Source organism: Argentina silus (assembly GCF_951799395.1).
Source record: "Argentina silus genome assembly, chromosome: 10".
Taxonomy (NCBI): domain Eukaryota; kingdom Metazoa; phylum Chordata; class Actinopteri; order Argentiniformes; family Argentinidae; genus Argentina; species Argentina silus.
Window position 1 is genome coordinate 20,516,066 of NC_139664.1, and position 66,845 is coordinate 20,582,910.

Sequence of the window (66,845 nt, forward strand, 5' to 3'; positions counted from 1 at the left end):
GTAGATTATTTGCAAAAAGCTAATTGAATTACATTAAGACAGGTTGAGGATTTGATGTCTAATTACTATGACTCAGCATAGCTAAAAGCACAGTATCCCCATAGATGGTAATCCAGTGGATATAGCACCTCCTAGAGGATGATTTGTGAAAGTTCAGGGAGGTGTCAAGCTCTGTTTCCTTCCTTCCTTCCACCCTGAAGTAATTAACACTGATCTAATACAATTGGATAGGTGGAGGCAAGCATTCTGCTACATGGCTTTTCGCCTATCAACTCTTTACAAATCAGTGTTTACTTCAAGGTACTGTATGGAGGATGCCTTATTGGAAAACATGAAGAGCACCCCGGATTCTTACAGACATCCAACCAAGAGTGATTAAGGTTAGCCAATCGCATTTCTTGTCTCTAGAGACGCAATTGAGTGATGTTTTGAAAGGAGCATGGACACAATAAATTAGGCAAACGTGTAGTAATTATTTAATGACACTGCCAAAGATTATGAATTAAACTTCATTGAGTGTCTACAGTATGTGCTTTTAGTCGGATTTCAACCTTGAAGACAAAACAAGTAGAGATAATCCCTTTAAACAGGTTCACTAATATTGCTTAGGTGTGTGTTTGTAATCACAGAAGTGAAGGAAGAAGTTGTTCTAGGTCATCTTGAAAACCTCTATCCTTCCCAAAAATCTTCTTTTTTTTACTTGAGCATTTGGCCACCATCCCAGAATGCACCCAGCTTTTGTGTGATTGACAGACAGGCTCTTATCTGAGGCTCTAAATAGAGAATATGCTTGTGCATTCATATACACTTATGCTAACCCGGCTCCCTGTAGCCACGCCAGTAACAAATAATTCCTCATGTTGACAGACTGCCATCTCTCCTAATTTCCGGCCGACTGTGCCGACATATTTCCATTCGGCTTGGATTAAACAGCTGAGAAAATGAGCTACCAATCAATTTTCCAAATGAAAACACAGGGCCCTGTCAGCCCGTCTCTCCCCCAAAGAAGATATTCCCATCCATCTAATGCAGACAGGAGTGTGTGCAGTCTTCCTGGAGGAGATAACTCAGAAAGCAACCTGAGCAGGGAGAGAGAGACAACAAGCACACAAACACACACACAGGCAATTTTCAAGGAATATCACACAAATACAAGAAATAATGTGATCAGCAGTATAAACAAATTATCTATAGTATTTGTCCAAACAAATCATCAGCCTTGCGGCCAACATCCTCCACCTCCCCTTCCTAAAAGGCTGGAGTCAGCTACTCTGTTTGCATACCCATTGATGCACGGTATTGATAGCAAAATGTTCAATGCATTTCAATGAGGAGGCATTAATTCCTGAGGTTATCTGTAACAGAGAACTCCAAGATGGAAGGAAAAAAACCTTAAAGAAACAGTCTGAAACATTATTAGATGCTCTGTCAGTCTTTAATGCAATTATCAACCAGCCAAGTATAGCAACTGGCAAGTTGTGACCTTTAAGTCATGTTGTCACTAAAACAGTTTAAAGTTGGTAGTAGTCTTGGTTTTTGGTCCCTATCTGATGTTGTCACCTTGATGAGACGATGGGTACAGTTTGCGAGGCACATAACATGAGTACTTGATGTACATGATGTACATAAATGTATGAAGCACCATCCCTCTCTCACACAGTGAATTGCTTTGGCTCTGTTTAGGATGGTAAATAAAATGGCTAGCTAGGTAATATTCCCGGGGCTATATTTATTTCCTAATAGGATAAAGGACTGTATTCTTGGAGGTCATTCTCCTCCTCTCTGTGTTTGGCGTAGTGATAGGGACAACCTGGGATGTGCTCAGGGCTCCCTCTAGTGGAAGAAAATGAGAGCAGACTTGAAAACAACCCCGTAGCTCATACCACCTTCTTTTTCTAAAAGTTTCTAAATGTTTCACCATTTAGAAACTTTTTATACATAGTCCCCCCCCCCCCCCCCCCAATTTCAGGGCACCACAAGTAATTGGGACAATTGGCTTAAGAGGTGTTTTTTTCAGGTGTGTTCTGTCACATCATTTGTGCCGACATAAGAGGGCTATCAATGTCTAGTCTTGATTCTAGGCTTTGTGTTTGCCTTTGGAGTCTGCTATTGGTGTCTGTCGACATGAGGACCAAAGAGGTGTCACTGAAAGTCAGGGAAGTCTTTATGAGGCTGAAACTCAGAAGAAAAAGAATCAGAAACATAGCCAAAACCATAGAAAAAAGTACTAGTGAGCTCAGCAATCACAAACGGCCTGGTAGGCCAAGGAAGACCTCTACACCTACCACCTACAGTGGATGACTGAAAAATGCTCACCATAATTCAGAAACATCCCCAAACAACTGTCCAACAGATCAGGAACACTGTCCAGGAGATAGGCGTGAATGTGTCAGAGACTTCCATCCGCAGAAGACTTCACCAGCCGAACTACAAGGTGCAATCCATTAGTTAGCCTCAAAAACAGGTTGGGTATGTATGGCTACCACTAGAACTGGTTTTAATTTATAATGTAACTGCCTACGGCTATGGAAGTTAGAATTAAATCTTAAATTCAATGTGGCAAATGATTAATCATTCATGTGTTAGCAATTCCTTTTCCCAAATGTGTTTGTATTGTTTGTGGCACAATGAAAATGTAGAAAAACTCTATTGCATTATAATTTTCATGACTGAGTATGCACATGCCAATATGAAAAAGAAGTATGTTCCTTTTTTTTCAATATGAGAAAGTCTGTTTTAATTTAAAAATTAAATACAAATGCTTTAATGACAAATCAATTCTCATGTTTGTCATTTAATTTGATCATGTGATCACATGACTTGAGACAAAAGGAAAAAATACTCAATATGCAACTGATGGGGACGCTTAGTGGCGTAGCACACTAATGCGCTTACCACGTAATCGCAAGGTTCCTGGTTTGATTCCGACCATCGACCTGTCTTGCATGTCATCCCTCCTCTCTCCCATCCTTCCTGTCAATATCTACTGTCTCTATCCTAATAAAGCAGAAATGCCCTAAAAACATATTTATAAAATAATAATAATAATAATAATAATAATATGCAACTGACAATACTTTTCCATACTCTGATATGTGCCTGGATATGGATTATTATATCTTTCAAGTTTTTGTGGCTACATATTCATTTTTTGCTAGTTTCCCCCCCAGTCTAAGAGCAGCTGTGTGATGTACTTTCTACATTGAAGTCACAATTAACACTGTTGCCTATTAGGTATTATTTATTAGCATTGTATCTTGTACATATTTGATTGTTCAGTATAAAGGGTCAGATTTCATCAAACCCTGTTATCAATCTTTGTCTCCCCTTAAACATGCTTTGATGAACACACTTGTCAAGGCTTTCCAGCAGTGGTGTCAAAAGTGTCACATTTGAATATCCTGTGGCTCCAGGACAATGCACGTAAATCTGTGCTCAAACAAAAACGCACATAAACTCAAAAAAGACAATCGGAATGCAGTAAACTCTCAAAGACCCTCCTCCTGAGCCCTTCATGGTCAATATAAAAAAAGAAAACAAAAAAATCCCAATGGCCCCCCACACCCCTAGATCTTAAAGGATTGGACACTAGAATAGCAGATCCATCAAGCCAATGAGAGAGTGTGTTGACCGTATCTTCTCCTCAGGTACATACACCATACAGTTCCACTCTCATGTCGATGCCACACTGAGGGAAGAAGCTAATGGTTAGGCTAGATAGACCTTATACAGAACCCGGCAGGTAGATATTATGCAAATTAGGTGGTGACATAATTTAGCGACTTCTAGCGACTTTTAGGACAGCCAATAGCTACTTTCCTTAATGAGGAGTTGGCAACACTGATTTGAACGGTTCCTGCATTGACATTTTTTTCTTAGCAGCGGGTGGCCCAAAGTCGGACCGGCCTTTCTGGCATGTAGTGAGCAAATGGAGTTATCCTTTCATAGACCACATCACTAGTCAACTGGATGTCAGGTTCTCTCAAAGGAATGAGCCTGCGATGCTAGCAGCTTACCTGGTACCAAAAGCTCTAAAAAAGCTGACAGAAGAAAGGGAGGAAGAGCTGGTAGAGTGGTACCGAGAAGACCTACCAGACCCAGACACAGTGGAGCAGGAAATAGAACGCTGGAGGCACAAGTTTCACTTGGTAGTTGAGTCCCTGCCTACATCAGCTTTGGAAACTCTGCAAACAACGCAAATGGCCTTCTTTCCCAACATAAAATGTATGTTGAAAATATTTCTAACACTTCCAGTGACAACATGTGCCTGCAAAAGGTCATTCTCTGCCAGTGAACAGCTCACAGGACTGGCGCTTATGCATGTTCACTGTAAAGTGAGAATTGACAAGAAGAGAGTTCTCAGGCGGTGGTATGCCTCTGGCCACAGGAGGATCCAGCTAGCCTTCCAAAAGGTAGTCCTAATGCATGTTGTGGAGATTAGTATACCAATATTTCCCTGTCGCATTTGCACTAACTAATCATAACTTATGTGTGTCTGTATCTGTCTTTCTTATTTTATGTAATTTCAGTGAGCCAAGACGTGGAGAGGAAGTAGTGAAGAAGTGGATGTGTTGATCATGTATGCGTGAAATCAACACAAGGGAGGCTGGTGAACGGCCTGTAGCTAGTGTGTTCTTCAACCAAACATCACACACACACACACACACACACACACACACACACACACACACACACACACACACACACACACACACACATACAGCAGAGCAGGGGAGAATCAATATTTTTTTAGATTTATCGACAGTAAAATTGGTAAAATTACAGAACAAAGGTTTTTTTTTTACTTGAAAATCGCCATGTGCAGCAAACTTTGCCATTTGTGTTTTTTCTATGTGTTGATTCTATCACTATCATTCTATATTAGTTTACACACACACACACACACACACACACACACACACACACACACACACACACACACACACACACACACACACACACACAGAAGAGTGAGAGTAAATTATGACTTTGACAAATTGTGCAGCTTTAATAAAAGTATTTTTGCCAACAGGTCCCTCTGTATGTATTTAAGTATAGATCATGAGTTGTGTGTAGTGTATAGCTTGGGTTGTGTTTGTAGGTGTCATTTTGGTATGAATTCTGCTCATCCAAAAATGCAGTTTTTCTAGGGTTAGGGTTAATAAATAGGCTAGCCATCATAGACAGAGTTCACTGTGTGTGAGCAACACAGGCATTTTCCCTGTTTATTATTGTGCACAAATGTAGCCTCAAGAGCCCTTTGGCAGACACACAGAAACCTGCGAGCGCAAAAAAATAAAAACATTCCTACTCTGGACATCCCCCATTTCGAAACCCTGGTTACGGCCCTGAATGGAGAGGAACAAAACTGCTTAGGAATGCTACTCTGAGGCCTGGGGAGACTTAAAAAAATCTACAAAGTTGAATGGCTTTTGAGAGGAGAAAGCACAGTCGATGGGATAACATCATCTCACTCACTCTATTTGGTTTTTACTACAAAGCATTATGTTTAGTGCAAATCCAGCACATGCAATGCAGTTTCCGCACCATCTCTCATGTGAAGAATAGTGGTAGCTGCATCAAGTTATGGGTATGCTTGTCACTGGCAGGGACTGGGGAGTTTGTCAGGATCAAGAGATTTGCTGAGTTTGTAGTAACATCCTAATCCACACAGTGTGTAATTGATTCCTATGCAAACCAGAGACTAAAAACAAAAGACATCAATTCCGAAATCACACAAACTATTATCCTTGCACACAGATGGACTCAATTTAACTTGTTGAGTCACTTATTGAAGCCATTTTTGCATTTGAGCAAATTTGCTTTGCTATGAGTGTCATAGCAAAGGGTCTGAATATTCATGTACATAACATATTTCTGTATTTAAATTTTAATACATTTACAAACATTTCTAAAAATGTGTTTTTGCTTTGTCATTATGGGGTATTGTGTGTGGATTCAAGGAAAAACAACTAAATGTAATCCATTTTAAATGGAAAAAGGACATTTTTGGGAATTAGAATAAAAGACGACATTGCGACAAACCAAACGGTTGCCTTGGTAATACATATGATGCTGTAGACTGTAATTGTCCATTACTCTGATGGAAGTGTGTAGTCATTGAGAAGGTGCATTGATGTCCATGGTCACAAGCCTTATTCACTAATTGCTGTCTCAGAGTCGCGGGATGGTGTTCTCCCACAGGGAGATGTGACGTGGTCCTCAGGTTGGCATGGGTGGATTAGGTTTGTCAGAGCAAGGTGGAATAATGAGTGACTATAGCAGGTTTGATCACTGGTTTGATATACAACTGCAGGTTCTTATCATCCTAAACCACATAGACCAGACCACATTACTCGCTGGTGAGCACCAAGCGACAGTCATTGTTTATTCCACATTAAAAGTGATCAAGACAGGGTGAAAATAGCACGGATGAATGCATGAGAAAGATTTAAGACCCGTCTTAAATATACACAGTTCCTATATTAGCGCTGCTACTTGTGCATAATGTGGATGGCAGAATTAGATATATCAATTCTGCCATCCACATTAAACCTTCATTATTTTTGCAAAACTAGCCCATGCTATGAGGGTAATGTGGCAGCCTTAACACACATTTGGGGGCTGTTTCCCGGTCACACATTTTCCATTGAAAATGTTATTTAGTCCAGGACTAGTCTTATACCTACCGCCTGACTACATGCATAGTAGTGTGCGCGGTCGTTGCAAAAAATAATTAAGGTTTACATTCAATGGCCTTTTTAACCCCAAAATTTTGGTGGGGCCACTCACTGTCAAAAATGCTCAGATGCATGTCAGTGGAACCACAGTCAGACAAAACACATCACCTGTGGTTTGCCACTGGATAGAGGTTCCTGTTTGCAGAGAAGCATGTGTTGTCGTGTTTGGTGAGAGCACTTGGCCAGAAAGGTTTGTAGATGGACACCTGCCTCCTGGGCTGCAGCACTTCCTGTGTCCCTTTATGCTTTGTTTGGTTTATGCTTGTTAAGGATGTTATGGGTTTTAACAAGATAAGGAATTGATAAAGTTTACTGAATTGAACAGATAATGCTGTTTTGGTTTCTTTGTATGTATGGATTACTTGGGTTGTTACCAACATCTGGTGAAAATGTCATGTCAATAGTACTTTTGGAAATATATTTACTGAGAAAAATGGTGATGTGTTCAATACTTATTTCACCCAGAGAGAGAGAGAATGGGAGGCCTAACAAAAATCCCCCACGACAACCCAAGCTCAGCAGGAAGCTGCGGTGGTGCACTGACACACACTTGCACAACTCTGTGGCACTGTCACTTTTGCATTTCACTGTATGCTTGTATGTACGTGACAAATAAAGAATCTTGAACTCTTGAACTCTTGAACACACATAGAGGGTGGATGAAGGTTCTATGGTACCATGATCCTCTGTGCCAGTCAGTTCAACTGACTAGAAAATGGATGATCGAATCTCTGAAAAATGTGACCTACTGCACACACTGTAAATGTCATCCTTGTACGGGTGTGACCTCATTATGGGGTATTGTGTGTGGATTCAAGGCAAAACAACTAAATGTAATCCATTTTAAATGGAAAAAGGACATTTTTGGGAATTAGAATAAAAGACGACATTGCGACAAACCAAACGGTTGCCTTGGTAATACATATGATGCTGTAGACTGTAATTGTCCATTACTCTGATGGAAGTGTGTAGTCATTGAGAAGGTGCATTGATGTCCATGGTCACAAGCCTTATTCACTAATTGCTGTCTCAGAGTCGCGGGATGGTGTTCTCCCACAGGGAGATGTGACGTGGTCCTCAGGTTGGCATGGGTGGATTAGGTTTGTCAGAGCAAGGTGGAATAATGAGTGACTATAGCAGGTTTGATCACTGGTTTGATATACAACTGCAGGTTCTTATCATCCTAAACCACATAGACCAGACCACATTACTCGCTGGTGAGCACCAAGCGACAGTCATTGTTTATTCCACATAAAAGTGATCAAGACAGGGTGAAAATAGCACGGATGAATGCATGAGAAAGATTTAAGACCGTCTTAAATATACACAGTTCCTATATTAGCGCTGCTGCTTGTGCATAATGTGGATGGCAGTGGGGGAAATAATTATTTGATCCCCTGCTGATTTTGTTAGTTTGCCCGATTACAAAGAAATGAGCGGTCTATATTTTTTATGGTACTTTTATTTTAACAAATAGAGACAGAATATCAACAAAGAAGTCCAGAAAAAACACATTATATAAAGTTATAAATTCATTTGCATTTGATCAAAGGAAATAAGTATTTGATCCCCAAGCAAAACATGACTTAGTACTTGGTGGAGAAACCCTTGCTGGCAAGCACAGAAGTCAGACGTTTCTTATAGTTGGTCACCAGGTTTGCACACATGTCAGGAGGGATTTTTGTCCACTCCTCTTTACCGATCCTCTCCAAATCCTGAAGGTTTCAAGGCTTTTGCTTGGCAACTCGAAGCTTCAGCTCCCTCTACAAATTTTCTATAGGATTAAGGTCTGGAGACTAGCTAGGCCACTCCATGACCTCAGTGTGCTTCTTCTTGAGCCACTCCTTTGTTGCCTTGGCTGTATGTTTTGGGTCATTGTCATGCTGGAAGACCCATCCACGACCCATCCTCAGTGCTCTGGCTGAGGGAAGGAGGTTCTCGTCCAAGATCTTATGGTACATGGCCCCATCCATTGGCCCCTCAATGCGGTGAAGTCGTCCTGTACCCTTAGCAGAGAAACAACCCCAAAGTATAATGTTTCCACCTCCGTGTTTGACGGTGGGGATGATGTTCTTGGGATTGTAGCATTCAGCATTTCTCTCCCTCCAAACACGAAGAGTCGAATTTATGCCAAAGAGTTCAATTTTGGTCTCATCTGACCACATCACCTTCTCCCAAGCCTTCTCTGAATCATTTAGGTGTTCATTGGCAAATTCAGATGGGCTTGTACATGTGCCTTCTTGAGCAGGGGGACCTTGCGGGCACTGCAGGATTTCAATCCGTTACGGTGTAGTGTGTTACCAATGGTTTTCTTGGTGACTGTGGTCCCAGCTGCCTTGAGATCATTACCAAGCTCCTCCCGAGTAGTTCTGGGCTGATCCCTGACCCTTCTCATGATCATCCTTACCCCACGAGGCAAGATCTTGCATGGAGCTCCAGGCCGAGGACGATTGATTGTTATTTTGTATTTCTTCCATTTTCTAATAATTGCACCAACAGTTGTCTCCTTCTCACCAAGCTTCTTGCTGATGGTCTTGTAGCCCATTCCAGCCTTGTGCAGGTCTACAACTCTTACCCTGATGTCCTTTGAATGTTCTTTGGTCTTGCCCATGGTGGTGGAGAGGTTGGAATGGAAGAGATTGATTCTAATGACAGGTGTCTTTTATACCCATAACAAGCAGAGATTAGGAGTACTTTCTTAAAGTGACAGGAGTAATCTGTGTGCCTCATGGGCATATAACCGGTCTGTATGAGCCAGAATTCTTGCTGGTTTGTAGGGGATCAAATACTTATTTCCTTCGATCAAATGCAAATGAATTTATAACTTTATATAATGTGTTTTTTCTGGACTTCTTTGTTGATATTCTGTCTCTATTTGTTAAAATAAAAGTACCATACAAATTATAGACCGCTCATTTCTTTGTAATCGGGTAAACTAACAAAATCAGCAGGGATCAAATAATTATTTCCCCCACTGTATATCAATTCTGCCATCCACATTAAACCTTAATTATTTTTGCAAAACTAGCCCATGCTATGAGGGTAATGTGGCAGCCTTAACACACATTTGGAGGCTGTTTCCCGGTCACACATTTTCCATTGAAAATGTTATTTAGGTTTACATTCAATGGCCTTTTTAACCCCAACATTTTGTCAGACAAAACACATCACCTGTCATGAACGCAGTTGGATATAGCCTACATCAAGACATATATACATATACATAGACATATATATTTTAAGATTAATATTAAGAAATATGTTGAACTCTTTCTTGTGGGCACAGTCAGAATGATGAAGTGCCACTGCATAGAGGTTCCTGTTTGCAGAGAAGCATGTGTTGCCGTGTTTGGTGAGAGCACTTGGCCAGAAAGGTTTGTAGATGGACACCTGCCTCCTGGGCTGCAGCACTTCCTGTGTCCCTTTATGCTTTGTTTGGTTTATGCTTGTTAAGGATGTTATGGGTTTTAACAAGATAAGGAATTGATAAAGTTTACTGAATTGAACAGATAATGCTAATGTGAATGGAAAACTGAAACTGATACACAGTGAATGAAAACAGAGAACCTGTTACTTTCCCACCTCATGACACATTCACTTGCACATGCAGTCCCTGCAGCTCTCCATGAGCAGGGTTGGTGACCACTACGCAAACATGCTCAGCTGTACATACGTCAGAGAGAGAGAGAATGGGAGGCCTAACAATAAAATCCCCCACGACAGACCAAGCTCAGTAGGAAGTGTCACGAGGCTGTCCAACCAGCAGATGGTGACAGAGAGCACTTCCAGGGGGACCAAGAGGAAGTAATTAGGAGATGCCCATATTTGGTCCTTCCTGCCCTAGGGACTCACCTGCTACCAATGACAGAAGTGATTGTGTTTTGTGTTTATGTTTTTCACCTGTGTTTTACTCGTTAGACCTTATTAGTTGTAGTATTTTAAGACCTCTGTTAGCAGTGCCTCCTTGTCGAGTTATGAATGTTTATGCCTGAGACAGTTTTGCTGCCTATTGTTAAGATCCCTAAGTTTTCGAGTAAAAGCCTTGGACCTCCCTACTGCCTCTGACTCTGCATTTTGGGGGTTTTGCCTGGTTACCATCAGCCTTGGCTAAGGTGTATAGAGCCACTGGTGGTCAACTCTCAATCTACCGTGACAGGAAGTTTCTAAAAAGAGGATCCTGCGGTGGTGCTCTGACACACACACACACACATAGAGGGTGGATGAAGGTTCTATGGTACCATGATCCTGTGTGCCAGTCAGTTCAACTGACTAGAAAATGGATGATCGAATCTCTGAAAAATGTGACCTACTGCACACACTGTAAATGTCATCCTTGTACGGATGTGACCTAGTCAGTAACTGGGGCTTTTCTATAGGGTGCTTCCTGTGTGGGCCATATGCTCTTGCAGCTGTGTGCTCCCACAATGACCTTTGCCTCTTAATAATCACTGTCTTGGGAAGCAATTTTCATGCATTATACCTAATGTGCTGATTACAAATAATATGCTGTACAACATGTAGCAGTAGTTGTAGTACCTTATTAATCCCAATGAGAGAAATGGATTTATCACCACAGCATCATTCACTAAAAGAACAAAGACAGGACATGGGTCAAATACATGCTGCACACTTCTTGTGGAGATGTTATAGCATCTTTATACACAGACTTGGTGTTATTTAGCATCAATGCCAAATTCTCACATAAACCAAATGTCAACATGACAATTTGTTTGTGTACACATGTTGTACAAATGCTGCTATCTTTCCAGTCACATCTGCCCATTGACTTACATACACTCTGACAATGTGAGTCAAAGGCTGGGCATATGGGCATACTGAAGAAGGAAGAATTGAAGAAGCAATGTCTCATCTTACAGTGGCTGACTGGGCTGTGGAGAAGGTAGGGGTGGTGGTAATGGGGACAGTGTGTCAGTGAAGTTTTGGTTTCAAATGAACCACAGCACAGAGATCTGAAAGGGATATGGCATGCATTATGTCACCCGTGAGAGAAAAAGCTATGCTAGTTGATGTATATGTCCTAAAATATATGGATATATGGAACTCCCCTCACCTGGTTGACAAGGTATTAATTGAAAGGAAAAACCAAAAACCTGCTGACACTCGACCCTCCATGGAATGAGTTTGACACCTGTGGTCTAGATAGTAGACATTGTAGACATCAACTAATCAACAATTTTGTTGATCAGTGGAATGGTGTTAGCAGAGTAAACAGAAATAGCAAGGCTCCTGCAGCAAGGCTTCTTAAGTACTGTACATCCTGTCTTATTTTGGTATGTTTTGTTTATTTCCATGGTGATCAAGTGGTGTGATCTGCTTGTATGCAAATTCCCCTGCAAAGCTGTTTGGTGGTTGGTTAAGGGGACATGGGCACACTCGTCTCAAATAACAGGATACTCAGAGGTTCACACATTCAAGTGTACAGCTCAGGTCAGCAAGCTGAGGATATCCTGCAGGTCTTTCCTGTCACATCTGCTCACTGGAATTGCCTTACGTACACTCTGACAATGTGAGGCAGGGGGAGAGGGGGAGAGGGGGAGGGGGGGAGGGGGGGAGGGGGGGGGATGCTTTCGTCATAAATAATAAAGACTGGCATAACATGTTAATGGGATAACAAGAACACTTTCCAACAAAGAGTTCCTTGAATTTTCGCTGTTTATTGTGTGTCAAGAGGAAACCTTTGAATGGTGACCTGTGTTGTAGGTTAACAGTTATACTATAATCTGGAGTTACATTAACCAAGTGTTATCATGAGAATGTGTTTGTGTAAAAGATAGCTTGCGGCCCGTGATGTACTGGGACATTTTCACCACTCTCTGAAGAGCCTTACGGTCGAGGGCAGTGCAACTGCCTTACCAGGCGGTGATACAGCTGGTCATACTCTCTGTGGTGTATCTGTAGAAGTTTGTAAGGATCTGGGGGTCCATACCAAATTTCCTCAGCCGCCTGAGGAAAAACAGTCTTGAAAAAAAACAGTCTTGAAAAAGTCTTGAAAAACATCTTGATCACAGAGTAGGAATGATGTGGACACCAAGGAACTTGAAGCTGCTTACTCTCTCCATTGCAGTCCGCCGATGTGGATGGGGGTGTGGTCACCCCCCTTCTTCCTCCTGAAGTCTACGATCAGCTTCTTAGCTCAGCAAACTTTATGAGCCCCTACCCTAAACCATCTACTGTCTACCTGTCCCCCTAGCCCCTACCCTAAACCATGATTCTACTATCTACCCCTGTCCCCCTAGCCCCTACCCTAAACCATGATTCTACTATCTACCCCTGTCCCCCTAGCCCCTACCCTAAACCATCTACTGTCTACCCCTGTCCCCTTAGCCCCTACCCTAAACCATCTACTGTCTACCCCTGTCCCCTTAGCCCCTACCCTAAACCATCTACTGTCTACCCCTGTCCCCCTAGCCCCTACCCTAAACCATCTACTGTCTACCCCTGTCCCCCTAGCGGCTAGCCCCTACCCTAGACCATGATTCTACTGTCTACCCCTGTCCCCCTAGCCCCTACCCTAGACCATGATTCTACTGTCTACCCCTGTCCCCCTAGCCCCTACCCTAGACCATGATTCTACTGTCTACCCCTGTCCCCCTAGCCCCTACCCTAAACCATGATTCTACTGTCTATCCCTGTCCCCCTAGCCCCTACCTTAAACCATCTATTGTCGACCTCTGTCCCCCTAGCCCCTACCCTAGACCATCTACTGTCTACCCCTGTCCCCCTAGCCCCTACCCTAAACCATCTACTATCTACCCCTGTCCCCCTAGCCCCTACCGTAAACCATGATTCTACTGTCTACCCCTGTCCCCCTAGCCCCTACCCTAAACCGACACAATTTGGCATTTGCAGATGATCAGATACACAGGAACATAAACTAAGATTTGGCTTATTAGGATTATATGTATTGCACAGGGGAGCGAGAGTGTCTGCAATTATCTTTGGCTTTCAGGATCGGCAACTTTCCGTTTTCGGGGCTTGGTATTGGGCAATGGTGCAATACCCAAAGGACGCACTGAGCCATCACGGCCAGTCAACTGTACTGATCATTTCGGTCCGTATTCTCGAGCGAGTAGGCTATGTGTTGAGTTGAGTGTCCGGGTTAAGGCTCCTAACTACTACGTGTGACCCCACACCAGATTGAAGAAGGAAGATACAATAAAGGCACAACAAGGCACAGTTTTAGGCTATGAGGAGATTTATTTTGGACAGAAAAAAAGAAAAGATTAGATTAAAATGATGATTACATTATATACAGTGTAGTTCATGATCATGGTCTAAAACCTCCTAACATCATCTTCAAAGCTCTGGAGGACATTGCACAATAACAATAAAATAACAACAAAGTAGGCTAGTTCAATAGGCACCAAAATACTTTCTGTTAATTTTGCGTTTTTGGATTCAATCAATGCAAACAGTGGATATAAGATGGTTCGATGCATCTGTGTTTATCAGCCAAACCCATCAATCGTATACATGCGTATTATCTTATGTCTATCTATTATGTTATGACATTATAAGGCGTCATACATGCCTTGATATGTGAGTGTCTCTTAGAAAGTGTTCCCGATATGTTTCATTATGCTATATCCACATAACATTGGCACATCTACATGACTGCATACCATATAAGGCCATATAATGTTACACAGGCTTTTGATACCATATAAGGCCTTATGTCACACAGACTCTTGAAAGGTGTGACTGGTGGAGGTCTAAACCAGCCTCATATCCCTCCTATAGCCAGGAAAGATCAACAGATCTCTCAATTACAGTGCTATATACTCTAATTCTTGCTTGGACTATACAAAAAGTATGCACTCATGCTAGGTATATATAATTATTATAATTATAATTATAATAATAATAATAATTATTATTATATTAGGTATTATATAGTACAAGTAGTAGAGTATCCACAGCTATCCAAAGCCGCGATGGACGTACTGACGCCGTTTGGCTCTACATACCTGTGCGAAAAGACTTTCTCGGCACTGACATATATTAAAAATAAAGACAGATCGCGTATAAACGTGGAGGATGATCTCCGAGTGGCCGTCTCCAAAATTAAACTCAGAATGGACTTGCTGTGCTCCACGCATAGTGCCCACCCATCTCATTAGGTGAGATTAACGCTAAAACATAGTAATCCCCAAAATGTAAATTTGCACCGCAACAATGTTCACATGTTTACTCAGTGCTACAGTTTATGGCTATTACTTTGACTGAGTCTCTGCCACCGTTATTTTGGGGGTCGCGGGCTGAAAGGTTTGGGAACCCCTGGCCTAGATGTTAGAGAGGCCGGCCGGCCGGCCGGCTAGCAATCGGGAGATTGCTGGTTCGATCCCCACCCTAGGAGGGAGCCGGATGTGAGCTGGTAACTGGAAGGTCCTGCTGTTGTGCCCTTGAGCAAGGCACTTAACCCCTAACTGCTCCTGTGCCCAAAGCTCTGTTCTCCCTTGGGGGTGTGGTGTGTGTTGTCTCGGGAGGGGTGTGCACGTGTCAAATTCCTACAATTGATGAGAACTGATTGCATGGCCAAATAAAGAGTCTTCTTCTTCTTCAGGTTGTGGGTGTAAAGTGGCAAAAATTCACAAAAAAAAAAACCTTACCAAGGACGTTGCTGCTGTACGAGTTGTCCGTTAATCGGTTTTACAAGTCCAATGTTAATTATGAGGGTTTTGGGAAACAGCCCAAAAATGTACAATGATCTTACGATGCTTCTAACGATGAACATAACTAGCAATCATAACTAATCCTCTGTGGCTCAGTTGGTAGAGCATGGCACTAACAACATTTAGGTTGTGGGTTTGATTCCTGCTGGGACCATATATACTGAAATGTATGCACTCACTACAATGTAATTCGCATTGGATAAAAGCGCATATATTAATTAGGTTGTCTTTCTCATAGACAGCTACATAGGTCCGTGTCGAGCAGCGCCTAGAATTACAGAATGCTTTCCATAATACTAGACATCAATGCCAACAATGCCCATACACTGGGACACATGACAAAGTAAAACTGGTACAGTAGGCATATATTGAAAAGAAAGTGAATTTCAAAAAAGTAAGTTAAAGGAATGGACATAGCCTTGGTCCATGTGTTCGCTTCTAGAACCCTTATGTCTAGGACGGTCCGGGTTGGAGAGTATTGCTGAATCTAGGCTCTCTAGACCACCACAGGCAGCATCTCCACAGATGACTCATCAAGGCTCCTGCCACTGGTGTCACTGGTCCTACACGGAGTGGAAGGGAAAAAGAGAGAGATAAAATGGAGATTTAACATTTTTTAAGTGCTACTATAAAATGACACTTTGTTTTACAACATAACACTTTGTATAACTTGTTATTCAATCACAAAAACATGCCTGTCAAGTTTGCCAGTAAAATCTCTCATCCTCTACAATCAAACGCTTTGAACCCCAATGGTAGCAGAGATCTGGATAACATACTTTACTGTACGTCGATGTATGACATCAATCTTGTAGTGTGAGAACCCTCGTCATGGAGAGCGACAAGATTTGATGGCAAAATGTGAGAGGTTATCTGGCATTAAGATTTGAAAAGTTGTGTGATGTATGGCCAGCATTAAATCCATTAAAGCCTGCAAATGATGTTGCTATCAAGGACCAGAGTTGGTTACCACTGTTCTACACACTCGACACACTTGCTGGTGTGCCTCAGTAGATACTGTATCTGTCGACCAACACACTCACCTTCGGGACTCCTTGTCCACTTTTATTTTATGAACATAGCGGTAAACCATGTAGATGATGAAGCAAATGATGATGATGATGATGATGATGATGAGGAAGATACCCCAACCTGTATGTATGAAATCTACAGACCCACAGATGAAGGAGGTCGAGAGGAGGAAGAATGAGGATAGAATTAACTGCTGAATCAGAAGAGGACAAAAGGATGATAAATCATAAAGACACAATCAAGTGAAATACATAATCACTGTTGTAAAGAAGAGGGTGAATCCCTTAGCAGTATTTACGCAGTAACTATTTTTCACATATATTTTAAAATTAAATCACAGAATGTTTTTTCTACCTTGACTGCAGACTCTCCTCACAGATTCCTACCATTTTCAGAATTAAAGGTGTGTGTCCGAACAGTCTTTTATAAACAAAGACAAATAAATATCGCTACTTCTGATTTTTCCGGTTTCAACACACAACACCATTTATTGCCAAGGACTGATTGATGCTTTAGTGAGGGGGAAAACAAGTAACACTCCAATACACAACATTTAATTACTTGCTCTTACATCATCCATACCGTTCCTCCTCTGGCTAGCACAGGGAGAGAATTAAAACTGTTAAATGAACATTTGGGGTGACAGTAGCTGTAGGCTTGAAGGGGCAGGAACCACCATAAACACTGCACTTACTGCCACCACGTCCAGTAGAGTCTGGGGCTGTAAGAAAAACACAGAAACGTTACTTCAAGCCACTGCTGGAACCACAGAGCCCTGTTTGTTACATATTATACTCAGTTCGTCAGTCTCATCATGATACTTCAAAAATAAAAATGTTACCTTAGTAAATTAGGTACATTAAAGTAGCTTCAAAACTGGTATTTTTTTTATTGTTGAAAAAAACACACTTACTTGAATATTCCATCATCTTTGGACAGTCTGAAATGAGAGATTGATATATCATATACATACACATACATTCATTTTCAAACATTATGGCAATAAGAAACAATTGGCAGTGAAATGTTGTCTTTTATGCATGTTTGAAGTGAAACACCAAACAAATGAAACACCAGTGTGTATGCATGTGTGTGTGTATGTGTGTGTGTGTGTGTGTGTGTGTGTGTGTGTGTGTGTGTGTGTGTGTGTGTGTGTGTGTGTGTGTGTGTGTGTGTGTGTGTTATTAATTTGGAGCCCGAACAGAGACTCACCAGTCTGTGTGACGTTGGTAATGGAAAAGCCTTTTGCTTCCACGGTAATCTCGTTGATCTTCTTGTTGCACACAATGTACACCCACCTCCCATTGTACATACACGGCATGCACTCCCAGGGTGAAGCAGTGTTCGGCTGATACACGGTGGAGCAGTCAGATAGCACCTGCGTTGATTGACCTCGCACCCACAGATTTGTTTCATCATCGTAAATGACTCGTATGTCTGGGCACTTTAGATCATTGCAGTTGTAACAATCCTGTGATGATGCCACGTAATCTGTTGTAAGACAGACAGGCAGATAGAGAAAGAGAGCGACAAGGAGAGAGACTGAGAAAGAGAGAGTGAGAGAGAGAGAGAGAGAGAGAGAGAGAGAGAGAGAGAGAGAGAGAGAGAGAGAGAGAGATGAAAACACATATACTGTAGCCAGACGAGGGTCATTTCAACAAAGCATTTGAACACTTGGAGCACTTGGACACTTCCCCCCATGACCCCCTACAGTACACCTACCTCAGCTCAACATTTAAGTAGCATTTATACTTCAGATTCTGATTGGCAATCCAGTAAACATTGTTATCTTTTTCTAATCCAGACAAGTACAATTGAGATACAATCTATTCCAAACTTAAAAAATATATATCTTTCGCAGGCCGAATGGGATCTTGCTCCGTGCTTGCTCAGTTCCGCGCAACAACAGTCAGCAACAATCAACAGCCAACAATAAAGTAATAAAAAAGTGACAATATTTCTAGGGCAAATAATGTGAAATACGCAATCTATACAAGTGTTCATGTCTCTCTGTTTCCAAAAGTTTTGTTGCTAACAACAAAGTTGTAACACAACACCAATGCTGCTCCATTGTTTCTTATTGTGAAGTGTGGGATTTGCCTCACAAGGGTTTGTAATTGTTCTTATATCCTAATTATTATTATGAAATGGTATTGGCCCAGAAAAATGGGCTGTACAGAACTATTTTTCCAAGATTTCAATTCATCTTTGGTCCCACTTCTACTCCTCAACACTTCCAGAGTGCATATCAGGAGTTTGAATCTAGAGCGATGTCATTAATGGACTGCACAGAACTATTTTTCAGAGAATTCAATACAATAGTTCTGTACAGTCCATTATATGTGTCTTACACAGTGCAGATTGGGTACTTTGAGCTGTATGGCCGCAGTAAATAGCCAGCAACATTTGCAATGACATCACTCTAGATTCAAACTCACCTGATATGCATCCTGAAAGTGTTGAGGAGTAGAGTGGTACTGTCACCGAGACGGCGTTTTTTACGGCCTTTCCCTGACCTGACCACCATGCCATAGGATACAAAGTAAAATCAATAAGGGACAGACTGTGGAAAAAGGGGTCCAAATATCAGGAGATGGTGTCCAAAGCTATGAGTGAGTCAAGGCCTGAGCCGGCTACTACTAAGCGTAAGACAGAACCCCCACAAACCAGGATGTCTGAAAGAACTAAACGACGCAAGGAAAAGGAGATGACCCCGCCCGGGAAGCCTCATCCTTGAACCAATGTCTGGGCCTACCTATTATCGACCAAAACCCATTCTTAAGAGGCGCAGTAGGGTGGCCACTCAGACCCCCACCAGTAAGAAGGAGGTGAGGTTTGATGACCAGGAAAGACCCATGGGAAGCAAAGGTGCGCATACAAAGAAAATGTCATCACCACCACCGGAGGAGGCCTCAACAGACAGCACTGCACCAATACCATCAACAGGTTGGGAGGTGGTAGACCTAACGATCCCCGCACAGACCTAGGGATCCCTACCTAGGCCATTATGTCAAGCTATGTGTCTGGTTACACTTGACCAGCTGAAAGTCTCCATGGCTACGGGCCCTGCGGTGAGCGTGGCTGATACAACTATACAGACGGAGGCCCCAAGTTCCAATTCCATCTTCTACCCATTTCCTGAACCGAGAGGTGATGTACCTGAGCAGCAGAATGTTCCTATGCCAAACCTCGATCTAGAGACAGGAGAGATACAACTAAGCGTCCTACCAACGACCATGGATACAGCTGCCGGGGTCGCCACCTTTGACCTCATGGATGAGATGTATCTGCCACAGCTGGAGATGCCAGAACTGGATGAGGAGGTGATGGATCTGATTGCCAAGGCAATACCCCTTGATTGATAAGTTGATTCCGATATATATAACCAACAAAGTATAATCAATAACAGATGCAAAGTATATTCAATTCAGTACGAGTATAAGTAACAAACAGAATGGAACAATCATGAATGTAACTAACCAAATGTACCAAGTAGTACATATGTAGTGATGATTGATTATGTAAAACTTACTCTGGGATGATTACTGATGTATGTGGTTAATGATACAGAGTTTTACTAATCCATAAAAAATGAACGATATGTGGAACATACGGAGTGAAGTATGTGAAGCATACACAAAAAACGATCTACTAATGATTGTTGATGAAATAATTGTATGGTAAGAATAATTAAGTATGATGTTAAGAAGTATGGAGTTATTTGTTGTTTTAATCATGTTGTATGACCAAGAGCTGAGGGACAGAGCACTTCCTTAAAGCAACTTAGTTTAGCTACTTAGCTGAGTCACGTAGCCTAGCAACCAAGCTACCAAGGTTGCTGTGGGGCTAGCAGAGAGTCAGCTAGGAGTGAACTTATTCAGGGCACTGTGCCATAATCGAACTCTGACCAAAACAAGGGCAAACCCCGCATGGAAAGCACCTAGAAGCCCAGTGCAGAGCTGGAAACCACCTTGACGTCATTGCCGCAGTCTAACACTAACCCTATAAAACCAGCATTTTTTGATCGATGCACCTCAACTATCATTCCCCGTTGAGGAGCGTTAACATCTTTGCTGAGGAGCATTTAAACCTTAGAGATCCCTATCTCCGGAGAGATCGTGCTGAGAACCGTACTGTACTGGGAAACGAGAAGTAGTGTCTCTCGGATCATTTCAGTAGGTCATACAGAGTAGGGGATGTGGTAGGATTTCATTTTTACTTATTCTTACATTTTTATTAATGCTAAATTGCTGTCTGTAATCCCATATATATGTTATGCTATGCTGTAACGCTTTAAGCCTAAATAAAGATCTAACCTGCACTTAAAGTTTCAGTTTTATATATTTATTAACAGTAAATTGGTCATTTAAGATTTTTACCCTCCTTGCTAATAGTAAAATGTTAGACTCATAGCGCATTATAGGATCTGAATGATTATTCTAGCCTCCTTTTTTTATCTCCTTTGGGTAAAAGTATACTTACCAATAAACTAATTATGCCAACCACACTTATCCGCAATTATCCGTAATTTGTGCTTATTTCAGCAAAAATAAGAGACAATATTGTTATCCCATCACTTTCCATTGAAAGTGATGTTTTAACTCACGCTTTTATTTAGGAGCCGCGAAAACCGCGATTGTCTTAAGGGAGCTATATGGAGCTTATTGGACCTCAGAGAACACACAGATCAACCAAGCGAACTTTGAGTCGAACTTCATCAAACTAACTAGGTGTGAAAGTGCCCAGAAGTTAGGTAGACCAGTCTCCTCTCCTCTCCTCTCCTTTCCTCTCCTCGCAAAGTATATTCAATTCAGTACGACTATAAGTAACAAACAGAATGGAACAATGATGAATGTAACTAACCAAATGTACCAAGTAGTACATATGTAGTGATGATTGATTATGTAAAACTTACTCAGGGATGATTACTGATGTATGTGGTTAATGATACAGAGTTTTACTAATCCATAAAAAATGAACGATATGTGGAACATACGGAGTGAAGTATGTGAAGCATACACAAAAACGATCTACTAATGATTGTTGATGAAATAATTGTATGGTAAGAATAATTAAGTATGATGTTAAGAAGTATGGAGTTATTTGTGGTTTTAATCATGTTGTATGACCAAGAGCTGAGGGACAGAGCACTTCCTTAAAGCAACTTAGCTGAGTCACGTATCCTAGCAACCAAGCTACCAAGGTTGCTGTGGGGCTAGCAGAGTCAGCTAGGAGTGAACTTATTCAGGGCATTGTGCCATAATCGAACTCTGACCAAAACAAGGGCAAACCCCGCATGGAAAGCACCTAGAAGCCCAGTGCAGAGCTGGAAACCACCTTGACGTCATTGCCGCAGTCTAACACTAACCCTATAAAGCCAGCATTTTTTGATCGATGCACCTCAACTATCATTCCCCGTTGAGGAGCGTTAACATCTTTGCTGAGGAGCATTTAAACCTTAGAGATCCCTATCTCCGGAGAGATCGTGCTGAGAACCGTACTGTACTGGGAAGCTAGAAGTAGTGTCTCTCGGATCATTTCAGTAGGTCAGACAGAGTAGGGGATGTGGTAGGATTTCATTTTTACTTATTCTTACATTTTTATTAATGCTAAATTGCTGTCTGTAATCCCATATATATGTTATGCTATGCTGTAACGCTTTAAGCCTAAATAAAGATCTAACCTGCACTTAAAGTTTCAGTTTTATATATTTATTAACAGTAAATTGGTCATTTAAGATTTTTACCCTCCTTGCTAATAGTAAAATGTTAGACTCATAGCGCATTATAGGATCTGAATGATTATTCTAGCCTCCTTTTTTTATCTCCTTTGGGTAAAAGTATACTTACCAATAAACTAATTATGCCAACCACACTTATCCGCAATTATCCGTAATTTGTGCTTATTTCAGCAAAAATAAGAGACAATATTGTTATCCCATCACTTTCCATTGAAAGTGATGTTTTAACTCACGCTTTTATTTAGGAGCCGCGAAAACCGCGATTGTCTTAAGGGAGCTATATGGAGCTTATTGGACCTCAGAGAACACACAGATCAACCAAGCGAACTTTGAGTCGAACTTCATCAAACTAACTAGGTGTGAAAGTGCCCAGAAGTTAGGTAGACCAGTCTCCTCTCCTCTCCTCTCCTTTCCTCTCCTCGCAAAGTATATTCAATTCAGTACGACTATAAGTAACAAACAGAATGGAACAATGATGAATGTAACTAACCAAATGTACCAAGTAGTACATATGTAGTGATGATTGATTATGTAAAACTTACTCAGGGATGATTACTGATGTATGTGGTTAATGATACAGAGTTTTACTAATCCATAAAAAATGAACGATATGTGGAACATACGGAGTGAAGTATGTGAAGCATACACAAAAACGATCTACTAATGATTGTTGATGAAATAATTGTATGGTAAGAATAATTAAGTATGATGTTAAGAAGTATGGAGTTATTTGTGGTTTTAATCATGTTGTATGACCAAGAGCTGAGGGACAGAGCACTTCCTTAAAGCAACTTAGCTGAGTCACGTATCCTAGCAACCAAGCTACCAAGGTTGCTGTGGGGCTAGCAGAGTCAGCTAGGAGTGAACTTATTCAGGGCATTGTGCCATAATCGAACTCTGACCAAAACAAGGGCAAACCCCGCATGGAAAGCACCTAGAAGCCCAGTGCAGAGCTGGAAACCACCTTGACGTCATTGCCGCAGTCTAACACTAACCCTATAAAGCCAGCATTTTTTGATCGATGCACCTCAACTATCATTCCCCGTTGAGGAGCGTTAACATCTTTGCTGAGGAGCATTTAAACCTTAGAGATCCCTATCTCCGGAGAGATCGTGCTGAGAACCGTACTGTACTGGGAAACGAGAAGTAGTGTCTCTCGGATCATTTCAGTAGGTCAGACAGAGTAGGGGATGTGGTAGAATTTCATTTTTACTTATTCTTACATTTTTATTAATGCTAAATTGCTGTCTGTAATCCCATATATATGTTATGCTATGCTGTAACGCTTTAAGCCTAAATAAAGATCTAACCTGCACTTAAAGTTTCAGTTTTATATATTTATTAACAGTAAATTGGTCATTTAAGATTTTTACCCTCCTTGCTAATAGTAAAATGTTAGACTCATAGCGCATTATAGGATCTGAATGATTATTCTAGCCTCCTTTTTTTATCTCCTTTGGGTAAAAGTATACTTACCAATAAACTAATTATGCCAACCACACTTATCCGCAATTATCCGTAATTTGTGCTTATTTCAGCAAAAATAAGAGACAATATTGTTATCCCATCACTTTCCATTGAAAGTGATGTTTTAACTCACGCTTTTATTTTGAAGCCGCGAAAACCGCGATAGTCTTCAGGGAGCTATATGGAGCTTATTGGACCTCAGAGAACACACAGATCAACCAAGCGAACTTTGAGTCGAATTTCATCAAACTAACTAGGTGTGAAAGTGCCCAGAAGTTAGGTAGACCAGCCGTCAATCTTTTTTTAAATAAAATGTCATTCAAAAGAGTCATGCTATGCCATATTAGTCTATTACATTTTCTAATATGCCACTGCGATCTGTACAATAAAAAACTTACCTTGCATTTTGGTTTAATGGGGCAATTGTTGATTCTGTTTTGAAAGTCCGTTTGATGTTAGAATACGTCTTTCCCCTGTGAGATATGAATGAGGAATGAGGAGTGCAGGAATGCAGGAAATCAGTCTCCTTTTAATGCCCAGTAATTAGCGCCACCTTATGGACAGTTCACCACCCATCAATGAACATGATTTAAGTAGACGAGTTCCCAGACAAGTTGGCCCTGTCCCCAGTATCCTGGACAAAGGTTAAAGTAGGCCTATCCAGCATACAATTTATATTGGTTTATAAAGGCTACAATCTGCAATAATTACTGCTATTCAATGGCCATTTCTCTAATATTGATTCTTGATGAACGTCTTGAAGAAGGACTTACTTCTGCAATACCTCATAGTACAGCTGTCTTACAACCTGAAAACTCAAATACAGGATTGTCTTACTTCAATTGTTTATGCTGTAAACAATGTATTTGTAGAAATAATAGCAACAACAATACTTCAAAATATGTTCATGATGTTGATCTCATGGATTCTTGTCAGTCCTTCCATTCATGGCTCCATCTATGACTTTGTGAGTTGTTACATATCTATAACCCAATCCCTCAGCCTTATAACAAAACAAGTGGCGGGGCTGCTGTAAAAACAAATAAACAAACAAAAAACCTACTAAAACAAATTGAAGATTGTAGATTTAATATTGCCAATCATTGCAGAATATTACTCGTCACAATGTAATACATCTCAACCATCTGTAAACATATAGGCTATCCAATCAGGGGTAGATCAAATGAGAAAAATCAAACCTTGAATCTCAACTATTTGACATAATTTAGACACTCGTCATCACTGGAATGACATACTCTAACACTTAAAAGGCTTCAAAATAATAAATGAGAATAAATAGCTTAAAAATACGGAATGTATTGTCGACTGCAGAGAATATGCAGTACAGGTATAACTCGGTAGGAGAACTCTCCCAAATACATCTGACACACAGGTTATAAACACTTGACCAAACATGATTACAATAGGGTCAGCCTGCCACACTCAACACAACAACTAATGAAAACACAGAAAAGATTAACTAGGCAATAAGCAGTAGGGTTGGGTGAAGTTGGTAATCAGATCAGGCTATGGATGTTTTGTTGAATGGATATGAGAATAGAAATAGAAATACTCAAATACTTGCTCTTCTAACAGTCAAATATACAATTTAAAAAGAGTCTCTTGTCCAAGTGAAGGGGGCTCGTGACTACTGTACATCTGCCCCTTATGTGGCAAATCATGTGTGTCGGCCTACAAAACCACATTACAGTAATGGTACAAACGAAACACAAAGCCAAAACAACATTTGTGTGGTAGTCATCAAACCCGGGTCTGCTACAGTCCATGGAAGACACTAGCATCTACCATGAGGCCAAGAGCACATCCTCAAGGTCCGATCGTCTGGCCAAACTTATGTTTACATGTCTCAGGCAGGGCTACCTTATGACAGTGTGATTCCCAATCATCTCTGATACATTCACCCCCCCTTTGACCCCCTGCTGGGGAAGACGCACGCAGATCACAGCACCAATGTGATGGGTAGACGTTTGAAATAGAATGTGAGCGATTAACAATATTCTGCTCTGAGACCGACAGCACAAAGACAGATATGTGTTATCTGGGATCAGCTGGGCTGTGGTGAGTACAGTAGTAGCTGCGGTGAAGAATTTAAAATAAAACACTGAAGAATAGAGGACGGGTCAAAAATGAGATACATTAATTCCCAATAATTCTAATGGATATGAACATGATGAATCGAACTCAACACAAGTGGTCACATGACCAACTAACACAAGTTAACATTACGTTATATTTGACTCCAAAGGATATCTCATGGTTAATAATGATCGACAATGCTTTGCTCATCCCTATGTGACAGACAATCGATCATATCGGATCCTAGATTCATTAAGAATACCCAAAATGCTATTTTTCCGTGCCTCAAGTTCAGATAAATCGGCTTGGGAAGAGTTTACACTCAGGCCAATAGCTGAAGCTGATGACTCACTCTACGTCTCTTTAACGATGCGTGTGAACAATAGACATTAAATGGGAGAACTTGGTCACGATTATGTTGTGCTGTATTAACAGAAGCTTTATCTAGCACACAACCTCACATTAATGCACATAGGAAGAATGAGAATAGAGTATCAACAAAATAACGGTAAAATAATTTAACAGTTTTAAAGCAACATATGATCAATTTTAACCATACGTTTGAATATCATGGGCCTATCGCAAAACTCAAAGAACATTTTGCTGTCCTTCTCTTTAAGTATCATTCCTAACAAAGGACAAGGTGTGAGACACAGTACAATCGCAAAGTAATTGAAAAATGGCAAGGGCGCGATTTCTTCAGGATGTCTACCAGGCGTGCTCGTTCAACTGTAAATAGGTATACACATTTAAATCAAGGCTGGCACACCAAAATCCGTCTACAGTGGGAGAGATGAACAAGATCTGAATGCATGTGGCCCCACTACCACCAATACGTGTTCTCTTTATCCTGAGTGTCTGTGTCCACACTATCCTGAGTTCTTCAAGAATCTGAAATGACCAGCAATATTTTCCAACACTGTAAACTCCATGTCAACAACCATACCACCCTGAATCCCTCTGCTTGCTTGTCTGGGAAGATAAGCAGGGTATGCCTTGGTTGATCCTTGCATGGGGGACCAAAACGGGCTGCTGTAAGTGATGTTGGAGGACCAGCAGGTGGCACTCCTCTCCTCCTGGTCGAGGTACCCCAATACCTTGGAGAGGTTGCATCCTTCAGATGAGATGTTAAACCGACTCCCAAGTCATTAAAGATCCCATGGCACCCATCGAATGCTATCACGGCCATCTCATCAGCTTATTCCTCTCCAACTCATCATATTAAAAAAAAAAATGATTTTCTTTGGTTGGGTGTGTGACAGCAAAGGTTTTGTATCTTTGATGTTGGTTTCGCTCCTTTGCAAGCCACACATATTGTACAAGACCTCTTCAAAGTATGTTGAGTCAGTGAAAGCAGGAATATGAGGGAGGATCAGGTGTTTCTATGTCATGGTTTGATACTACATCACGGTCTATTGTGATGACTAAACATTAGTCATAATGAAAACAGTGATTTTGTTCTGTTCTTAACAGCTCTTTGATGCTATGCCACACTTTCCTCTTTCAATGCCGCTGTGGCAAAGTCAGTTTACTCAGCAGCAACATGACCTCATATGAATGTCAGGTTGCTTAGCTTACACATATACTATTGAATCAATACACACAGTAGTGCCTCAGTTAAACCAGAGTGAAATCACATCACTATTAGGGTTAGGGTTCATGTATATTGTTGCTGGGGGTCAAAGGTAGCCTGGGCACCTACCATATTATTTCACTTAATTAAAAAATCACCTATTCTCTATCAATGACATGAAAATACAGCTCTCCTATCGAAACAATACATAATCGAAACAATACATCATGTCTCAGGTCCACCTACTAATTAACAACCCCAAGCTTCCCCAAATAACCTCTAGATGTTGTTTTGGGGGTGTTTGAGTTAATTAATGCAACTTGTAAAATGTGTGAGGTTTTCTATGGATACAATCTTGGGTTTTTGCTTTAGGAGTAAAGTGTCCTATTAATTGTTTCTGGGAGTGTAACCTTGTTACTGGGCTATTGCGCACAGTGCATATAAACCTGGAATAACAAGGACTCAAACCTGGCCTTACAGTAGGCTATGTCAATCATTGTCATCTGTCAATCATTTTCACATTTTTATCCAGCAAATGTCTTAATTACATGACATTGAAACTAGCTAAGGACCTGTGTGGTTGAAATGCAGTTGTTATTTAGTTTGGAAACATGACCAAGGAAATGAGCCAGCCAGCAGAGACACTCATATTAGCTAAATCCCTCATTCCCTTAAAAAAAATACATTTTGGAAAAGCTAATTCATGCAGAAGGGGAGGTGCACACACTGTCACAGACTACCAATTCATCATAAGTTATGATTCAGAAAAAAAGAAAAAGCTACATATTGCACCTTTAAGTCATGACTAAACACAACCAGATAATTAATTATTGCATGGTATTGATCTAATTTAATGATTACACTGGTACACTAACAGTGTTAATATGTCTTTTCTAATACTGCTCTAATTGTCTGTATTTTTTAAATAAAATGTTCTTATCAACAGTTTGTGATTTTTTGATTAACAGTGCCTCAAATAAGGCTGATTGATCATGTGTGGGAAGTCATTAACAGGGAGGTCAACCAGCAAATGGCAAATGCAAGAAAAAAAATATATACTTTTTAAATAATATATAAAAGATTAATGGAATGAAATATGTATTGACACCAATTCAGTACCACCCATTGCAAAGCCTGCAATATCTTATGAAGATGTCATGAAGTCTGAGATGGCCACATTTATATTGGCTTATTTTGAGCATACTGAGGGAGGGGGCATTGTTGGGGTATTTCTATTTATTACCACTGTACACCTCCACCTCACACAGAGTATGGTACTTATTTTCCCCTGGGAGAATGACAGTGATGTAGCGCCCCTCCATCTCCTTACATGGGAAATCCAAGGTCTGTCCCTCTCTCATTTCGGAGATCACGGCACACCTGTTGGAAGACACACACACACACACACACACACACACACACACACACACACACGCCTCTTAGAGAGGACACACTTGTTTACCTGCAGACTTATATATATATATATATATATAAAAAATTGGCTTCTAGCATTACGACTGCCAATGGCCCCTGGTGTGAGACATTAATTTGTCTTATGATGACTGTTGGATAGTTACTTCACTTACTTAAACAAATGTATTTGTTGTAAGTCGCTTTGGATAAAGGCGTCTGCTAAATGCCATAAATGTAAATAAATGTAAAATATCAATATGAAGCTAACACAAATATTATATTCATGTTATCTCCTACTGCATCAACTGTAGGTTATCATGTTACTATATATCAATATATTTACATGGTATCAATATTTCTTATATAAAAACAATTACATTTACCGCTATAGTTTTATGTATAACTCAACCCTTCATGAGTATGATTTGGGCCAGATTATATGATTATCTTGTGTCTTTATGAATAGAAAATAAAAACTATCACCTGTGATGTTTCACCTGTGTTTGTTTTTTGTCAATTTAGATAATTTAAGATGACTATGGTTAGCATATAGTTTATTTGTAATTATCATCTATGTAGACTTATTCCCAGATATTCCAGTTGTCTCATTCTCAAATCCTTGCCAACCAAGAAATTGAATCTCCAGGTGCCGTGAGCCACAAGTGAGCGTGCAATGGAAGTGGCGGCACCCACAGGAGTGAGGACCGTGAACCGCGGCACTTGCAAACCGGCCTGTGTTTTGCTGCCCTACTCCTATTGAATGTACACTGTATGAGCTGCCGCGCCAAGTCTGTCAGCCCCTTAACGCAACTTCTCTTCTCACAGTGGGTTGTTGGCGCCATCTAAGTCATTTCCTACGCGGATCTCGGCCCCGTTGATCCTCTCGTGACAGCAGTCTGTTGGTGATGGTGACAGTGTGTGGGTGCAAGAGCCATAGTGTGGGTGCAAGAGCCAGCAGAGTATATCGAGGTTCGCTTCCTGTCGATGGCGTTGAAGGCGGCACCTAGGTGGTTGTACTGGGATGATTGGCTTGCTGACGCAACAGAGGTTCTAAGGACACAAAGGAGGAACATATTTGTGAATTTGTTTTTCATATCCTGGTTGCACTTTATTTTACAGTACTGTTTCCATTAGTATTTACCTAGTATTTACTCGGTAAGTCATTAATGGGTTATTATTGTGTGATTGCCTATCATGTAGTTTCTAAGTGAATCATTGATGCACTGTGAAATAAAGTGATATCTTCACAATAAAGTTCTTAACCTGTTTCATTAAAGATTAGGGATTTTTGTTCTGAAAAGATAAACTGGATGAATTGGAAATATGGCTGGGTTAGAGATAGTGGGGAACTTGTCTTAAGCATTATAGTAATAGGGACATGTTGTGTGGTAAAAATGGCCTTTTTGGGGGGATTTTTGTTCGCCTGGAGGCGTTTGAGGGTTGGTTGGGGTCTTCCTTTTCAGTGCCACTGTTAAACCTCCACCTCACAGAGAGTGAGGTACTTATTTTCCCCTGGGAGAATGACAGAATGCCATCTCCTTACATGGGAAATCCATGGTCTATCCCACTCTCAGCAGAGGCTACAGTACGGAGGTTCTCTGGGACATATATGAGGAAATTATTTTTGAATTTGTATTCACATTCAACATTGTACTTTATTTCGTACGGAGCCCCTTAGAGCTCATGGTGGAGAAAAAAAAGCATGCTAATCTGTTTAATATTTCAATGTAAAAAAAATCCATTGGGGCTGATTTGCTTGATCTAGGCCTATTGCAGCTCTTGGCCCCCCCCCCCCCGATTAAGGAGTAATTTAATCTGACTGTTATCTCAGGTACTATCCCTGAGGTTTGGAAGGAAACCCATGTGTTCCCTCTCTATAAGGGTGATGACCCCTCCAACCTAGATAACTACCGCCCAATATCCAAGCTATCTTGCCTTTCCAAAGTATTAGAGTCCCCGATCAACTGTCAACTAAGAACCTTTTTATCTTCCCATTCTATTATAATTGTGCACCAATCTGGCTTTAGACCTGGTCATAACACTGTCTCAGCTGCTACACTTGTCTTAGATGATGTGAAAAATTTCCTAGATCAGAAAAAACATGGTGCTGCCTTATTTATTAACCATTACCTACTCATTCAGAAGTTGTCTGAAATAGGCCTGGATCAGGCTTCATGTAGATTCTTTGAAAATTATTTAACAGACAGAACGTAGTGTGTCTTAACTGATGGTGTTAAATCAAGTTCTGGGCATAACAATGGGTGTTCCACAAAGATAAAATCAATATTGGATTATCTGGAAATAATTGTAACCTATATGCCAATAACACTGTTGTTTATGCTATTACCCCGACGATTACAGTTAAGAGTTACATTCGCTGTCCTGCAGAGAGCATTTGTTGGGTTGAGGTTGGGGCTTAATGCTGGAAAGCCAAACTATATGTTATTTACCAAATCACAGAAAAATGTATCCGATTTATGCATATGTACTTTGGGTGGTGCCCCCTTTGAGTGTGTCCCTGCTTATAATTACCTGGGCATTTGGCTTGACAAAGAATTGATGTTCAGAAAACATACAGAGGAGCTTGTTAAAAATCTAAGATTGAAGGTGAGCTTCTTTGACAGGAATAGATCTTGCCTTTCCCTGAACAGCAGACAGCGGATTGTACAATCAACCTTCATGCCAGTGTTTGATTATGATGATGTCATCTACCGAAGTGCAGCAGCCACTACTCTTAAATCTTTGGACACCATCTACCATAGCACACTTCGCTTTATCACAGGTGATAATTTTAATACTCATCATTGCATACTTTATCAAATACACTTTATCGTTAAAGTCCCATAGATCTCTGCATTACTTTCCTTTTTGTGTATAAAGCCTTACTGCATAAACTCCCATGTTACTTAACCTCATTACTGAAATTCTAAAACATAAATTACCCAACTCGTTCGCAGTTTAAAGTTTTGATTGAAAAGTTTATTGAAACATGTGTTTGTTTTTCTTGATTGTATGTGTATTATGTTGTAATTTTGTATGTGTAATATGTATTACTATAAACTGTGTGCATGCTCCCTTGTAAAAGAGACCTTGGTCTCAATGGGACTCCCAGCTAAAATAAAGGTTAAACAACATTAAATTCCCCCAATTAAATAAACCGCGCCCCCAATTTAATAAATTGTTCCCTCGATTTAGCATCTTGTTCCCACAATTCACTGATAGGGAATTCCAAAGAATGATACATCTATACGGCTATCTAAATTGATGGATGTGTATGCTTGAACATGAACTCTCTAGCTCTCTTCTTCATACTGAATATCAATGATCATATCTGTCAATGAACAATGATCACTCTTTTGTAGAGCCATCAATGATCAATAATAACAATTCAGTATAGGCTAGAGCAAGAATCTTTAGGCTACTCACAATAATCGTGCTGGTGGTATCCTCCTACTCCCACAGTCAGCTCTCGGTTGACAGCTAGCTCCATCTACGGCTAAAGTTGGTGTGTGGCCGAAGATGTAACTGTTGAGGCGAGCATCCTGGAAAAAGCATGCATGCAGCGAAGGCTAGCTGTATGAGGGATCTCACTCCTACTGCTTCGACTACTGGCCACCAGAGGCCAGTCTTGACTCTTATTCTTATTTTCCTAGTTCACCTCATTTTTTAGGAAAAATGACACCTGTGTCTTATTTTCTCTCCAGCATATAAGCCTGGCTTTTTCATTACTTTGTGTTTAGCACTTTTCCATGAGCAGATTCAAACCTGTGAAGTTTGGATTGCAGGTCCAATCAAAGCATTCTTTCTTTCATATCATCACTGTGATAATTATGTCTTATAATGTGACGTTTTGTATCAATAACTGCGATAATTACATCTAATAGTATGATGAACAGGAAACGTCCTTGAATGTCATTATTTGCACGTGCAGGTACAGGGCTGATAATAACGTGATACATTCACATTAAAACAATCAGAGGGAGTCACATGGAGAAAGCTATGGAGCAGGTCGCGTTTTGGTGAGCTCCTGCAGAATATTTAAAATAACAGTATTTTTATCATACTGCTTTATTTTAAGTGAAGATATTTTGATGGGCCTGGACTGGTAGCTTTACTCAGCTTCTTTGATTATGCTGACAACTAATACACACATTCCAGTGAGTTACTCTAGTCTTACAGGCTATTTTGCTCTGCATTCTTCTTTTTTTTCACATGTACTAGAACACTGGTAAACAATATAGTTGGTCCCACTATTATTGTGTCTGACGGCGATCAGTATCAGCACTACTGTTACCCATACCACTACCTCTAATGAGGAATGATAGGACTTGTCACAGGTCTCCCACCCCCGGACAAGTCTGTCCTTTTCCCGAGAGCTCTGGACAGGTTGAGCAGAAGTGGCTTGATAACCCACAATAGAGGCAACGTCTCTCCCTCATCCTTTGATCCTGTTCTTGCTGAGTGAGTTGGGTTCTCCCAACTCTGTAGACCGGCCCTCTCGACATGTGACAACTCTATGGCAAAGTCTGCTACACTCCGTGAGCCTTGGTGGAGGTGGAGAAGGCTGCTACAAAGGGTATAACTCTCAAACATTTTTCTTCCATTTCTGAGTATGTCTCCAATGGTCACACATGGTGGGTCCCAACATCTGCACTGTCTCTTTTGTCAGCTGGAATGTCAAGGGACTTAATCATCAAGTGAAACGTAAGAGGGTAATGACACATTTGAATCAATTAATTGTTGATATAGCTTTCCTTCAGTAGACCAATCTGCATGTCCCCAAACACCCCTGTCTTAGGGGCAGATGGTTTGGTCAGTCTTACCATTCACATTTACAGTACAAAGCAAGGAAGGCAGCAGTTCTAATTCGCAAGAATATACCTTTTACTGAGTCCTGAGTTGACTCTGACCCGATGGACCCCTTTATCATTATCCCTGGCAGATTATATAATACTCCAGTTATCCTGGCCAGTGTCTATGCCCTGAATTTGGATAATTCTTCACAAACCTCTTCTTGCTATTGCCTGATCTGAACTCACAACACCTTATACTGGGTGGCGATATGAAGTGTGTGCTGTCTCCTGATTTGGACCATAGCTTGGCTAAAGTGATTCCACTCTCTAAAGCTGCTCTTTCAGTTCAGCTGTTTCTCAAAACCTATGGTGTGACTGATGTCTGGCGTTTTCAAAATCCTGTTGCCTGAGAATATTCCTTCTTCTCAGCCGTCCACAAGACATTCTCACACATATACTACATCTTTTTAAGCAACAAACTACTCCCATTGGCTCAGAATTGTGAATACAAAGCCATTATTTCTGACAATGCACCATTAGCTATGAAACTCCAACCCAACCCAACCACCGGCATTGCTGATTATTGAACTGGTCTGAAAATATAATGAGTATGGGAAATACAGCTGTTAACTAAATTCATGACCACTACATTCTATTTATATGTGTTTACATATGAATTACTACCTGTGTTTGTGGGCTAAAGGAATTGCCTTGATCAACTGCAATCACTTTACAAGTATTTTGGGTTCATTGTGTTACAGAAGGGACACCTAGCCGACATCCTATTGGCGATTAAATCAACACACCCCTTTTTCTCCTAGGTGTTTCTATTATGACATTTGAATGTTTGATAGGTGTGTATATAGTCATAGTTTATCTTATTTTAACGTGTGTTTTACGAGTAGTTATTTTCATTATTGTGTGATGTTTTTTTCCAGTAGTTTGTTATGTATCTTTGATAACATTCCACAGAAATTCAGCCAAATGGTCAATCAGTTCATTACAGTGGTAATTGGAATGGAAATGCTATCGCACCACTACCTCGGGAACCAGCTGACTACCTGTGGAAAACACTGTTTATGAATTGAATACTTTTGTTGTGTAAGGTTTAGGTGTTGTAAGCAGACCCAGGTGCAGTGCAGAGAAAAGGAAGCGGGCAAGTAGTTAGCGGTACCAAACAAAAGGATCTTTACTTACGAAGAGTAGACAAAACAAGATACAAAAATGCAGACTCAATGCTTGAAGGGGAGATCACAGTCTCAAAAATAGTACGTTCACACTTACAATCACGAAGTGACCAACAAATGGTGAAGGGAGTGAAGGGAAGTGAGGGTACATATAGCGTGAGTGACAATTACACACAGGTGCTAGTGATGAGTTTGTGATTGAGGGCACAGTGGAGGACAGAGATACCTAGGAAGCACGACTCCCATCCATAACATTGTAACAACTTGCCAGAAGGTCTCCCCTATTTGATAAAAGGTCAGTTCGCACATATTGTCTTACTAGACAATCTTATTTTGGATTATTTTTCTAGGTTTGTTGTTTTATATGTTGTGTGTTCACACTTTTGATTGTATGACTTAAACTAAGCTGGATAGCTTACATTATTTCTTGTCTAAATAAATCTCCTCAATTGATGATTATGCTTCTCTCATTTGTCTGAAAATGCAACAGATGAATCTGTATGCTAGGATAATCTGCTAGAACTTTGCTTTGAATATTTAATGACCTGGTTAAGCCTAGATATATCTTTATAGTCAATTAGTTTGTGTTTGCATGATCCAGTGGTCAGCACACAATACGGTTCAGGTGTCCGGTTGGCATTCCTAGCATTGTGATTTCGGCAAATAGAATCCTATCTCATAATTGGGAGAGATACTTTCGACATATAGCATGTAACTCCGACTATAAACTGATTGTGTTCATTATATTTGGCGAGTTACGCAAGTTAGAGAGCCTCTGAATCATCTTTTGTTCCACTGGAGTCAGATCAAACTAACTTCCCTTGGTCAAAAAGATTTGAGACCGCTCACTTCAATGTCACTCATATTAAAAAAAGACAAAGTACCACGAGAATGCAGCTTTTATCGCCCAATTTCTTTACTTAACATGGACAGTAAAATCCTTGCCAAATTGCCTGCCCGTTGCCTTGAGACAGTTCTTCCCTTCATTATTTCACCCGATCAGACAGGATTTATAAAAAAAAAAAAAGTTGTTGCAGAAATTCTGTATCCCGAGATAATTTTTTTTTAGACACTTACAAATTTATGGAAGTGATTTATATCCAGATTTATATCCTCCAATTTGAGCCTGTTCCCCTCACAGCCCCCGGATTCACTCCTAGACTTTATTGTTGAGATTCATCCAAATGGTTTAGGTATTATAGGTTTGGTATATGTGTTGTTGAAAACATATAATAACAGCTCCCTGAGCCCCCTCAAGGGCCAATGGGAGGGGGATCCTCAATCTGTATGAGGCATGCTGTTATTCAATTTAAGATAGTCCACCGTTTTCACTGGTCCAAGGATAAATTGTCACAAATTAAACCTGACCTGGACCCTACATGTGACCATTGTAGAAAGGCTCCTGCCACCCTTATTCATATGTTCTGGGACTGCCCCAAACTTTCAAAATGTTGGTAGTCTATATTTGACATGGCTGGTTTGGCTCACTAAGGTAATTAATAAGCCCATAGAACCCTCAGCTTTTACTGCACTATTCAGGATAGTAACACAAGATATTATTCTTAACAAGAACCTAATAAGTAATCTTATTGCTTTTGCCACTCTACTGGCCAGGCGCCTTATACTTGGAAATATACGCCTCATAATGGAAAGAGTGCTCCCCTCCAACATCTACTCACTAGGTAAGAGAAGTGATGCAATTTCTTAAACTGGAAAAGATCAGCTACACAGTCAGAGGCTCAACATTAAAGTTCACTCAACATGGCAGCCTTTCCTCTAATGTGTGGATGAACTCAACTCTGATGACTTCAGTACCCCTTAATGTACATCTGAAATCATACTCTTTTTTGTGTTTTCCTTTCTTTTGCTCCCTTTTTTGTATGTATTATTTATTTTTATATATTGCATACATTTCAGTATATATGGTCCCAACAGGAATCAAACCCACAACCTAAGCATTGTTAGCACCATGCTCTACCAACTGAGCCATAGAGGACCACACTGAGCCACAGACATCACTGTCATTCTCCCAGGGGAAAATAAGTACCTTACTCTGTGTGAGGTGTACAGTCAGACTAAATAGAAAGATCCCAACCATCCCTCAATGCCCCCACCCTCAGTTGGCTCAAAATAAGCCAATATACATGTGGCCATCTCGGACTTCATGACACCTTCATAAGGTATTGTAGGCTTCGCAATGGGTGGTACTGAATTGGTGTCAATAAATATTTGATTCCATGAATCTTGTTAGCATTTTTTTCTTTGCGTTGACCTCCCTGTTAATGGCTTCTTACACATGATCAATCAGCTTTATTTGATGCACTATTAATCAAAAACTGTTGATAAGAACACAGGCCTATCCCCTAAAAACTGGCACTTTCTTTTATGTACCTTTTATCTAGCCATATGAGAATTCTATTTGTATGACTGTAACTTGTGGCTTTGTGTACTGGAATGATGTAACAGGTGAAGAAAAATATTGATGCCACTTGCGGGGTCAATGACTTTGCGGGGTAAAAGTCAATGAAATAAAAAAAATAAAAAAACAAGCTCTGCTCAATAAACTAGCCAAAATAGCTTTACTTGCAATACCAACTTGCTTCAACTTGTTGATATTTATGTTGTCATGGTTATGGTGCAATCACAGCCATATTATTATATATTACTGTAGGTACACACAACCCACATAACCCTAACCCAAACATGGAAAATGGGGTATGTTATTATTCATGTGACACTGCTCTCTTTGTGGACAGTAACAGCTTTGATAAGAAGTTCAATGACATAGTCTTGAATGCCATTTTTGAGTAAATCATTCTCTCGTTTTTTGTCAGAATTAAGTTCGACTGACCTTTTAGCTGAGCTTTTGCTCTTATAAGAACCCTATAAGAACAAATGACCATCAATGCAGAGCATTAAAAAACAGACACAGTAAGTTCAAGCATTTATAACCTATTCAGTATTCAATATTTTAAATCTGTGCTTATCTTCCATTAACTAGCGTAAGATATAAACAATTGACTGGTTGAGAGCAGAACAATTGACATTTACATTCACATTTTTGACATTTAGCAGATGCCTTTATTCAAAGCTTATAACAAGTACATTTGTCTAAATTAAGTGAATCATCTGTACATCAATCATCATAAGATGAACCTGTTACCTGTTATATTGTGTGCAATGTAGAGTAAGTTCATTAGGGTAGTGATGAACATACTATGATAAATGTTTATATATATATATAGAGTATATATGATAATAATGAAATTACCATGCAATTACATTCCCTGATCGCTAATGATTTTGCCCACAATTATTGGTGTGTTGGTGGTATTTTCTATATGGACAGAGCATAGAGCTAAAAGAAGACAAAATGCTTTCTCTTTCCATTACTTATGGAGAGCACTGTAAACAGCATGAGACCGAGCACGAGTGGAAAGGTCCAGAAAGAAAAGAAAGGACAATGTGCCCTGAGTGAGGTATCTGAAGAGACAAAACTGATGCCAGAGAGGTGAGAGCCGTGGACTGGTGGGCAGCAAAGCAGTTCTTGCCCACATTGCTTTTCTTTATCCATGGCTCCCCACCACCTCTGTGGATGTTGAGAAACTCTTTCCACAGTACCAGAAACTGTTGACTCAGCACAGAAGAGGTCTTACTGAGAAAAATGTAAAGATGCTTCTCATCGCCAAGTTCACCACCAGAGAAGATCCCCCCCCCCCTTCTCCAAGCACACACACACACACACACACAAAAGCAGATCAACATCAAATCTACCAAGACTGCTTTAACAAAACAGTTCAATACTAAAGCATGGAAATAGCTGGGGTATGACCACTAAATGTGACTCTGCTCTCTTTGTGGCTTCTTTCTTGACAGTAACAGCTGTGATAAGACATGGTACATTCTTGTTTGCCTTTTTTGAAAAGCAAAGAGTTGTTGGTCCTTTACAAACAAGAAAGGTCCTTTGCTCAGAGGTCAGTGGCCCCTTCCTCTCAGAGCTAAGTTCGTCCCCACCAATGCAGAGCATAGAAATACTGACACGGTAAGTTCATGCATTTATAACCAATTCAGTATTAATCATTTCATATTTTTCTAAATGTAGGAGAATGCTTCACATATTTTATCTGTGCTAATCTCCCATAACCAAAATAACACAATTTTTAAACAGAACAGAAAAATCTGTAATTGTAGAAAACTGGTTGAAAACCGAACAGAATCTGTTACATGCACATTGCATGCTGCAAGTGCGTGCACGTCAAGTGCTGCAAGAGTAAGTTCATTTGGGCAGTGATGGCAATACTGTGCTATATGTTTTTCAAACATGTGGTAATCATACAGATGGTTTGCTAAGATCACTCGATTTTGTGACCATAGAGTTTTTTATTTTGTATTATTTGTAATTGTAATATGTAATTATTTTGCAATTTAAAAAAAATAAAAAAATTCTCATCCTTATTTGTATTTTCCTTTCAAATCTACCATTTTGGACAACCACTAGTATACTAATCAGCTGGTACAGTAACTACTTCCTCATTAACAAGAAATATGAGTTTCTTTGTACTGTAATTGGTCTTCAAATTAATAATTACATTTTGATGTGACGTGTATAATACGGAGGCAGCAAATGTTAACATCACTCCTTTTCTCTATAAGAACGATGAGAGGAGCTATTTTACTGTTCCTGCTTGGAATTCTGGGAATTGGACGGTGCTCTGAAGGAGATGCTACTTTAGGTAAATTCTTTTCCACATCGACTTCATTTCATCGTTTTCTATGAGATTTTAAATGGAGAATTGTTAGTTCACAGATGAGCCTCGCCACAACAACAAAAAACATAATTTCAGACCTCTCATCCTTCTTTGTTTTTATAGACAGGTACACTGGAGACCCAGTCCTCCAGACATTTTTGGGCTACACTTTGTAACTCAAAATATAACAAAGATTGTTCTTCTCAATCTCTTTTGAATTTTTCACCAACTCTTTTTTTCCATTTTGTCTCACAGTGAATGTTGCTATGAGGGGCAGAGCAGACCAGTCATCTACTTACTCAGTGGTGACTGGTGCCCCTATAAATGCCATTGATGGAAGACGGCAGTCCAATTATTACAAGGGCTCTTGCTCCCACACTAAGGGAGAGACCAACCCCTGGTGGAGAGTTGACCTAATAGGCATGTATACAGTCACTTCTATCACCATCACCAACAGAGACTCTCTCCCTGAGAGAATCAACGGGGCTGAGATACGCATCGGAAACACCCTGGAAAACAATGGCAACAGTAATCCCAGGTATGACATTTGTCGCCAAAATAGCTTCATTTCATAATTAAAGACACATGGATTTATTCTGCTGATTAAAGGAGTACCTTTCTCATTAGTCCACCATAAGTATGGTGCCAAAATATCAATATACTTGAAAATTATTTCTGTGTATACTTTACTTGATCAGTACTACTTTAATGACCATTTAAATTAATGATATTTAGCCATTAAATTAGGAAGAATATGACTTATCTGCGCACTGATCATAATTTTATCATAACAGAAAATATAACGTTGTTTTGTCTCATTGTTTGAGGTAATGATGCTTTATTACAGAGATTATTAGTGCCGACAACTGCGAAAGACCCTCCCCAGATGCTGTTGCCATCTTTAGCTTGCTGAATAAGAGCCTTTGGACAACATGAGGCTGAGAGGTCTGTCTGCACCTCCTCCCAGTAATTCATCTTGATATTCCATCCAGGTGTGCTGTGATCTCCTCCATTCCAGCAGGGGGCTCCACCACATTTCAATGCAATGGGATGCAGGGACGCTACATCAATGTGTTCCTCCGGGGGTACAAGCAGTACCTGACTCTGTGTGAGGTGGAGGTGAATGCTTATCCTACTCCTGCTGGTATGGACCTAAACATGATAAATACATTGACAACTTTTAAGTTTGATCCAATCACAGTTTTCCAGAGGTTTTCAGACCTCAAATTGGTGTTAATTGTGGCATCAGTTGATGTCCCATGACATTTGTTAATCTAACGGAGAACCTAAATTCCAAATGATCTAAAAAGACTCTAAAATGTAGATGATTCCCACAAAAATGTAGATGATGCCCACATTCCTCATGTATTTGGTATTGGTACTGTGGTTTCATCTATATGTTAGTACTTCTGTTGGCACCCTCAGATTGTTTGCTGTTTCTTAAAAAATGAGTACAAATTCAACAAATGTTTGTTCTTCCCATGTTTATAATTTAATGTACAATTGTACAAATAACTTGACAAGACAGATTTTCTTTTTTTTTTTAAATACTTTATTTGGTCATCAGTAAACATAGCGCTGATCTGCATTGCCAAAGAGCTCTGGATACAAAATTAGAGGTTATGGTACGATAATGTAGTGGGCTTTCACTGCTGCCTCTGGAACTGAAGGCCTTGAACATGTTTGTTCAGGGCATTTCAGAACAAAACGTTCAACCAGTGTCTGGGTCCCCGTCAATGTCAGGGACCATCCAGAAGGACAACGACCCCAAACATACATACATCCAAACATCCATCCAAAAGCAACCAGGAACTGTTCAAAATGAAACACTGAACAACTCTGGAATGGCCAGCAATGATTCCTGCTCTAAATCCCATCGAAAACCTATGGTGAATTCTGAAAACAGCACCTGGTTGAAGGAATTGGAGTGGTTTGCAGTTGAAGAATGGAAAGCATGGAGAAAATTGTCAGTTCAAGTTCAAATACCCCCACCCGCGCTGTTGAATTGCTATCTTTTCAATAACATAGCTGGTTAACGTCAGGTATTTGAGGAGATGGTCACGTGTGTTGGCAAGCCAGAGGTCGACATGAATCCAGACATGATCGACGGAGCCGAGATCCGCTTTGGAAACTCACTGGAGAACAACGGCAACAACAATCCACTGTGAGAAGCCACTTACAGAATTTCAAAAAAGTTCGAGGCTTGGTCAGAGCAAGTCGAATTGCAGGGCTATTGTTTGCAGAAAGCAAAAAAATCTGAGGGAGCCAACAGAATTGGCCACAACTGTATAGCATATGGTGTAGGACACACTAGACCATCTTAGAGTTGACAATGTGTGATTTTGGTTCAATAATGATATCCTGTCTTTTTTGAAGTTCCTCTCTATTGGTGTTGACTGCTCATCCAATATATACATATATCTCATTGTGTCCTTTATACAGCCGTTACACCAACAGAAGCTTCAGAACAGGATTTAATTAATCCAGATACAGGTAAGCCCATATGGATCCCGCATACTTATGTTTTCCACATAAATCAAGAAATAGGGGTGACATGTATACATATACATCATAATTGCATAGACCCATTGACTAGCATTATTGCTAATCTGTGTTAAACATGGTCATTGTCACAAATCAAAACGAACATAACTGTCCGGAAATGTACTTACATGCTTGGCCTGGTTATTTACTTCACTTCATTGCTCATATGTTGTCTAAATCACTCATTGGTCATGAAATGTTTTCTGTAGTACACAACTGGAGTTAATGGAATGTATCTGGTACAACACACGCTCTTTAAAGATTTTCAGATTTCTACATCCACACGTTCAGGGTGGAATCCTAACTCGAGATCTGACATTTGTTTCAATCTGGTATTGAAGTCAATGGGAAATTTGAGCGGTGATCCAATTTACGCTTGTGGATATCAAGTTAGGATTCCACCCTCACTGATTTAAGTGATAATACACTGGTAAAGTGGAACGTCACTGGAGACACCCAAACCAACATTTAGCACTGCAAAACTGACATGAAAATTGTTTATACAGCTCTGGAAAAAATTAAGAGACCACTGCAAAATTATCAGTTTCTCTGGTTTTACTATTTATAGATATGTGTTTGAGTAAAATTAAATTTTTTAAACTAAACTACTGACAACATTTCTCCCAAATTCCAAATAAAAATATTGTCATTTAGAGCATTTATTTGCAGAAAATGACAACTGGTCAAAATAACAAAAAAGATGCAGTGTTTTCAGATCTTGAATAATGCAAAGAAAACAAGTTCATATTCATTTTTAAGCAACACAATACTAATGCTTTTACTTAGGAAGAGTTCAGAAATCAATATTTGGTGGAATAACCCTGATTTACAATCACAGCTTTTATGCGTCTTGGCATGCTCTCCACCAGTCTTTCACATTGCTGTTGGGTGACTTTATGCCACTCCTGGTGCAAAAATTCAAGCAGCTCGGCTTTGTTTGATGGCTTGTGACAATCCATCTTCCTCTTGATCACATTCCAGAGGTTTTCAATGGGGTTCAGGTCCGGAGATTGGGCTGGCCATGATAGGGTCTTGATCTGGTGGTCCTCCATCCACACCTTGATTGACCTGGCTGTGTGGCATGGAGCATTGTCCTGCTGGAAAAACCAATCCTCAGAGTTGAGGAACACTGTCAGAGCAGAAGGAAGCAAGTTTTCTTCCAGGACAACTTTGTACGTGGCTTGATTCATGCGTCCTTCACAAAGACAAATCTGCCAGATTCCAGCCTTGCTGAAGTACCCCCAAATCATCACCGATCCTCCACCAAATTTCACAGTAGGTGCGAGAAAGGTCTCCATCTAACCATTAGATGACCAGGTGTTGGGCAAAGCTGAAAATTGGACTCATCAGAGAAGATGGCCTTACTCCAGTCCTCTACGGTCCAATCCTTATGGTCTTTTGCAAACCTCAGTCTGGCTCATCTTTGCTTCTCCTTGATGAAGGGCTTTTTTCTAGCGTGGCACTTCAGCCCTGCCCCTAGGAGCCTGTTTCGAACCGTCCTCACCGTGCACTTCACCCCAGCTGCCGTTTGCCATTCTTTTTGCAGGTCACTTGATGTAATCCTACGGTTGTTGAGTGACATTCAAATGAGTTTGGCCGTCATCCCGGTTTCATTCACCCCATCATCCCAGAAACAGAGACATTGTGAAAAAATGTGCAGGTTAGAAGATGTATTTTCAAAAATCGATTTTTAGCTATATTAGCGAGTAGTCATATTAGCCATGTTACTTTACCAGTATACACGTCTCAAATATCAAATAAAAATATGTTATCACGTGGCCTGGGGTACACGTGATATTTGCACAGCCAATTTCCATCAGTCTTGTTTCTTACAGGTTTGCGTTGATTTCTCAAAATATTATTCCCAAATTCATTAGCTAAAACAAAATGTTTGCACATGCGAAGCAAGGTTATACAACTCTGGTTTCCGTATTAAATGATGCTGCATAACACCACACACACACACACACACACACACACACACACACACACACACACACACACACACACACACACACACACACACACACACACACACTGCCCATATTCAATAATAATAATAATAATTAATTAATTAATTAATTAATTAATAATTAATTAATAATTCTTCTGTAGATGTATTTTTTAGAGAGGGCAATGAGACTTGTGAATATCATTGAGTAACATAGGAACTTGTCTGGTGTTTCCTTTCTGTGTGGTAAACCCCACTGACTGTTTTTAGCCATGATCACCCATATGAACAAATGTTCATACAACGCAGGTCAGTGACACACATACATTGTTTTAGGTTTATATGGTTTTGGACACTTTCAAAAGCTTTTTCTGGCATTTATTCTTCATTTGAGGTCCAGTTTGATTTTGAATGTGGTATCTGAAAATATGTATCATTATCAAATTATGAAAACATTCTAATGCAGTCATACATGTTTAAAACAATTCTTATAATTCACTATTATAACGATATGCTCTAAGTAAAATGTTACCTACTTTATTTCACTCTAGACAACCTGGCTTTTGGAAAAGCAGCGAACCAATCATCACAGTACAACTACATGGGGAACGCCGGCAATGCCGTAGATGGAAAACGCCTCTCCTGGTACAATGACAGATCATGCAGCCGCACAAAGACCCAAGCCAACCCATGGTGGAGGGTGGACTTGGAGCAGGCTTACAACATCACGTCTGTAACAGTCACCAACATGGAAGACATGGAAGACATGAATCCAGACATGATCGACGGAGCCGAGATCCGCATTGGAAACTCACTGGAGAACAACGGCAACAACAATCCACTGTGAGAAGCCACTTACAGTATTTCCAAAATGTTACATTTCATACATAGAGCACAGTTGATATTTGACATGGGAACTGATTAAGAAAACTCACATCAGCGTTATTGTGTTGATGAAAAATCATCTCCATATTTTTGCATAAAGAAAAAAAACAATATTAGGTACAGTATGAGGAATATCAAGAGTGTTCTAATAAAAAACGACTAAAGATGTATCCTGTCAGGAGTGCTTGTCCAGCTGGATGACTTGTGTTTGGCTCATCCTCTCCAGGTGCGCTGTGATCTCCTCATATCCGGCGTGGGAGGACATGACCTTTCACTGCAGAGGGATGGAGGGTCGCTATGTGAACATCTTCTTGCCAGGTTGTGATAAATACCTGTCACTTTGTGAGGTGAAGGTTAATGTGGGTCGCCACCTCGGTGAGTATAACATCATTTTCAAAACTTAAAAACAAGTCAGTACATTGTTATTACTGTCCTCAGCCTTGCATCATCAGTAAAGACCCTGATATTGCACATGGAACCAAAAATGTTTTTTCAAAGGGTTCTTCCTCAGGAACCCTTTTAGGTTTGAGTTAGAATAATTTTTTAAAGAGGACACTGCACTAGTCGACTTACCCTTGATTTCCCTCCTCATCATTTTCAAAAAATACAAGAGACTTGTTTCTTGGAGGTGTGGTTTGATGTAACAGCCAAAACATCAACCTTCAAAATTGCTCAGGGTGAATCAGGACGTTACAATTCAGCACCAACCTACTGAATATGAGTTTATGTTAGTTTTTTTGTCAATTTTGGGCCTGGAATTTATGTATATGACTACCACGAGGCCACATAAACCATTTTCAACAGGAAAAGTTTTTTTTTTTGCTTCAGTTCCTCTTTAATAATGTTGTCCTTTCATATATATATATATATATATATATATATATATATATATATATATATATATAGATGGATATCTCTCCTCCAAAGCCAAGGAAGACTCAGGTATGTATAGTACTGGATACAGTTACTATTCTTATTGACGTGTTAACTGAGTTTTAAACATGTTTTGCATTGAAGTTGTTGGCACGTCAAGTCAGTAATGAGTTGAAAAACAGCTTCACAAATTGCAGATTGTGGCTGTAAAGGGATAGAGTTCAACAATTTGGCAATTAAATTTTTCGGTGTCAGATGAATTAATCGATTTCATTTTTATGTATCTGTCTAGTTTGAAGGTAATTACGGAGACATTGCTAAATGCCTAAACAATTACCTAACCCCTCTCAAAAGCAGGGAATTGCTTCTAAAACAGCTAGAATCAAAGTATCCAGTATAATATCATTTAATACATTGCCCTGCATAAATAATAGGACAATGAAGCATTTTTTGCTTCTTTTGGCTCTATACTCTAGAGATTTTAATATGTAATCAAACAATTACTGTGAGGTTAAAGTAGAGATTCTCAGCTTTTATTTTATGGTATTTGAGGACACTGTAGGAATGACACTTTTTATACATAGTCCCCTCTATTTCAGAGAACCAAAACTCTACTTACAATCACTCTGGTACATCCTAATATTCATCTTATCTGTACACAATACGTTTTCCAAACATCTGCAAGATTTGTAGGTACTTTTTTGCAAACCATAACCTGACCATCCTTTTGAGGGTAACTAGTGGTTTGCACCATGCAGTGAAGTCTCTTTCGTTCGGCTTGGGTTTTTTCTTGGTGAGCATTCTTTGGTCATCCACTGTAGAAGTCTTCCTTGGCCTACCAGACCGTTTGTGATTGCTGTGCTCATCAGTGCTTTCTTTTATTTCGAATGGTGTTCCAAACTGTTGATTTTGGCAAGCCTAGCAAGGTATTGGCTACTGTATGTTTCAGATTTTTTCAGATTTTACAGCCTAATAATGGCTTCCTTGACTTTCATTGACATCTCTTTGGTCCTCATGTTGACAGACACCGATAGCAGACTCCAAAGGCAAACGCAAAGCTTAGAATCAATAATAGACATTAACAGCTCTCTTATGCTTGCACAAATGAAACACACCTGTCAAGCCAATTGTCCCATTACATTTGGTGCCCTGAGATAGGAGGAATATGTACATGAAGTGTTGTAGTTTAGAATTGGTGAAACCAATATGTACACAAATACCCTCAAATAAAAGCTGAGAATCTCTACTGTAACCTTATAGTAAGTGTTTGTTAATTGTCTCCAAATTTCTGGAGTACAGACCCAAAGGATAAAAAAAATGCTTCACTTTCCCATTACTTACGCAGGGCACTGTATGTACATGTAATAAATTACATAGAGAATGTGCTAACCCCCCCCAGATTTGGATAAGTTAGAAGGTTTGTCCCTGCTTTTGATAGGAGCTAGCTAGTTGTTCCTGTAGACTTCCATTAATTTAGCAATGGCTCCAGAACTAACTTTGAACTGCACGCAGAGACAAAAAAATAGTATCGATGAGTTCATCTGACTGTTTCTAAACTGATTCTCAGCATATATGTGGTGCCTGCTGTGACTTTCTTATGACTGTATGATGTCTCTTATAGAGAGGAGGATGCAGGATACGATGAGAGGGCAAGAAGACATATTATGCCCAGACTACAAGACACTAAATGGTACATATTTTTTATCACTGTTGCAGTTAATCACAGAGTTCTAAATCCCGTCTGAGTTTAAAATCAAAACATTCGGGTGACTCGCTTTTGAGGTAATTTTGTTAACAACCACACCAATTAACACATTCTGGCATTCGTGTTGGTAGCCTCAGGCCATTGTAATACAGAGATGCTAATATTCCAATAATATGCCAATAATGTACTGCCTTTTCACTGCCTGTTCTTCATTTACCATATCAAGAGAATGCAGCCACTGACGGAAAAGCCAAACAGTCATCACAGTGGGATGAATATGGAAATGCCAGCAATGCTATCGACAGGAACAAGGAAAATACATATATGGAGGGGTCCTGCAGCCACACAAACGCAGAGATTGACCCCTGGTGGCAAGTGGACCTGAGGAAGACTCACAACGTCACCTTCGTCAGTGTTACCAACAGAGGGGATTGCTGCTCTGACAGGATCAGTGGAGCAGAGATCCACGTTGGTGAATCCCTGGTGAACAATGGCAATAGCAACCCACTGTAAGTAATCCCTGTTACACAACTATATGAGACTATACAGAGACAAGACCAACCCTAACCTTCCATGTTTTAGCGTCCAACTCATGAGGCCTCTGTCTGCAGGTGTGCTGTGATTCCGTACATCCCTTTGGGCCAAACCAGGACGTTTCCATGTGGTGGGATGGAGGGGCGCTACGTTAACATTCTGCTTCCAGGAAGAAATAAATACCTTACTTTGTGTGAGGTGGAGGTCCATGCAAGCACATTTCATCCAGGTATGAGCTCCATTCTTTCAGTAATCCAGTGCAGGTCGTTTCCAGGAAACACAAATATTAACATATTGCTCCTTTCACTAGTGCTTAACTCAGAAACCTCTGCAACAGTCCCCAACCCATATTTTGCTTGGCTATGGGAGCCTCTTCGGCTGCTGAGACAACCTGCCATTAGTAGAGGTAAGTTATACCCACAGCCACCCAATCATAGGCCCAATTCCAAACAATGCTATCAATGCTATGTCCCTATGCCCTACATTCTTGATGAGTTATAGGTCATATTTTCCCTCTGGTAGTTTAAGGAGAGTTTAGGATACACAAGAGGGATTCAACAGGAGTGGACTAGACACTTGTTTTGGTCGTTTTGGACCAAGTGCAACCTCAGATGGACCAGAAAAAAAAACTAAAAAAATGTCCACTGCTGTGCACACCGGCACCTCATATTATTACAATACTCAATATGACTGTAGCCTATACTCAGCCTACACACAATGCCTAATATCCGCAGAGCTCAATATTACAGTGTTACAGTAGCCTACTCAAACTCAACAAATGCCTTATTTTCAAGACGGGTTCATCTGTGGGCATCTGAAGGTTAGAACTAAATCTTATCATTGTACACCCCATGTCTATTGTATCTTTGACACCCCTGGTCTATAGATTAAGGCAAGTAATTGGTTTGGGATTGGGCCATATTCTCAGAATAGTGCATAAGGAAGTGAGACAAAATGGGCTAGTGGTAAGGGGCAGAAGTGATGTTCTTTCAGGAAACTTTGTTGTATGAAATCTGTAAATCTGATGTAACTGAATCATTGAATCAGTGTAGAGAAAAGTGTGCCACCCATACCCTATTGTCCTCTGGCAGAAAGGAACGTGGCGCTGATGGGCAGAGCCACCCAATCGTCCCAACTGAACAGTTTGACCAACGCTGAGAATGCCATCGACGGTCGACTGGACACAGAGTACCTCTCTGGCTCCTGCACCCACACTCGGCTCCAGAGTGACCCCTGGTGGAGGGTGGACCTGCTGGCAGTCCACAGAGTCACCTCCGTCACCGTCACCAACCGCGAGGACTGCTGTGCGTGGAGGCTGGACGGGGCTGAGATCCTCATCGGAAACAGTTTGGAGAATAACGGCAACAGCAACCCAAAGTACGCTGAGCAGAAGAAGTTTATAAGATGATACTACCAATGCAGTACTACTACAGTACTTTACATCATCAATACAGTGCTACCAGAAACAAACTACTGCCAACCTGGTGCTGCTTAAGTATTATTATATGACCAACACAGGTAGTATGGTGGTGGAAAACCATATGCTTGCTGAAATCCTATCATCACACATACTAGTATCACTCAAGGACTACTTCAGAATCACTAACAAATAACTAACCCCATAAACAAAACAACCATCCATATAGACCTAACCTTGCAGTAGCATTACCACCACCACCACTACAGCGAAACCACTGGTCTAGCGGTTAGTGACACCAAATCAAACACATACTGTATGCCTGTGTCTGCATGCGTGGGATTAAATTCTGGTCCCTTCTGACATAACCGTCTCTCCTTCTTGCCTGTCGTTCACTTAATAAAACATGAAAAAGACTAGGAATTATCACTGCTTGATCTCTGCACTCTAACCGATGTGCCAGGTGTGCCGTGATCTCCTCCATACCGGCTGGGGACTCAGTCACCTTCCAGTGCAACAGAATGGAGGGGCGGTACGTCAACATCATCCGCCCAGGCTGCTACAAGTTCCTGTCTGTCTGTGAGGTGGAGGTGCATGCAGAGCCCTTACATGGTGTGTATATGGAAAACCAGAATCCATAGTGGTCATCATATCAGGCCTTAACTGTGGGTCTTTTTACTGATGTGTGTTGCTAAGCATCGATAAGGATTACATTCGGTAACACAAATTCTGCAAGTTAAACTCAGTCAATTTATGATGTGCCAATTCATAACTTGAGGTCTTTGCATAAAGAAAATCCATGTTATGTGCCCATATCTTAAATTGGATGGATATGAACTTTAATGTATGTAGAGTATTTCCAACCTTGCTATTGCATTCACTTCATTACGTCTTGTTTCCTTTTTTTGTCCACAGTGGGAGAGAGACTTAATCAAATGCACACAGAGGCAGATGTATTTTATCCTGAGGACACCTTTGAGACACAGTGTCAAGTTGATACAGTACCTGGTAAGGAACAACCACTGTCTACCAAACCAACAGTTTTACCACAGTACAGTATGTCCCTATTACTACACTAGACAAGTTCCCCACTGTCTGTAACTATGCTGTATCTACTGTATGAATCATCATACCCCACCCATATTATCAATTCATCCACTTTATCATAGTCTTATCAGATCATCAATAGGAAATATAAATAAAAAAGGAAAAAATATCCTTAGTAACTTAATAGGAATAATAATGGATTTGCACATTTGCGTGTGTAAGGTGATGCCAAGGAAATGAGAATAGAACCCTAACCCTAACCCTTTAGAAACTGCATGATAGGTAATTACATAATTATAACTCATGGATTACTTCAGAGTAAATACTACATCAATATGAGTAAATACTACATCAAATACTACAAAATAAAAAAAACATATGATACAAATTCACAAATAATTTCCTCATATGTGTCCCAGAGAACCTAGCCTCTGCTGGGTCAGCAAGCCAATCATCCCAGTATAACATCCGCACTGCTGCTGACAACGCCATCGACAGGAAGCGAACCCCACTGTACCACGCTGGCTCCTGCACCCACACCAAGGCAGAGACTGACCCCTGGTGGAGAGTGGACCTGCTGGACGTGTATAACGTCACCACTGTCACCATCACCAACAGAGGGGACTGCTGTCACGAGAGGATCAACGGGGCCGAGATCCGAGTTGGAAACGACTTAGATGGCGCCAACAACCCACTGTGAGAGGATAAGTTGACCAGGGCCTGAAGTTTTACCTGACCACTCAAAACACATGGCCCTAATCATGACTCATGAAGGGTGGGGTTAAACATAAAACTATAGTGGTAAATGTAACAGTATGTTTTTGTGTTTCAGCTAATTTGACTGAAATAAGTTGGCACAGAAACAAGTGTGTCCTCTAACAGCTGTGAATGAATGTGTGTGTGTGTGTGTGTGTGTGTGTGTGTGTGTGTGTGTGTGTGTGTGTGTGTGTGTGTCCAACAGGTGTGCCGTGATCTCCGAAATGAGAGAGGGACAGACCATGGATTTCCTATGTAAGGAGATGGAGGGGCGCTACGTCACTGTCATTCTCCCAGGGGAAAATAAGTACCTTACTCTGTGTGAGGTGGAGGTGTACAGTAGCACTAAAAAGGAGGTTCCCAGCCAACCCTCAATACCCCCACCCACAGAAGGCCCAAATCCACTTTAACAAAATGGCTTCCTTGACTTTCATTGATGTCTCTTTGGTCCTTAAACCTAGAATCAATACTAGACATTGACAGCACTCTATACTTGGACAAATTATGTGACGGAACACATCTGACTAACCAGACATGTGTTAAGCCAATACTTTTGGTGAAATAGGGGGACTATGTATAAGAAGGGTTGTAATAGAATAGATTCGATAGATCGAATAATCTGTACAGCCCTACAATAAATATATATTTGATTCCATGAACCTTGTTATGTCTTGTTTTCCGATCATCCTTTGCATTGACTTCTCTGTTAATTACTTTCGCACACATAATCAATCAGCATCCGATTTCACTATTAATGCACTATTAATCAAAAACTCAATGTACACAAACTGCTTATAAGAAACATTTTTGTGGGGGGACATGCAGCGTCCGGCCTGTAGAGGGAGCTACAGGACCGTGGCCGGGGTTGTGTCGGCGAGACTTTTGTTGCACACCTGCTGCGAATTAAGTCTCGCCGGCGAATGTTTAAGATGGGTGTGCTTCTGCCATTTCAGTAAGGGAGCTAAGCTGGAGAAGCAGGCGGCGAGAGCAGAGGAGAGCCGAGCCGAGCCAAGCCGAGCACAGGACCAAAGGACCAAAGGAAAGACTTTGAACGAGGCTGGAAAGCCGAACCGTGCCAGCGGACCCCTTTTCAAAATAAACGGGAGAAAGTCCCTTATCACTATACTGCGTCTGCCTCTGTGTACAACCGGACATTGTTACATTGGCGCCCAACGTGGGGCACAGAGGCAATTGCGAGGATAACGCTCGTTCTAGAGCAACAGACAACCCTGCAGCAGACCCAGCAGGCGACCCTAAAGGAGCTGACGGCGGCGAGGCTCGCGGGCGGGGCCGGCGGGCCGGCGCCGGGGACCGGAGCGGCACCAGGTCCCCCCAAGGTCCAGCTGCAGAAGATGGGGGACCTGGACGACCCAGAGGCGTTCCTCGCGGTGTTCGAGGGGACGGCGAGGATCTCGGGGTGGCCGGACCGAGAGTGGGCCTACCATCTGCTGCCCCTCCTGTCAGGGGAGGCGCAGCTCGCGGCCCACAGTTTGCCGGCGGCCGCCCAACGGGATTACCAGTCCCTGGCCCGGGCGATTCGGGACCGCCTGGGCCTGACACCGGAGGAACACCGACGCCGGTTCCGGGCCATGACCATGGAGGAGGGGTGCCGGCCCTTCGCCTTCGCCCAGCGGCTGGACCCCGAGAACAACTCGGCGGTGGAGGTCGGGAACCGGGTGGTATTGGAGCAGTTCCTCGCGGGGCTCCCGGCCCGCACCGCCGCCTGGGTCCAGTACCACCGCCCCCAGGACCTAAAGACCGCCGTGGGTCTGGCGGAGGACCATCTCTCCCTCCCACCGCGAGGGCCACAACGACCAACCCCGGCCCCGCGGCAAGGGGGGGGGGGGCCAACGCCCAGGAGGAGCCGGGGGAGCAGAAGGAGGGAGGCCGGCGCCCGCCCCGAGAACGAGATGGCAGGAGCGCGCCGATCCGGAACCAGCCCCGGCCCCGCAGAGAGAACCTCGAGCGACAGGGGGGGTGTGTTGGCGGTGCGGACGGCCGGGCCACGTGCAGGCCGAGTGTCGGGCGATGGACGTGGGGCAGGTCGTCCGCATCGGCGACATACCGGGCCCTCCCCCCGGACCAGGAGCGGCGTATCGTATTCCGGTAAGGATACAACGTGATACGCACCAGGCATTCTTGGATTCGGGCTGTATGCAGTCCATGATCCAGGAGCGCCTGGTTCGGCCGGGGGCACTGTTGAAGGCATCGAGGGTGCGGGTGAGGTGTGTGCATGGGGACATTCACGAATATCCGCTGGTCGCTATCGAAATTCATTTTGAGGGGAAAAACCATAGGGTACAGGCGGCGGTTAGCCCACGCCTCACGCATCCCCTGATTCTAGGTGTGGATTGGGAGGGGTTTCCTCAAGCGGTAAAGAGGGCTACCGGGATGCGTGCACGACAGCTAGGGAGGTGTGTGGCGTGTAATGTGCTCTGTGCCGAGGCGGCGCCTCGCGACACTGCCGGGGAGCCGGAGCCGGCGGGGGTGCCTCACCCCGAGACTTCCTCGCCGAACTATCCGCTGCTAGGCGACTTCCCCCTCGAGCAGTCTCGTGATGAGACCCTCAGATCAGCCTTTGACCAAGTGATAGCAATTGATGGTACTTTGATACGGCCAGACACAGTGCGCGCCCACCCCTATTTCGCGATTATCAGCGACAGGTTATATCGAGTAAGTCGTGACTCACATAGTCAGGAGGAAGTAACCCAGTTGCTGGTTCCCCGCAGCCGCCGCGAAATGGTCTTCCAGGCGGCTCATTTCAACCCCATGGCGGGCCATCTAGGATATGACAAAACACTGCACCGTATAATGGCTCGATTTTATTGGCCGGGGATTCGGGCAGAGGTGCGTAGGTGGTGCGCATCCTGTCGGGAATGTCAGTTAGTAAATCCCCCGGCCATCCCACGGGCCCCCTTGCGGCCCTTACCATTGGTCGAGAACCCATTCGACCGCATTGCGATGGATATTATCGGGCCATTTGAGCGGAGCACACAGGGTTATCGATTTGTGTTGGTCTTGATAGATTACGCCACCCGATACCCCGAGGCAATACCTCTGCGCAATATCTCTGCCAGGAGTGTAGCGCAAGCATTGTTTCAAGTCATCTCCCGCGTGGGAATCCCGAAAGAGATTCTCACCGATCAGGGCACTAATTTTATGTCACGCACCCTCAAGGAACTGTATGGCTTGCTGAACATCAAGGCGATTCGAACCAGTGTTTACCACCCGGCCACGGACGGCCTTTGTGAGCGGTTCAATCGGACCTTGAAGTCAATGATCCGGAAGTTTGTCCACGAGGATAGTCGGAATTGGCATAAATGGCTAGATCCCCTGTTGTTTGCGGTGCGGGAAGTTCCCCAAGCTTCCACCGGGTTTTCCCCGTTTGAATTACTCTACGGGCGTAAGCCCCGGGGTGTCCTAGACCTGTTTAAAGAAAATTGGGAGGAAGGGTCTAGCGACAGTAAGAATGAGATCCAGTACGTCCTCGACTTGCGCACAAAGCTCCACGCCCTAGGGGCTATCTCACGTGAGCATTTGCTGCAAGCCCAGGAGCGTCAGAAACGCCTGTATGACAGGGGGGCTACCCTACGAGAGTTTACACCGGGAGACAAGGTGCTCGTACTGTTACCCACCTCCAGCACGAAATTACTCGCGAAGTGGCAAGGGCCGTTTGTGGTCACACGTCGCATGGGGGACGTGGATTATGAGGTTATACGCTCGGACCGGGGGGATAGCTTGCAGGTGTATCACGTCAATCTCCTAAAAAAATGGAACGACGTGGTCACTGTTGCTCTGGCTACGATAGTTCCAGAGAGAGAGGAGTTCGGTCCGGAAGTCCCAAAATCGAAAGGTAGCACTCCGGTCGATATTGATAACCATCTCTCTGCTAGCCAGGCCGCGGACGTTGCAGATTTGCAGCTTAAGTTCGCCGACGTGTTCTCTCCCCTGCCCGGTCGGACTACGCTCATCGACCACCATATAGAAACGCAGCCGGGTTTAACGGTGCGCACGCGTCCCTATAGGTTGCCGGTGCACAAACGAGACGTTGTGTGCCGGGAGTTGGAAGCCATGCTGGAGCTGGGTGTGGTCGAGGAGTCCCGCAGTGATTGGTGTAGCCCCATCGTGCTTGTCAACAAGCCAGATGGGACTATACGGTTCTGTGTGGATTATAGACGGGTTAATGCGGTCTCCAAGTTCGATGCATATCCGATGCCCCGGGTCGACGAGCTCTTGGACCGGCTTGGTACGGCCAGGTACTTCACGACATTGGATTGCACGAAGGGATACTGGCAGATTCCACTCTCGCCGGTGTCCAGGGAGAAAACGGCATTCTCCACTCCGCTCGGGTTATTCCAGTTCACCGTGCTCCCTTTCGGGTTGTTCGGAGCCCCAGCCACTTTTCAGCGCCTCATGGACCATATTCTGCGGCCGCACGCCGCCTATGCTGCGGCCTACCTAGACGACATTGTCGTCCACAGTGACACCTGGCCGCAGCATGTGCGGAGGGTGGCTGCTGTTCTGCGGTCCCTGAGGCAGGCGGGGCTAACGGCCAACCCGAAAAAGTGCGTGATCGGGCGGAGGGAGATCCGGTATCTGGGGTACCACTTGGGACGGGGGGAGGTGCGACCGCAGATTGAAAAGACTGCGGCCATCGCCGCCTCTCCCCGGCCCAAGACAAAGAAGGAGGTGAGGGCCTTCCTGGGGCTGGCGGGATATTACCGCCAGTTCGTACCTGGGTTTTCAGAGCTGGCCAGTCCCTTGACGGACCTCACCCGGAAGGGGGCCCCGGATCCGGTCCAATGGTCGGGCCAGTGCCAGGGGTCGTTCGAGGCCCTTAAGGGGGCTCTTTGTGGAGAAACGGTCCTGTATGCGCCTGATTTTAACCTCCCTTTCTCCCTACAGACGGACGCGTCGGATAGAGGGCTGGGAGCAGTGCTGACCCAGCGCGTGCTGTACCTGAGCCGTAAGCTGTCGAGAGGGAGGGCCGGTACAGCACCGTGGAGAAGGAGTGCCTGGCCATCAAGTGGGCGGTCGGCACCCTCCGCTACTACCTGCTGGGTCGCGCCTTCACCCTCTACTCCGACCATGCCCCCCTCCAGTGGCTCCACCGCATGAAGGATGTAAACGCGAGGATCACCCGGTGGTACCTCGCGTTGCAGCCCTTCAACTTTTCCGTCGTGCACAGACCGGGGGCGCAGATGGTCGTGGCAGACTTCCTCTCCCGGGCAGGGGGGGGGGAGTAGGTCGTCGGCCGTCGGGTCGTCGGCCTGTGTCGGGGTATGTGGGGGGACATGCAGCGTCCGGCCTGTAGAGGGAGCTACAGGACCGTGGCCGGGGTTGTGTCGGCGAGACTTTTGTTGCACACCTGCTGCGAATTAAGTCTCGCCGGCGAATGTTTAAGATGGGTGTGCTTCTGCCATTTCAGTAAGGGAGCTAAGCTGGAGAAGCAGGCGGCGAGAGCAGAGGAGAGCCGAGCCGAGCCAAGCCGAGCACAGGACCAAAGGACCAAAGGAAAGACTTTGAACGAGGCTGGAAAGCCGAACCGTGCCAGCGGACCCCTTTTCAAAATAAACGGGAGAAAGTCCCTTATCACTATACTGCGTCTGCCTCTGTGTACAACCGGACATTGTTACAATTTTATTTTCAAAATACAGACAAAATAGACAAGTATTAGAAAATACATCTTAAACAAAGCTAGGCCTGTCACAAGAAAACCAATTATTTGTTAAATTAGTGACATCGAAATATTTCAGCCCGTGTGGTCTCCCTAAAACAGAACTTTCCTATCAAGAACAATTCAGTACCTTTTATCTCAAGTAGTCATATGAGCAAGGGAAATCAACAAAATAAACTAACCATCAAACATAAAAAGCCGAGTCAAGTAATACATTGCTAGCTTCTGCCTTGCATTTGTTTGATACCGTTGCTTGTTATTATTCATGTGTGTTGTACTGTATGTGTAAAACAAAATCCTAGCTGCTTGTGTTTATTGCTAAAAAAAAAGCCCCACCTTTACTGGTGAGATGATCTTGACTGAACTGTACTGTAACTACTGGCTTTGTGCACTGGAATGATACACTGGAATGATAGAGGGTTGCTCTAACAGATTTTTAAAAAACAACAAGGAAAAGGCCCTTGAAACTGGTGCCACTTGCGGGGATCTAAGCTTGCAGTCAACTCCCACTCCATTAATTCCAGTGCCACACTGTTCAAAAGATATAGTGAATCGTTGCCATAATGACGATACTCGAGTACAGCAGCCCTTTACAGCTTTTGTACCAAAATTAAAGAAAGTCACTCTTGACTGCAAGCCATTGATATATATATATATATATATAAAAATACTGCAAGCGCATTTTAGTTCAAACCCCAAAAACTGTGTGTGTGTGGGGGGGGGGGGGGTAATACACTATACTGTAGCATTGGATATAACTCTTCTGACCGCATTATGAATGTGGCTAATACAGCCACAGTGGCCTTAATCAGGGCATTTGCTAAGGCCACAGTTTGAGGCGCTAAATGCAACAAATTCAGTAACATAGAATGAGGCCATGACTAAATTGATATTGAATTAATTCAAGAACTCCAACCATACCTACAATTTGCTGACTTTGATGTCAGAACAATAGCTTGTAACCACCAGATAATGATGTTAGAGGTACAAAATCTATATGCTGCCACTTAAAGGGATGTTCCACCCAATTACACTTTTTCATAACTTGGCCCTGACCTTGGCTGTAGTTGACCAACCTTATTTTACTACTCTGTAAAATAAGTCCTAAATTTAAGTCCTTTTACTACTCTGTTACCATGAAAACAAAATGCAAAAATGTATGTAACAAAGTCACTTTTCAGAGAGGCATTTTGTGATATGAGTGTTTGCAAGGTATTTTGGACATATTTCCATTATGAACGGGGCCAAAATATGACTGCTCAATATCTACGGAAGAAACATGGGCCAAACCAGGAAAAATGATAACTGGGTGGAACATCCCTTTAATAAACTGTACTGCTACCAGTTGCAATGGGATGTTGGGGAAACGTAGTTCACAGATGTTAAGCTTCATATTCCGCATAACTAAAAAGGATATATTTCAGGGTGTGCTACATTTTCCTGAAATTTGGAGATCTGGGATGTGGAAGACCCTCAGGAATTCTTGATGAAAAAAAATCACGTCCCATTAGGCATTAGGTCTCTAACAGATGACTAAGATCTCTAAGCAAAAGTCAACAACCAAATGAGATTGGTCAAGCAAGTTGGAAAAATGCCCTGTTCAACTAGAATCTGAGTCAACATTGACTGGCAGTGACGCAAGTATAACAGTAAATGCACAGTACAACAGTAGTTGGGATTACGACCTCAGGGTCACCTGAGGCGACGGGTGCACCACGAGTCCTCCAGGACAAAGTAGTCCACCTCCAGCTGCATCAGGTTCCTCTTGACAGCCTCGGGAGACTTGCGGCTGTACATGGCATACACCAACATGGTCCTCTCCCTGGGTAGAAAAGAGCAGAGCAACGTTCCCACAACCCTCAGAGAACTCTTAGATAATGTTTACAGAACAGGGAAAATCACAAAGCTCAATGGATAAAAAGACAAACAGAAGCCCCCCCCCCCCCCCCCCCCCAAGATATTCATACCTGAGGTAACCAGGTAAATATAGCAAACATCAACAAAAAGCATCAGAACACAGACTCTCTCAAACTGAGAAACATCCTCATAAAGTGACTGACTTATTTCTCCATTGTTAGAGAATGAAAACCACGAGGCCAAAGGTAACTGAGCCTGCAGAAGGCTATTATCTACCGCCCAATATCCAAGCTATCTTGCCTTTCCAAAGTATTAGAGTCCCCGATCAACTGTCAACTAAGAACCTTTTTATCTTCCCATTCTATTATAATTGTGCACTAATCTATCTTTAGACCTGGTCATAACACTGTCTCAGCTGCTACACTTGTCTTAAATGATGTGAAAAGTTTCCTAGATAAGAAAAAACATGGTGCTGCCTTATTTATAAATCTCTCCAAGGCATTCAATACGGTCAACCATTACCTACTCATTCAGAAGTTGTCTGAAATAGGCCTGGATCAGGCTTCATGTAGATTCTTTGAAAATTATTTAACAGACAGAACGCAGTGTGTCTTAACTGATGGTGTTAAATCAAGTTTTCTGGACATAACAAAGGGTGTTCCACAAAGATAAAATCAATATTGGATTATCTGGAAATAATTGTAACCTATATGCCAATAACACTGTTGTTTATGCTATTACCCCCACGATTAATCAGGCTCTTTCTGAGTTACAATCGGCATTCGCTGTCCTGCAGAGAGCATTTGTTGGGTTGAGGTTGGGGCTTAATGCTGGAAAGCCAAACTATATGTTATTTACCAAATCACAGAAAAATGTATCCGATTTATGCATATGTACTTTGGGTGGTGCCCCCATTGAGTGTGTCCCTGCTTATAATTACCTGGGCATTTGGCTTGACAAAGAATTGATGTTCAGAAAACATACAGAGGAGCTTGTTAAAAATCTAAGATTGAAGGTGAGCTTCTTTGACAGGAATAGATCTTGCCTTTCCCTGAACAGCAGACAGCGGATTGTGCAATCAACCTTCATGCCAGTGTTTGATTATGATGATGTCATCTACCGAAGTGCAGCAGCCACTACTCTTAAATCTTTGGACACCATCTACCATAGCACACTTCGCTTTATCACAGGTGATAGTTTTAATACTCATCATTGCATACTTTATCAAATACACTTTATCGTTAAAGTCCCATAGATCTCTGCATTACTTTCCTTTTTGTGTATAAAGCCTTACTGCATAAACTCCCATGTTACTTAACCTCATTACTGAAATTCTAAAACATAAATTACCCAACTCGTTCGCAGTTTAAAGTTTTGATTGAAAAGTTTATTGAAAAATGTGTTTATTTTTCTTGATTGTATGTGTATTATGTTGTAATTTTGTATGTGTAATATGTATTATTATAAACTGTGTGCATGCTCCCTTGTAAAAGAGACCTTGGTCTCAATGGGACTCCCAGCTAAAATAAAGGTTAAACAACATTAAATTCCCCCAATTAAATAAACCGCGCCCCCAATTTAATAAATTGTTCCCTCGATTTAGCATCTTGTTCCCACAATTCACTGATAGGGAATTCCAAAGAATGATACATCTATACGGCTATCTAAATTGATGGATGTGTATGCTTGAACATGAACTCTCTAGCTCTCTTCTTCATACTGAATATCAATGATCATATCTGTCAATGAACAATGATCACTCTTTTGTAGAGCCATCAATGATCAATAATAACAATTCAGTATAGGCTAGAGCAAGAATCTTTAGGCTACTCACAATAATCGTACTGGTGGTATCCTCCTCCTCCCACAGTCAGCTCTCGGTTGACAGCTAGCTCCATCTACGGCTAAAGTTGGTGTGTGGCCGAAGATGTAACTGTTGAGGCGAGCATCCTGGAAAAAGCATGCATGCAGCGAAGGCTAGCTGTATGAGGGATCTCACTCCTACTGCTTCGACTACTGGCCACCAGAGGCCAGTCTTGACTCTTATTCTTATTTTCCTAGTTCACCTCATTTTTTAGGAAAAATGACACCTGTGTCTTATTTTCTCTCCAGCATATAAGCCTGGCTTTTTCATTACTTTGTGTTTAGTCTTATCTTCAAACTTATGTTCCTGTATGTACCTGTGCTACCTTGCTTATCTAAGTTTTGATTATTGCAACTTTGTGTCCTGCCTCCTTCTTGCACTTGGGTCCACCTGAAACCCTGTTACAAGCTGACAATAAAGCAAAAGGTTGAAGCCTTTAGTTGTGTCATGCAGTTCATACCCAACAAAATCAACTAAACTGTGGGAACGTGATGCCAAATCGTGGGAACAGATTGATTAATTTAACTAATTAATAAATCTAGGGAAAAGCACTTTTCCATGAGCAGATTCAAACCTGTGAAGTTTGGATTGCAGGTCCAATCAAAGCATTCTTTCTTTCATATCATCACTGTGATAATTATGTCTTATAATGTGACGTTTTGTAACAATAACTGCGATAATTACGTCTAATAATATGATGAACAGGAAACGTCCTTGAATGTCATTATTTGCACGTGCAGGTACAGGGCTGATAATAACGTGATACATTCACATTAAAACAATCAGAGGGAGTCACATGGAGAAAGCTATGGAGCAGGTCGCGTTTTGGTGAGCTCCTGCAGAATATTTAAAATAACAGTATTTTTATCATACTGCTTTATTTTAAGTGAATATATTTTGATGGGCCTGGACTGGTAGCTTTACTCAGCTTCTTTGATTATGCTGACAACTAATACATACATTCCAGTGAGTTACTCTAGTCTTACAGGCTATTTTGCTCTGCATTCTTCTTTTTTTTCACATGTACTAGCACACTGGTAAACAATATAGTTTGTATATACTGTGTTTATATATTGTAACGAATGGCGGGGTAGAGCAGCTTGCCTTAAGCGGGTATCGAACTCGCAACCTTCCGCTTACAAACCGGCCGCGCTAGCCACAACACCAAGAGAGTTAACTCGCCTGTAACGCCGTTCGTTACATTGGTGTCAGAAGTGGGATGGCGCCCGTGAGGCCATCGGAGAGGCGTGTCCACGTGAGAGACTTGTATAGTGAAGCGTGAGGGCACGCTCTCCCGAACGGAGGGGATAGTGTAACGACCCTGTGTAAGGCCCGTTAGCAGCTCCGCCAAGTGAGTTAACTCTCTTGGTGTTGTGGCTAGCGCGGCCGGTTTGTAAGCGGAAGGTTGCGAGTTCGATACCCGCTTAAGGCAAGCTGCTCTACCCCGCCGTTCGTTACAATATATATATATTACCCTATTACTCGGGCCAAAGTATATTTGGGTGGATATGTTTGTTCATTCTGGTTCCGATCCACTTTACAATATCCTGAATGTAATAATATTTAAAAGATGTTTAATAGCAATACATTGGCATTCACACGTAAATGCTTTTCAGCCTATGTTCTGTTCCAGTGGCCAAAGGCAAATTGACTGAGCATATCTCTGAGGATGTCATTGATGAGTGCTTGAAAAACTGCTGGAGCGTTCGACAGTCCGAAGGGCATGACTAGATACTCAGTGACCGGTGGCCGTGTTGAAGGCAGTCTTCTCATCTCCCTCATGGATACAGACCAGGTTGTATGCATTGCGGAGATCAAGTTTGGTGAAGACCGTTGCCCCCCTGTTGCATTTTTTAACAGTCACCTTGTCGAGACCACAATAGTCGATGCATCCTTCTTCCCCATGAAGAAGAATCCAGCGCCAGCTGGTGAGGTGGAGGAGCGAATGAAGTCAGTAGCGAGAGCATCATGGATGTACTCCTTCATGGATGCCGTCTCGGGAGTGGAGAACAAGAACATTATACCCCTGGGTGGAAAAGAACCAGGAAGCAAGTCAATAGCACAGTCGTAGGGTCGATAGATAGATAGATAGAAACTTTATTTATCCCTAGGGGAAATTCAGGTTCCAAGTAGCTTAAGACATAGAGACATCACACATAACATACACATACAACATACAATATACAACATAAGCAGGATTGTAAACAGGAAGTCTATATGAATACTATAGACAGATAAGAATAAAGATACTGAGAAAAATATACTAAATACTAAGTAACAAACAAGTCCACATTAATGTGCTGGGGCTGTATGATAAGGGTGACAGGGCAGGGACTGACCCTGTGGTACAAGATAGTTCAAGTATGATTTGGTGAGGTGCAAAAAGGTAAGGCAAGACAGTGAAATTATAGGTCAGGAGACCAGCATTAAATACTAAAAACTAAATACTAAATAGATATGGACTATTTTGAAAAACCAGTGTGTATGTTAAGGTGCAAAAAGTAGGCAAGGCAGTGCAAGTAGAAGTTAAGAGACCAGCATTAAATATTAAATATTAAATATGGGCTAAATAAGGTAATTATGTGGACCTGTTAGGAGAGGCCTGTGGCAGCGCAGAGATGGATTGAAGAACACAACAATAGATAAATATGGCCATTATAGTGTACAATGTAAACATAGGAAGAAAAAGATAACAGTCAGTCAGTCAGTAACAGTCAATACTAGATTTTAAAGTGCATTTAGTCCAGGCTGGTGGAGGGAGGTAGGGGCTGTGTATAAGGGCTAGCATAGCCAGTAAACATTGTAATTAGTGAGGTGAAACAGTAAGGTACAGGACAGTGATGTGATACAGAGGGTGGAGGTTATGCAGAGGGTCTACGGCAGGGAAGAGATGTGGCCCTCTTCTTACTGAACACCTCACTCAGGTCTGTGTATTTGGGGACAACAAGGGAGGGGCTGGAGACTGGGGAGGCTGAGAAGAGGCAGGTGGCATGACAGGTAGGCCACCATCCTATCACTACACCAAGGGACCAGTTGACCTGGGGGCTATGACGGACCAGACACGGGTAACAAAAAACCACCGGGAACTCAGGGGAGTGGATGAGGTAGAACTGGATGGTTTTGTGGTGTTGATCCTACACACAGAGGCGTAGTGGGATGGTGAGGTGGCGAATCCAGGGGTCTGCTGTCAGGAGTGGTAATGGTGACAGGTCGGTTGAGACTGACCAGAGGAGCCTTGAATTGTTTGGCCAAGCCGATGTCCAAAAAGTTGCCAGCCGCTCTGGAGTCTATGAATGCCTTGAGAGGATGGAGATGGTTCTGCCAGGAGATGGAAGCTGCCAACAGGACACCAGACCTAGGAGACTCGGGAGGAATGATAGGACTTGTCACAGGTCTCCCACCCCCGGACAAGTCTGTCCTTTTCCCGAGAGCTCTGGACAGGTTGAGCAGAAGTGGCTTGATAACCCACAATAGAGGCAACGTCTCTACCTCATCCTTTGATCCTGTTCTTGCTGAGTGAGTTGGGTTCTCCCCAACTGCATTGGTTCCTTGACCGTAGACTGAGGGGTACTTGGGGAGACTTGTCGGTGCCCGGGTGATGACGGAGCAGGAGCTTTTTAGGACTCGGGGAACGAGGAAGCTGTAGACCGGCCCTCTCGACATGTGACAACTCTATGGCAAAGTCTGCTACACTCCGTGAGCCTTGGTGGAGGTGGAGAAGGCTGCCTTGCATCCACTGACAGGATGTTTTTTTGATCTAATGTTTCCCTGGTGAAGAGGTGATAGTTTGCTGGTCCCAAACAGCTGTGGACCAAAAGAGAGCTTTACCGGTGAGTACTGAAATTATACATGCCACTTTAGTGCAACCATTGGAAAACATGGCAGACTGCTCATAACACATAACACAGAACATAACACAAACAGGGTCCATAGTGGCCACTAGTGGCGAGTGGATGAGGTGCAACAGGTATAATCCCTTAAAAGGAAGTATTAGTTCAGAGTAGGCCAGGTTTGTTTTTTCCCTTTTGTGTTTGTTTTTTCTGTGCTTTTTAAAAAAAAATCTTTCATTTTCTCCTACAAGGGGTATAACTCTCAAACATTTTTCTTCCATTTCTGAGTATGTCTCCAATGGTCACACATGGTGGGTCCCAACATCTGCACTGTCTCTTTTGTCAGCTGGAATGTCAAGGGACTTAATCATCAAGTGAAACGTAAGAGGGTAATGACACATTTGAATCAATTAATTGTTGATATAGCTTTCCTTCAGTAGACCAATCTGCATGTCCCCAAACACCCCTGTCTTAGGGGCAGATGGTTTGGTCAGTCTTACCATTCACATTTACAGTACAAAGCAAGGAAGGCAGCAGTTCTAATTCGCAAGAATATACCTTTTACTGAGTCCTGAGTTGACTCTGACCCGATGGACCCCTTTATCATTATCCCTGGCAGATTATATAATACTCCAGTTATCCTGGCCAGTGTCTATGCCCTGAATTTGGATAATTCTTCACAAACCTCTTCTTGCTATTGCCTGATCTGAACTCACAACACCTTATACTGGGTGGCGATATGAAGTGTGTGCTGTCTCCTGATTTGGACCATAGCTTGGCTAAAGTGATTCCACTCTCTAAAGCTGCTCTTTCAGTTCAGCTGTTTCTCAAAACCTATGGTGTGACTGATGTCTGGCGTTTTCAAAATCCTGTTGCCTGAGAATATTCCTTCTTCTCAGCCGTCCACAAGACATTCTCACACATATACTACATCTTTTTAAGCAACAAACTACTCCCATTGGCTCAGAATTGTGAATACAAAGCCATTATTTCTGACAATGCACCATTAGCTATGAAACTCCAACCCAACCCAACCACCGGCATTGCTGATTATTGAACTGGTCTGAAAATATAATGAGTATGGGAAATACAGCTGTTAACTAAATTCATGACCACTACATTCTATTTATATGTGTTTACATATGAATTACTACCTGTGTTTGTGGGCTAAAGGAATTGCCTTGATCAACTGCAATCACTTTACAAGTATTTTGGGTTCATTGTGTTACAGAAGGGACACCTAGCCGACATCCTATTGGCGATTAAATCAACACACCCCTTTTTCTCCTAGGTGTTTCTATTATGACATTTGAATGTTTGATAGGTGTGTATATAGTCATAGTTTATCTTATTTTAACGTGTGTTTTACGAGTAGTTATTTTCATTATTGTGTGATGTTTTTTTCCAGTAGTTTGTTATGTATCTTTGATAACATTCCACAGAAATTCAGCCAAATGGTCAATCAGTTCATTACAGTGGTAATTGGAATGGAAATGCTATCGCACCACTACCTCGGGAACCAGCTGACTACCTGTGGAAAACACTGTTTATGAATTGAATACTTTTGTTGTGTAAGGTTTAGGTGTTGTAAGCAGACCCAGGTGCAGTGCAGAGAAAAGGAAGCGGGCAAGTAGTTAGCGGTACCAAACAAAAGGATCTTTACTTACGAAGAGTAGACAAAACAAGATACAAAAATGCAGACTCAATGCTTGAAGGGGAGATCACAGTCTCAAAAATAGTACGTTCACACTTACAATCACGAAGTGACCAACAAATGGTGAAGGGAGTGAAGGGAAGTGAGGGTACATATAGCGTGAGTGACAATTACACACAGGTGCTAGTGATGAGTTTGTGATTGAGGGCACAGTGGAGGACAGAGATACCTAGGAAGCACGACTCCCATCCATAACATTGTAACAACTTGCCAGAAGGTCTCCCCTATTTGATAAAAGGTCAGTTCGCACATATTGTCTTACTAGACAATCTTATTTTGGATTATTTTTCTAGGTTTGTTGTTTTATATGTTGTGTGTTCACACTTTTGATTGTATGACTTAAACTAAGCTGGATAGCTTACATTATTTCTTGTCTAAATAAATCTCCTCAATTGATGATTATGCTTCTCTCATTTGTCTGAAAATGCAACAGATGAATCTGTATGCTAGGATAATCTGCTAGAACTTTGCTTTGAATATTTAATGACCTGGTTAAGCCTAGATATATCTTTATAGTCAATTAGTTTGTGTTTGCATGATCCAGTGGTCAGCACACAATACGGTTCAGGTGTCCGGTTGGCATTCCTAGCATTGTGATTTCGGCAAATAGAATCCTATCTCATAATTGGGAGAGATACTTTCGACATATAGCATGTAACTCCGACTATAAACTGATTGTGTTCATTATATTTGGCGAGTTACGCAAGT

The 66,845-nt window shown here is 42.0% G+C and overlaps 3 protein-coding genes across 3 annotated transcripts; 2 read left to right on the forward strand and 1 right to left on the reverse strand.

The window, feature by feature from the left end:
* Positions 1-13,954: 13,954 nt before the first annotated feature.
* On the reverse strand, positions 13,955-24,152 carry LOC310810450 (uncharacterized protein). Its single transcript, XM_083678217.1, has 6 exons — positions 24,071-24,152; positions 17,678-18,007; positions 17,379-17,405; positions 17,160-17,186; positions 16,477-16,600; positions 13,955-15,996 (listed from the first exon to the last, which is right to left on the reverse strand). Exons 1-6 carry the CDS (start codon positions 24,075-24,077, stop codon positions 15,930-15,932), a joined length of 582 nt encoding a protein of 193 aa, XP_083534343.1. The 5' UTR covers positions 24,078-24,152; the 3' UTR covers positions 13,955-15,929.
* Positions 24,153-44,579: 20,427 nt separating this feature from the next.
* On the forward strand, positions 44,580-50,033 carry LOC310811342 (uncharacterized protein; the record flags this gene model as incomplete). Its single annotated transcript, XM_083679462.1, has 7 exons — positions 44,580-44,821; positions 45,090-45,238; positions 47,358-47,426; positions 47,668-47,950; positions 48,053-48,204; positions 49,067-49,352; positions 49,856-50,033. 7 exons carry the CDS (start codon positions 44,580-44,582, stop codon positions 50,031-50,033), a joined length of 1,359 nt encoding a protein of 452 aa, XP_083535588.1.
* A 681-nt stretch (positions 50,034-50,714) lies between these two features.
* Positions 50,715-51,605, forward strand: LOC310811343 (fucolectin-like; the record flags this gene model as incomplete). Its single annotated transcript, XM_083679463.1, has 3 exons — positions 50,715-50,721; positions 50,859-51,135; positions 51,401-51,605. 3 exons carry the CDS (start codon positions 50,715-50,717, stop codon positions 51,603-51,605), a joined length of 489 nt encoding a protein of 162 aa, XP_083535589.1.
* Between the last annotated feature and the right edge of the window lie 15,240 nt (positions 51,606-66,845).

What these genes read in the sequence shown, in the direction of transcription:
- LOC310810450 (XM_083678217.1), bottom strand. An exon ending in TACCAACGTCACACAGACTG is followed by an intron (nt 17,406 to 17,677) that starts GTGAGTCTCTGT and finishes CTCTCATTTCAG; the next exon opens with ACTGTCCAAAGATGATGGAA. An exon ending in AAAGATGATGGAATATTCAA is followed by an intron (nt 17,187 to 17,378) that starts GTAAGTGTGTTT and finishes TTTTTCTTACAG; the next exon opens with CCCCAGACTCTACTGGACGT.